The sequence below is a fragment of the Schistocerca piceifrons genome, chromosome 4, assembly GCF_021461385.2.
Source record: "Schistocerca piceifrons isolate TAMUIC-IGC-003096 chromosome 4, iqSchPice1.1, whole genome shotgun sequence".
NCBI classification, from domain to species: Eukaryota; Metazoa; Arthropoda; class Insecta; order Orthoptera; family Acrididae; genus Schistocerca; species Schistocerca piceifrons.
This window is the reverse complement of record NC_060141.1, coordinates 64,606,594-64,678,682: the sequence shown is the minus strand read 5'-3', so window position 1 is coordinate 64,678,682 and position 72,089 is coordinate 64,606,594. Positions and strand designations below refer to the sequence as shown.

The 72,089-nt window shown below is 44.3% G+C and overlaps 1 pseudogene; it reads right to left on the bottom strand.

Moving 5' to 3' along the window:
- Positions 1-72,003: 72,003 nt before the first annotated feature.
- The window catches only part of LOC124796662, a 118-nt pseudogene continuing 32 nt past the window's right edge, over positions 72,004-72,089 (bottom strand).

Genomic DNA, 72,089 nt, shown 5'->3' with positions numbered 1-72,089 from the left:
CTTCGAGATGACTGGGTGTTTGTGTTGTCCTCATCATTTCATAATCATTCATGTAACTGGCGATACTGGGTTGAGCAAAGGTTGGGAATTTGTAAGGGGGCTGATAACCACGCAGTTGAGCGCCCCACAAATCAAACATCATCATCTAGTGTGGAAAACTGCAGTGAGGACATCACATCGACGTAGCACCACGCTACTAAACATTCAGAGCATTCTAGACTATTTGGTTCTATCCAGAACATTGCTACCAGCACCACAGAAGACCCTACTGTATCCAAAGTTACGTACTGCTTATCCCCTTACGCAAGAATTGAAAGGAAAACGATGCACGTTCAGGCTTAGCGATAACCACTTTGCTAACAATGGTAACAGCATGTAAGTAGCACAAAAGAAGGTGTCCAATGGTCCGTCGTTCGTTTTCGTCACATACCGGATTTGTCAGGAACACTTCACGACAGTTGTAGTGTGAAAATTGTGCGGTGAAGTTAAACGTTTGCAGTTTCTGTTGGCAGCACCGAGTGCCGACTACGTCAGCACTTCCCCTCCTACACGTCTCCAAAAATGGTTCAAATGGCTCTGAGCACTATGGGACTTAACATCTATGGTCATCAGTCCCCTAGAACTTAGAACTACTTAGTTAAACCTAAGGACATCACACACATCCATGCCCGAGGCAGGATTCGAACCTGCGACTGTAGCGGTCACGCGATTCCAGACTGAAGGGCGTAGAACCGCTCGGCCACACCGGCCGTCACACACGTCTCCGCCTACCACAAACACCAATCTTGTTGTCCAGATTTTCGTTTATTTTCAGCAACTGTTTTTGAAGAATGCAGATGTGGAAAAATAGCACACTAGTTACATTGAAATTTGTTTTTTAGCGCAACTGATGTGCTATTTTTCGCATCGGAAATCTTGTTACTCCATTCACAGCGCCAGACACCAGGGCAAGCGGACTTCTCCTTTGTGCCATCTATACTTACTTCACACAGCAAAGAAAAACACTGGAAGTGATGAAAGCTCAAAAAGTAGTAAGTCACCTCCACACAGCGAAAGTAAAATTGTGTTCTACTATAACTTCAAAAGAACAATTTCAAATATTCGGGAAATTGCGAAAAAACTATAAAATAAAAATATCGGCACTCGATATTGACGTACCGATATCGATATACAGGTGCAATAATAACGTCAACAAATATCGATATTTCTTGGGGAAAGGTATGTACGAGGTTTTTGGACAACTTGGTTGTGGAGAGAAGCAGCGATTAGTATGATTAATCAATAATTCAAGAACAGTCTTACTCGCATTAATTATTGCTATAATACCGCCAACCGGTTTCAACCCGACGTACGGGTCATCTTCTGGGCGTTGACACCATTGGTCGACTGCTAGTGGTGTCACTCCTGTCTACATAACGGCAGGAAATTATGAAATATTCGTTATGTAGACAGGTGTGACACCACCAGCAGTCGACCAATGGTGTTAACGCCCAGAAGATGACCCCTACATCGGGTTGAAACCAGTTGGCGGTAGTATAACAATAATAAATGCGATTAAGACTCTTCTTGAATTATTGGTATATACGAGGGTTGTCCAGAAATTAAGTTCCGATCGGTCGCGAAATGGAAACCACTGGGAAAATCCGGTAAAGCTTTTCACAGATGTGTTGGGCAGTGTCTCCAGAATGCCCGTCGATCGTGTCCCGTCGCTCTTTTCAGTTCTGAGTGAACAGTGAGCACGTAAAGACACTTAGGGAATAGCGTCTCCCGCCAAGTATGAGGGCCTGGTTAGAGATTTCGCCTGTGTCATGCAGCCCACATAACATAACTGTCGAGCATTTCCTTCTTCATACCAAGTCTCGGCCGGACACTGCAGGGGCAACGAAGACGCTCCTGCAGCGTTTCCGATGAGAAGTGTTTGATCACCCACAATACAGTCACAAGAACCGCTGGCTATGAAGACAAATTTTTTCCACAGACACCGAGCTGCAGACCAGTGCAGATAACTGACCGAAAGCACAAGCGGCTGCTTTCTATCACGAGGATATTGGGAAGTTGGTAAAACACTACGACAAAACTCGAAGTTGGAGCTGCGACTATGTAGAGAAGTAGGTGGAAGGTGTATCTCGATGTTGCAAACAGAACGTTTCTGGTTTTCACTGTGGTTTCCATTTCGCGACCGATCGGAACTTATTTTCTGGACGCCCCTCGCATATCGATAATTTACCAATAGCCGTAGCTTCTGTGGCTGATCCGGTCGATCTTCGATCGCAGAACTCGATCTTTGCCCACTTCTCGTGAACGGAGTCCTACTGTGGCGTGCTCAGAGCGGCGTTGGGATGAATCAACGGCGAGCTCTTGTGTGTGGAGTTGCTCGGTAAGTGATTGCTCGCTTGGGGGGTGTGGTAGCCTCTGTTGTTGTTGTCTCCCTGGAACATAGCCATGCTTAAGAACCGCTAATGCCGTGCCTCCCTAATGGCAGAAAATTCATCTTCAAAAATGTTCAAATGCCCAAATGTTTGTGAATTCCTATAGGATCAAAGTGTCGAGGTCATCGGACCCTAGACTTACACACTACTTAAACTAACTTATGCTACGAACAACACACACATACCCATGCCTGAGGGAGGACTCGAATCTCCGACGGGAGGGGCCTCGCAATCGGTGAAATTCATCTTCGTTGCCTTTGCGGCGCGGATGAGGCTTCGAGGTGAAGTTTTCCTTTCGTACCTTTTAATGGCCGTGGGAGCTTGCTGTCTGCCAAATTGCGATGACCTTCACCTGAATGGTCTGTAGCCATAAGAGATAACAGATTAACTGTTAGCGGTATTTACTGCTGCTAGCAATCCAGCGGAGGGCGAGTGCTCAACCTGTTAAATGACTCGTCTGCACAAGTTGCACACAGTTGCTTTGTGCCCTTACATAAGCGATTAACCATTATAAATGTGGTCTTTAAGGCCAGTCAGTGAAATACTGAATAAAAGTAAACTGAACAATGAAATTGGGAACCGAGGCTATCAGTGCACACAGTGGTCCAATCGAAATCTAAAATTCTTTTAGCTCTGTAGTTGCAGGCAATAAACAGTCCACTACATCACAGTCATCGTAACTCAACTATGTTCACAGCTCACAAACTTACGAACCGAAAATTAGCTTCTGAAAAAATCATGTAGGAATGATCCAACCTCGAAATCTAGCTCTCCTTACCCACATGGTTTCTAACACAAAAACCCATGACCTCTGCCTTGTGCCTCTGTCCTGCGTTTTGTCACGTGACACACTCCTCTAGTCAAATTAAAATCCATATAACTCACCAATCATTCATTTACATACACTTTTCACAATATACAAATGCTTAAACCAAATACATTATACAGATCTGTGCACACTTATTCTATCACATACTATTATAGTTTCTCATTACAATTATTTTTATTTTAATATATTGCATGAACCGGAACAGCAGTCGCTCGTCAAAACAACTATTTATTTTCTTTTGCCCGTTTTGCATTATATTATTTAAATCCTTCTACAATTATTAATACATAAACTTACTACTAAATAAACATAGAAAATTAAATCTGGGTACAAATTACCCACGCCTCCCCTTAGGGTCCACAACTCGTTTGTGGATACGTGCGTGGCGAGCATGGGACCCCGAGCTAATGCAGCTCTCTATCCTTTCCGGACTAGATACCTTCCCTTCCACATCCCTCCCTGTCCCAGCTCCTCCCCTCCCCCCTTTCCCTTCCCAATCTCCCTCTCTTTGGGAGTATGTTTTTACGCCTACGTCCGGAGACGGACACTTGTGAATGTACAACGAGGTTTCTCTTCTTTTATCTCTATAATGGAAAGTCTATGTCCTTTCTTTGGCCTTCTCTTTTCCTTGATTCTTCTCTTTACCTCCTTCCCCGCTGCGGCGTTTGAGAATTCTTCTCTTCTTTCCTTTCCTTTTCTTTGTTGCTTCTTTTTTCTTTCTTTCCTCCCTGCGCGTACCTGAATGCCGACCCACGCATTCCCACGCGCAGCCGGTGACACGGTTAAAAATGGTTCAAATGGCTCTGAGCACTATGGGACTTAACATCTGAGGTCATCAGTCCCCTAGAACTTAGAAGTACTTAAACCTAACTAACCTAAGGACATCACACACATCCATGCCCGAGGCAGGATTCGAACCTGCGACCGTAGCCATCGCGCGGTTCCAGACTTAAGCGCCTAGAACCGCTCGTCCACAACGGCCGGTGACAGGGTAACGCGAAATTCCCCGCCCCGGGTAGACAAGTAGGACACGTTCGTACCCCCTTGTGAGGGTCAGGTCCAGGGAGGGGTGATTACCCGAGCTGGTACCTTCCAAACATGCCGATTGATCCCTCCGTCCGGTTCTGGGGAGATGTGACCTGAGGTGTGGACAATCACCTAAGTCGGTAGTGCCCTCAGAGAGGGCCCCCACTAGAAAGAAGCGCGCCATCAGAGACGCCAGTAATCATGGAGAATACTTTCGTAATGGTTTCTTCTACTTCTACAACTTCTGCCCACAAAAGAAAGCTAGATGAGTCACAGCCACAGAAAACTGTTCCATCAGTGCTGAAGTTCCTCGTACTTACTCGGTCTAATGAAGGTCAACAATTCTCAATAGTAAACCCTTTCATTATTCAGAAAGGTGTCGACGCAACTGCAGGTCTTGTAAAGTTTTATTCCCGTTACTAAATGGCACCTTGTTGTTAGAAACAGACAGTGCCCTCCAGGCACAAAAATTCCTTCGAACTACACTGCTACACACCTACCCTGTCCAGGTGGAAACACACCGTACTTTAAACTCATCGTGCGGGGTGGTTTATACCCGATCACTCGACAGATTATCAAATGAGGGCATTCGAAATTACCCTTCTCATCAGGGAGTAACGGCCGTACATCGAGTAATGAAAAGGGTTGAAAAGGAATCTGTACCAACCTGCACTCTCTTCTTGACGTTTGACAGAGTTTAACTTCCACCGAACATTAAATTGGGATATGAGATAATTTCAGTTCGCCCTTACATCCCCAACCCTACGAGTTGCTATCTGTGTCAGAGGTTCAATCATACCAGCCAGTCGTGTTCAAATACGGCCAAATGCGTTGCCTGTGACAGGGATGCCCATGAGGGTAATTGTCCACCCCTATCCCTTCGCTGCATCAACTGTATGGGTGACCACGCTGCTTCCTCTAGAGATTGTCCTATTTTTAAAGATGAACGAATTATTCAGAAATCCGAGTGAAGGAACAGCTCTTAAGTTATTCGTCAGTAGAAAGCCCACTGTGCTCCCAGCGGGTAAATATAGCACTGTCCTCGCCTCTCCTCGACCTACCAAGGAGGTAACCACGCAGACTTGCGATCTCACCTTTAGCGCCACATTCGTCAGATCGGCCAGCCCAGAGATCGCCCCTTCCAACTCCTCACTATCACCTGCTCACTCTAAGGCTCCACCTTCATCGGCTCCTGCTACACCACCTGTCCCAAAATCGGACTTCCGGACTTCCAAAAAAGAGCCTACTCGTGAAAATTTCTTACATACCCAGACCTCACAACCCTCCACTACTCCTTAATCCCAACGTCCTGCCTCCAAGAAGGGTCATAAGAAACACAGTTCCTCTCCTTCTCCGTCACGGCGTGTCTCTTCTACAGGCCACCCAGCAGCAGCCGCCCTCGGCCGTCTTCCGTGTCGCTGAGACGCACCGCTGGCGTTGACCAACCAGCCCATCACTGGCGGCAGGAGCTGCCCCCGAACAACCTATGGATCAGGATCTTCTGCCTCTGGCTGAATGCCATTCCACTCCGTCGGCCACTGGCTCTCAGCGGTCACTGAGTTGACGGCAACCATGGTGAGATTTTTCCTTTTTTCGTCCACCCTGTGTCAATTATCCATTGAAATATCCGCGGAATTCGCTCCAATCGGTATGAACTGTCGCTCCTCTTACGATCCTACTCCCCAGTCATCTTCTGTCTTCAAGAAACAGAGCTACATCCCCAAGATTGCTTTGTCTTTCCTGATTTCCAATCAGTCCAGTTTGATCTCCTGTCTGTTGCTGGCGTTCTATCACACGGGGGACTTATGATTCTCCTCCATGATACTATCCATTATCGCCCAATCCGCTTACACACATCCTTCCAAGCTGTCGCTGTACATCTTTCCCTTTCTGTATTGGCCTTCACTCTTTGTACCATATGCATTTCATCGTCCACACCAATGGCAAAAGCCGATCTCCTTCATCTCCTTGGTCAGCTCCCACCCCCCTATTTGCTGGTTGGGGACTTAAACGCTCACCACCCTCTTTGGGGATCTCCGCGACCTTGTCCGAGAGGCTCCCTATTGATTGACCTCTTCCACCAAGTGGATCTTATTTACCTCAACTCTGGGGAACTTACATTTTTGTCTGCCTCCACGTCAACCTACTCTCGTTTGTACCTTTCGGTTGGTACTAGTCGGTTAGCTCGGCGCTTTGAATGGTTCGCTCTTGCTGACCCACACTCGAGTGACTATCTCCCATGTGTCCTTTGATTACAGCCACGACTGCCATCTATGTGCCCACGACGCTGGAAGTTTCCCCAAGCCGATTCGACACTTTTATCCTCTCTAACAACATTTGATGACCGTCATTTTCCTAGCATCAACGATCAGGTCACTCATGTTATGGAAGTTATTCTTACAGTGGCGGAACGTTCAATACCACGTACCTGCCCTTCGTCCCGGCGACCCCAAGTTCCTTGGTGGAACGAGGCGTGCCGTGACGCAATACGCGAGCGGAGAAGTGCTCTTTGTGTTTTCCGCCATCATCCTACGTTGGCCAACTGTATGCGCTCTAGGCAGTTACGTGCGCGATGCGGTCGCATCATACGTGATAGCAAGAACGCAAGCTGCCACTTCTTTACCAGATCCTTTCATACCTTCACTCCCTCACCAGTTGTTTGAAGTCGAATCCGACGGCTATCCGGCACGTCCAGTTATTCCCCGATCTCTGAGCTAAATGTAGCGCAGGATACCTTAGTGTATTCAGTCGCAACCGCCAACTCATTGGGTCGACACTTTGCTGAGATTTCGAGCTCTTCTAATTGTCCACCAGCCTTTCTTCCAAAGAAACGGGTAGCAGAACAGCGACCTCTTGCTTTTTCCTCTCAAAATCGCGAAAGCTATAATGCCGTTTTTTCTATGCGGGAACTCAGACATGCACTCTCCTCCTCTCGCTCTTCTGCTCAGGGACCAGATGGTATCCACGTCCAAACGTTGCTGCATCTATCATACCCTAGTCTGTGCTGCCTCCTTCGCCTTTATAACCGACTTTGGGTCGACATTACCTTTCCTAGAAGATGGCGGGAAGCTATCGTCATTCTTGTTCCGAAACCTGGAAAGGCCAAACATCTCCCCTCCACCTATTACTCAATCTTTCTCACGAGTATTGTTTGTAAGGTATTGGACCGTACGGTAAACTGCCGTTTAGGCTGATGGCTGGAGCCCCGAAACCTTTTAACAACTGCCGAATGTGGTTTTCGAAAGCATCGTTACGCACTTGACCATCTCGTTCTTCTCTCCACTTATATCATGAACAACTTTCTCAGGAAACGCCAAACGGTAGCAATATTTTGTGATCTGAAGGGGGCATACGATACCTGTTGAGGACAGGCATCCTCCACACACTGTTCTCTTGGGGCTTTCGAGGTCGGCTACACCTTTTCATCCCTGAATTTTTGACAGGCGCACATTTAAGGTGCAGGTGAACACTACTCTATCCCGCACCTTCTTCCAAGAAAATGGGGTGTCCCAGGGCTCTGTGCTAAGTGTTGTACTGTTTGCCATCGCCATAAATCCAATTATGGATTCTCTCCTTCCCGATGTCTCGGGCTCCCTCTTTGTCGACGATTTTGCGATCTACTACAGTTCGCAACGGACCAGCCTTCTTGAACGACGTCTTCAAGGATGTGTCGATCAACTCCAGTCATGGAGCATCGAAACCGGCTTCCGCTTTTCTCCCAGTAAGACCATCTGGGTAAGTTTTTGGCGTCTTCCGGAGTTTTATCCGCCTTCCCTACGTTTAAGCCCTCTTGCCATTCCGTTCGCGGACGCCAGCAAATTCTTGGGACTTGGGTTTGACAGAAAACAGTGCTGGTCTTCCCACGTTTCATATCTTTCGGCTCGCTGTCTGCGATCCCTCAACAAGCTCCCTGTTCTGGGTGGTACCTCCTGGGGAGCGGACAGAGTATTCCTCCTCCGACTATACCGCGCCTTAGTACGCTCGAAATTGGGCTATGGAAGCATAGTTTACTCCTCTGCACGACCGTCTATTCTTCGCCGTCTAGACACTGTCCACCACCGTGGATTGCGTTTAGCGTCTGACGCTTTTTACACCAGCCCTGTGGAGAGCCTTTACGTTGAGACTGCTGTGGCCGTGCGGTTAAAGGCGCTGCAGTCTGGAACCGCAAGACCGCTACGGTCGCAGGTTCGAATCCTGCCTCGGGCATGGATGTTTGTGATGTCCTTAGGTTAGTTATGTTTAACTAGGGGACGAATGACCTCAGCAGTTGAGTCCCATAGTGCTCAGAGCCATTTGAACCATTTTTTTGAGACTGCTGAATCTCCGCTGTCCAGTCGACGAGCTGCTCTTCTGAGTCGATACGATAGTCATCTGTCTTCCATGCCTGCTCATCAGACCCATGCCCTTTTTTCCTCCGCCTCCTTGTATTTAGGGTATGCAGGCCGCCCTTCCTCTCTACGACCACTGGGAGTCCGTTTCCGTCAACTGTTGCATTCCCTTTCCTTCCAATTTCGTAAAACTTCCTTGGGAAATGGGGTACGACGCCCCCGGACCTACCTTCTCCGTGATTTCTGTCAGCTTCATAAGGACAGTACCCCTCCCCCCCCCCCCCCCTTATAATTCATCGTCTGGAATTTCAAATGGCTCTGAGCACTATGGGACTTAACATCTGAGGTCATCAGTCCCCTAGAACTTAGAACTATTTAAACCTAACTAAACTAAGGACATCACACACATCCATGCCCGAGGCAGGATTCGAACCTGCGACCGTAGCGGTCACGCGGTTCCAGACTGAAGCGCCTATAACCGCACGGCCACACCGGCCGGCGTCTGGAATTTGCTGCTCTGTGCGCACAAGTGGAGGATGACACATTCATTTACACTGAAGACTCCAAGACCACCTATGGTGTGAGGAGTGCCTATATTGTTGGCGACACCCCTACTAGATTTCGGCTTCCCGACCAGTGTTCGGTTTTTACTGCGGAGCTTTACGCTGTTCTCCAGGCTGTCCAATACATCTCTCGCCATCAGCGGATACAGTATATTATATGCTCAGATTCGCTCAGCTCTCTTCTCAACCTCCAGGCTCTTTATCCCGACCACCCTCTGGTCAACTGCATCCAGGACTGCCTCCACATGCTCCACGGGGGTCCATTCTGTGGCATTCCTCTGGATCCCAGGGCATGTTTGTATGTGCGGAAATGAGGTAGCAGATATAGCAGGAAAGGCTGCTCTCTCTCTTCTTTGGGTTCGCAGCTCGTGGTCTAGTGGCTAGCGTTGCTGCGTCTGGATCACGGGGTCCTGGGTTCGATTCCTGGCCGGGTTGGGGATTTTTTTCTGCCCGGGGACTGGGCGTTCGTGTTGTCCTCATCATTTCATCCTCAGCATCATCCTCTGTGACAGTGGTTGAGCGCCCCACAAACCAATCATCATCTCTTTTTCGGCACATAAAACATGAATATGATGGAGTTACTAGGAGCAACACCTGTGCAATAACTTATCCTAAAATTTTGACGAAGTAAAACACAAATGAAGGCGGTAAATTTAAAATGAGAAAACAGGGTGTATAATACAATACACAGGTGCAGTACATAAACAGATTTTACGTATCATATAACACTAGAACGAGAACATTAAACATATGATACGTAAAGTCTGTTTATGTACTGCACCTGTGTGTTGTATTATACGCCCTGTTTTCTTATTTTAAATTTACCGCCTTTATTTGTATCTTACTTCGTCAAAATTTTAGGATAAGTTATTGCACAGGTGTTGCTCCTAGTAATTCCATCTTATTCAAGTTTTATGTGCATTACATTTATAAAGTTTTAGTGGCAATGTATATCCAGTTTACGATCTCTCATTCTTACCAGCAACTGCGTGGCAACGCCCCCTATTGAGGTGATTCTGTATTAGGCTTCAGTACTAGCACACGACGCTGTGGTGCATTATGCTTACTACCTGAGCCCCTTCTTATTCTGTTACTCGCTCCTGTGAACGGGAACGCGTTATGCAGGTCTTGGAGTCTCTCGCGTCCATTTAGAAAGGGTAAGGCCTTATCATAAGGCTTCGGCAATATGGTTACATTTCTGAGTGTCCCATCACTGGTGAAGTTTCTTATCTGCTTTTACTATTTTATATTTCTAGTTTTTACTGAGTTTAACGAAGGCGATGTTGGTGTGATGTATTCGACGATGCCCTTTGGCTAACTGCCTAAAGGATCGTTTCGAAGAAATACCAAAGTAAGGTATTTGCTCTTTCAGTATTTGATCTGTTTATACATGCTTTTAGGTTATCCAAGTCTGCACAACGCGAAAAAATGGTTCAGATGGCTCTGAGCACTATGGAACTTAACGTCTGAGGTCATCAGTCCCCTAGAACTTAGAACTACTTAAACCTAACTAACCTAAGGACATTGTGGTGTCACCGACAGACACCACACTTGCTAGGTGGTAGCCTTTAAATCGGCCGCGGTCCGTTAGTACACGTCGGACCCGCGCGTCGCCACTATCAGTGAATTGCAGATCGAGCGCCGCCACACGGCAGGTCTACTCTAGAGAGACTCCCTAGCACTCGCCCAATTGTACAGCCGACTTTGCTAGTGATTGTTCATTGCCTACATACGCTCTCATTTGCAGAGACGACAGTTTAGCGTAGCCTTCGGCTACGTCCTTTGCTACGACCTAGCAAGGCGCCATATTCAGTAATTTGAATGAATTCTGAACAGACAATATTGTGAATCATGTACCGTCAAGAGCGACGTTCATCATTAATGGATTAAAGTTAAGTATCAAACTAATTCCGTCCGCTTTCTGAATTCTAATTCCTTGTCATGTTCCAGACCTCACGTCAGTATAGTCCTTCCCTCCTCACGCCAGCCTGCGTGAGCTAAAACGCGTGCATTTCGGCCTCCATTCGTAACACGGTGTTGGCTCTTCTGCCAACACAACAGACGTCACACACATCCATGCCCGAGGCAGGATTCGAACCTGCGACCGTAGCGGTCCCGCGGTTCCAGACTGAAGCGCCTAGAACCGCTCGGCCACAACGGCCGGCTGTGCACAACGCGATCGCGATTCTTAAATAGATGTGTTTGTTCTGTGTTTTCCATGTAGATCAACCTGAAGAGGCCTAAATAAGGCGAAACGCGTAGTTGGAAAATAAAAAAACTAAAATTGCAACCAAGACCGTTTTTAACCAATAATGTCTTATTGCGTTTATTGTGTAATTTTTTCTCCTATCTTTTCTTTTCTACGTAATTCTGTAGCTCTCAATTCGTTCGAGCAATCAATCATTCTTGATAGGAAACACAGTCATAGCTCAGTCACTCAAAATGACTCTGAAATCAGGCGATGATTCTTCTTCTCTGCAGGCTCGTGCTTTGCGGCAGTCTGCTAATCTGTACAAATAAAATGCCTCGTAATTTTGGGAGCGTTGTATAATCAGTCGGGAAACCTCATATCAAGCGGATATTTGGCTTTGATGAAGTTAAACCTTCCGAAGAAGTAATGGAGCTCTTGGATTATTAAATGCAGGTTCGTATCCAGTCTTTCGGAAGTTCCCTTCTGATTAACAACTATGCAATATATCGATAAATATCCTTAATTCTCAAATTTCCAATACACACCTTTTATTAGAAGAAGCAATCTATATATATTTCCTTTTTAATCGTACAGTTTCGTCTCAGTTATCTTCTGTTATAAATCTCAATAATCAGATTACAGTTCTTCCAAGCCAAGCTCAGGCTAATCGGCACGAAGACAACCTCGGAAGCTCCCTTTCTCTTTTTTTTTTTTTTTTTCTAACAACCACCAGAGAGAGTACTACAAAGAATAATTATGCGCTCATGGCATAGCTATTGTATGAGCTACTTTTCGCATGGATTCTGCGAGTATGAAGATAGAAAATTAGTAAACGTCATTCAAAGGTAGAATTGTATCTGAATAATTCATCGAATATAAAGAGATATTACAATTGGTCACCTCCACTACCGACACAGCAGAGAAAGCTGAAACGCTCGGGAGAACAGAAGGTCAAAGGCATCCGGGAAAATCAAGAGGGTGGCTAGAACACAACGGTGAAAGCACCAGAAAGACCCCGGAAGGAATGAGGAGGAGTGCGTGGAGGGAGGCCATTCATCACGTCACCACGAATCACGGAGCATGACAACAACAAAAATTGTTTTGTGTTGGTTTGTTTAAACGTTCTGTCAGTCACTTTGACGCATTTCTTACGAGGCGCAGCTTTTGGTACGCAAAGGTGTGCACGGGGCGTGTTTGCAGAAAGCTGTCGGCGTCCGTTTCCGCCGCCGTCCTCGGAGGAGCGCGGCCCTCGGCGTCTTTCGCTGCTCCCCACTCTGCCCCCACCACACCTCGCCGGCTGTGGACTGTGCGGCCCCGCGCCAGCCAGCCAGCGGCCAGACCCGGTCTGACCGCAGCGTCGCGCGCTCCGCAGCCGCCGCCTGCAACCCCAGCACGGGCACCGGCCACGTGGACCGCGCCACCGCCATACGACGCAGACGCCGCCAGCGCCGCTCTCACAGGTGAGTCCCCCGCGTGTGATTAGTGCGTCGACTCGCCGGGTGGCACTGTGTGAACGCCGCTCCGCTACCTCCGGCGTTTACCGTTTCTTCGGCCGACGGTGCACGCAAACGAGAGGCTGCCCTCGGGCAAAAAGCTACCGGGGAAGACACCGCGCTGTGACTGTTGTACCCGTAGTGCTGTGACTTCTGAAATCGTCGAAAGGCGAAAATGAAATCGTGTAGCTCCTGTTGTTCGGGGCGTAGTGTGCCCGAGATACTGGTACAGTACCGTTTGGAGTACAGGTGCAGTGGCTGCTGTTACAGTCTGATGCGCATCTAGACAGCTAGCGGAAGGAACTTAACAGTAGTTGGCGGCGTTTCTCGTGAACTGAAGTAGCGGGAGCGACAGATCTGTGTAATTTTCCTGGAGCTACGTAAACACAAACACAGCGCCCTATCGTGGAATGTGCAAACGTCGTAAGAAACGCGTACCCCTATTTCCGACTATCCGCCCCTATACCCTAACAGCGAAACACTGATTCCTTGTCTCTGTGTCTATTTTAACTTCTCTTCCCCGTTCTCTCTCTCTCTCTCTCTCTCTCTGTGTGTGTGTGTCTGTGTGTGTGTGTGTGTGTGTGTGTGTGTGTGTGTGTGTGCGTGCGCGTGCGAGTGTTTTCACTTTACAATAACAGTTCAAATGGCTCTGAGCACTATGGGACTTAACATCTGAGTTCATCAGTCCCCTACAACTTAGAACTACTTAAACCTAACTGACCTAAGCACATCATACACATCCATGCCCGAGGCAGGATTCGAACCTGCGACCGTAGCAGTCGCGCGGACAACAGTTTCTTCATAAAATTCTGCGTAGTTCTTAAGCACAGTGCCTTTCTTTTCTCCACGTTCACGGACATTGAGAATTTTCAACGCAGAGACAATTGGAAAGATCTTTAGGCCATTGAAACCACCGATGTCGTCAGTGCAACATTGTACGCCCTGTGTGATATTTCATACACCTGACGTAGTTGGACAGAGGCAACGAAGGCTAAGGTTTAACATTACGTGAGACGGAGCACAAGCTTGTTTTGGTGAAGGCAGTCGCCTCTGCCCTTTCGAAGGAACGTTCCTCACATTCGCCTTAAGCGATTTAGAGAAAGCACGGAAAATCGAAATTTGAGTCACCCGGACAGGAATTTAAGCCGCCGTTCACCAGAACTCGATCGGAGATTTCAATGCACGGTTCCGAAACGAACTCAGTCCGAATAGGCTGCTGTATAGCTCGTGTTATTTACTGTTATCTCACCGAAATCCAGTTAATTAGATTTAAGTGAATAATGTGAAGCCGGCCGGTGTGACCGAGCGGTTCTAGGCGCTTTAGTCTGGAACAGCGCGACCGCTACTGTCGCAGGTTCGAATCCTGCCTCGGCCATGGATGTGTGTGATGTCCTTAGGTTAGTTAGGTTTAAATAGTTCTAAGTTCTAGGGGACTGAAGACCTCAGATCTTAAATCTCATAGTACTCAGAACCATTTGAATAATATGAATAAACAGTATGGGGGAAATATACTACCCCGTTCTGTAAATGCCGCTATAGTAAACGAAATTTCAAAGTGAAGAACGCGCGCTACACAATCGAATCACACGTAGGTATTTGTTCTGGCGCCGATGAGTTGCCTTTTTCTCTCTTCCTTTCGCCGACCGTGAGAAACAGTGTCAGAGAAAGCTATAGGTCTGCGAGGGGGGGACACTCGCAACTGACTTAAAGCTGTTCGCAACTTTACGAGGCGTCGGCGGCGAAGGAGAAACAAAAAGGAAAAAGGAAGAAAAAAAGACTGCAGGGAGAGGGAGAGAGAGACGCCGTTCACGCAGCGTCCTTGGACATTCCTGCGTTCGGCCTTCACTGATGAGGAGTGCGCTCGGCGGTGACCGGCGCGATCCACTAATCACGGCCGGCCGCTCCACTTTCCAGAGGGACGGAGAAACTTGCCTCTGGACACACAAGTGCGCCGCGCCGCCGCTGAAGGTGCGGCCGGCAGTAATACCCGCTGGCTCGCCTCCCAAGCCTCCGAGCCCGCGACGCGGCTCGGTTATGCTTCACCATACTACGCGAAACACCTAAAATTTGCGCCCCTTTTATTTCGTGAACCGTTGAAAGGTATCGGAACGAGGTTCTCCATATATGATAGTAGACAGAGAGACACGCAGTTCTGTTGCATGTACAGTGAGGTGACAAAAGTTGTGGCATACCTCCTAGTATCGTGTCGGGCCTCCTTTTGCACGGCGTAGTTAGCAACTCGACCTGACATGGACTCAACAAATCGTTGGAAGTCCCCAGCAGAAGTACTCAGCCATGCTGCCTCTATAGTCGTTCATAAGTGCGGAAGTGCTGTTGCAGGATTTTGTGCGCTAACTGGCCTCTCGATTATGTCCCGCAATGTTCGGTGGAATTCACGTCAGGCGATCTGGGAGGCTAAAGTATTCGCTCGAGTTGTCCAAAATGTTCTTCAAACCGGTTGCGAACAATTGTGGCCCGGTGGCATCGCGCATTGTCATCTATTTAAATTGCATTGTTGTTTACTGGGAACAAGAAGCCGAGCATAACCATTTCCAGTCAATGATCGGTTCAGCTGGACGAGACAGCCCAGTCTATTCCATGTGGTGTGGCAGGTGGCAGTTGACGCTAAATAACGAAAAGTGTGAGGTGATCCACATGAGTTCCAAAAGAAATCCGTTGGAATTCGATTACTCGATAAGTAGTACAATTCTCAAGGCTGTCAATTCAACTAACAAGGGGAGGCCGCCAATTGTGAAATTCAGATTCGATTCATACTGCGCATAATAAAAGCTCATGGCCAGAGGTGTAATGTGGCAAAGCACCAAGATGCACTTCTCAGCCGTTGTCAAGAAAATCGACAGTTAAAAGAAACCGTTGCGGTGAAATACTCTCTACGATTAATAACTCTCTACAGCGTCGTGGCGCAGCGGTAAGCGCTCGGGTTCGTAATCCGAAGGTCGCCGGATCGAATCTCGCGCCATGCATTTTTTTTATTATTAGTTTTTTGTAATTCAAATACATATATATATAAAGTATTAATGAATTGCTTATGCATGTTGGTGAAGGCGGATCGCTCTCCAATTGTACCGCCTCCATTTTTCCGCTTTTTTTTAACAGGGTGTACCAAAGCTCTCCCGTCCGCACTGTTTTTCGACACTGTTATAAGTTGCGCTAGGGACCGCATCTACCTTCTTTCGAAGTTAGCAGGCAACTTCGCTGTTATGCGGCGGCTCGTTTCGGCCCATTCAACATCTGTCATTCAAGTGTAACGAGCGAGTAACGGAGTTTATATTTCATACCTGCCACAGCAAATTTGTGTTCGTGGGGTCTCTATTCTAATTCGAACGTTTGACTTACGCTATACGTATTCGTTTCTGAATATCGTTTCTATGTCTTCCGTTAACTATACGTGGTTAACATTATGAAGACAATTAATAACATTTGTGAAATACAGCTTTGTTTGCGGAAAACATAATGATGTTCGAAGTCGCCAGTTTTTCCACGACAAACGACTTTCAACAACTTATTATATGCATAATTGTTGCAACAGATTGCCGGAAATTATATATATATATATATATATATTTGAATTATAAAAAACAAATACTAAAAAAAAATATTGCATAGCGCGAGATTCGATCCGGCGACCTTCGGATTACGAACCCGAGCGCTTACCGCTGCGCCACGACGCTGTAGAAAACTATTAACCGTAGAGAGTATTTCACCGCAACGGTTTCTTTTAACTGTCGATTTTCTCGACAACGGCTGAGAAGTGCATCTTGGTGCTTTGCCACATTACACCTCTGGCCATGAGCTTTTATTATGCGCAGTATGAATCGAATCTGAATTTCACAATTGGCGGCCTCCCCTTGTAAGTACCTGGGTGTTAAAATTACGAACAACTTCAGTTGGAAAGACCACATAGATAATATTGTGGGGAAGACGAGCCAAAGGTTGCGTTTCATTGGCAGGACACTTAGAAGATGCAACAAGTCCACTAAAGAGACGGCTTACACTACACTCGTTCGTCCTCTGTTAGAGTATTGCTGCGCGGTGTGGGATCCTTAGCCGCCGCGGTGGTCAATCGGTTCTAGGCGCTCAGTCCGGAACCGCGCGACTGCTACGGTCGCAGGTTCGAATCCTGCCTCGGGCGTGGATGTGTGTGATGTCCTTAGGTTAGTTAGGTTTCAGTAGTTCCAAGTTCTAGGGGACTGATGACCACGGATGTTAAGTCCCATAGTGCTCAGAGCCATTTGAACCATTTTGTGGGATCCTTACCAGGTGGGATTGACGGACATCGAAAGGGTGCAAAAAAGGGCAGCTCGTTTTATATTATCACGTAATAGGGGAGGAGGAGGAGGAGATTTAGTGTTTAACGTCCCGTCGACAACGAGGTCATTAGAGACGGAGCGCAAGCTTGGGTTTGGGAAGGATGGAGAAGGAAATTGGCCGTGCCCTTTCAAAGGAACCATCCCGGCATTTGCCTGAAGCGATTTAGGGAAATCACGGAAACGTAAATCAGGATGGCCGGAGACGGGATTGAACCGTCGTCCTCCCGAATGCGAGTCCAGTGTGCTAACCACTGCGCCACCTCGCTCGGTACGTAATAGGGGAGAGAGTGTGGCAGATATGATACGCGAGTTGGGATGGAAGTCATTAAAGCAAAGACGTTTTTCGTCGCGGCGAGATCTATTTACGAAATTTCAGTCACCAACTTTCTCTTCCGAATGCGAAAATACTTTGTTGAGCCCAACCTACATAGGTAGGAATGATCATCAAAATAAAATAAGAGAAATCGGAGCTCGAACAGAAAGGTTTAGGTGTTCGTTTTTCCCGCGCGCTGTTCGGGAGTGGAATGGTAGAGAGATTGTATGATTGTGGTTCGATGAACCCTCTGCCAAGCACTTAAATGTGAATTGGAGAGTAATCATGTAGATGTAGATGTAGATGTAAACACGGCCCACACCATTATGGAGCCACCACCACCTTCCACAGTGCCTTGTTGACAACTTGGGTCCACGGCTTCGTGGTGTCTGCGCCACACTCAAATAGTACCATCAGCTCTTACCATCTGAAATCGGGCTCGTCTCCCTTGGCCACGGTTTTCCAGTCGTCCAGGAGAGGCGCAGCAGGCGATGTCGTGCTGTTACCAAAGGCCCGCGTCCGTCATTTGCTGCCATAGCCCATTAACGCGGTATTTCGCACCACTGTCCTAATGGATACATTCGTCGTACGTGCCACATTGATTTCTGCGGTTGCTGCACGTAGTGTTGCTTGTCTGTTAGCACTGACAACTCTACTCACATCCTGCTGCTCTCGGTCGTTAAACGAAGGCCTTAAGCCACTGCGTTGTCCGTGGTGAGAGGCAGTGCTTGAAATTGGTAGTCTAGGCACACTCTTCCCTCTGTGAATCTCTAAATATCGAATTCCCAGCGATTTCCGAAATGAAATGTCCCATGCGCTCAGTTCCGTGTTCAAAGTCGTTAATTCGCGTAGAACGAGCATAATCACGTCGGAAATCTTTTCACATGTTTCACCTGAGTGCAAATGACAACTCTGTCAATGCACTGCCCTTTTATACATTGTGTACGCGATACTACCGCCATCTGTATATGTGCATACCGTATCCCACGACTTGTCACCTCATCGTATAATCGACTTAACTTCTACATCGACCAAGGTACTGAAGCGAGGCTGTCGTGCCAGGCTCCGTCGTTGTGTTAAGGCTTTCGACTGTTTCCTTATTTGACCAAAAGCTGTTCGCTTCAACCTGAGTACGTACACACATTTGAAATAATTTGCAAACCGTTTCTGATATGCTATAAGTTAGCATATAGTTCCATTCATACTACTCATAGCTGACTTTGAATCACTGTCGTGTAAATTAGGGCCAAGAATAATAACCTTTAATCTTACATTAGTAGCATAGACCCATCTTCTTGCTGCATATAACGACAGAGACTGGAACGGAAATCGCACTTGGCAGTGCTTACACGGCAATAGCCAACCCGGGCCGCCTTCCCATTCAATTTCAAGCCACCTCCACTATACCTTTGCGAAAACTTTTTAACGTCAGTACTGACAAGCGTCATAACGCCGCGTGCTGATCGTCTTTTCAGGAGCTTTAGAATACTGATAAAATATGTGTAGTGCCATTAGTGTCAATAAAAAAAATCATGCTTGCTCCAGTATCTCGGTTGATACAAGACTTTAAATGGACTGAACATGCAACAAAATTACTCTGTATTATCATATCCCGAAATCCTCGTTTCCGATACCTTGAACGGCTCACGAAATAAAAGGGGTACAAGTTTTAGGTCATTCAAGCTGTATGACGAAATCGTACGACTCGTTGCATTCAGCTAATGGCCGTTTCCTGTCCAAAGCGCCAGGGGGAACTGTTCTGTGGGAGAAGATCTGCTCACCTCTGCAGCAGTTTCCAACGATAGCGAGGAGAAAATTTCTCTACTTGCCACAAATACGGCGTTGATAGCAATACAGTGTCAGCTCTTTTTACAGTGGCACATGTTGCGTAATAACATATTTATGTTACGCGTTAACTTGATCTGAGAAATAATCTCGTTTATGTAGCTTTTTCGAATAATCGTATTGTGAATATTTCCTACTGATAAAATAAGATTCATGTCTGTGTAAAACTCACTCTCTCTTATACGACTTCTCGCCACCAAAGTTGGTAAAGGTTTATAATAAGACTGGTTCTTCTTATTCGGTAAATGGACAGCTGAAATCAAACGTTATCGCAGCTGTCTTCCGTATCGTACACGTGAAGGAAGTTCCCTAAAAGACGGCTTTAGATAAAAACTGCGAGAAGATGCACAAAATTATATTTAACAAAGCGATCAAAGGTCGGTGGTTTACCTGATGCTATGAGCATATCAAGAGACGGATAAAAATACATTTCAAATGCAGAGCTATCTCTGACGGAGCTTTTTACTAATAAGGTCACTTTCACCTGATGTAAACTCAGCGGTAAATTTCGCAGCAATGTGTGGACGGTTTTGAGAAGAATCCCAGTGATACAGTGCGCGGACTTGTTACTGTGGATTAGATTTGCGTACACCGCTTCAGAAACAGGATAACTTTCAAACCAAACGACGCCAGCGGCTTCTCACTAAAAAAATAATATCGTCTGCGGGAAAGGTTACAGCTAGTGTTTTCTGAAAAGCAGATGGGAGTCTTCTTCTTGATTTCCTCGCAAAGACTAAATTCTGCAAATAGCATACAAGGCGTACAGGGCAAATGGATAAAATGAAATCGTGAGTATAAGTCTCGATTAAAAGAGTAAAATAAATGATTTTTCATCAGGACAGTACACGTGGCCATAGAGACTTCTAGACGATAAAGAAACCCTCGGTTTTCAAACAGCAATTAATGGAATATGCGCTCTATTTAACAGAGTTGATATCTCTTACTTCCTGTGAAAATGTTAGACAAAAGGCGTGAGGTGAAAGATTTCTATGGCGAAATATGAGTGAATTTTTTTATCTGAATAACACAGGTGTTCACGGCCAGGCTGAGAACTACTTCTGCTGCTCATGTAACGGGAAACAGTTCTGGTCTTTGCTAAGAGAACTATTTACCGTCACATGGGTTTTCTATTCATTATGTATTTCTGTCGGATTGCACCTATGAAACCGTGACCATAAATAGTGTATTCTTGAGAATAGAAGAAGGAGTACATCTTCTCTGTTTGAATATTAATATTTATAACTATGAAGCATGTAATAAAAAATACTGGGTGCAGAGGAACAGTACTCTAGATTCTTGAAACTTTCTTGTCTGTTATTTGACCGTCAGTGAGAGCTGTAATATTTCTGTAGACTGGTTTATATTAACTATTTCGAACACTTGCTAATCACATTGTACAACGATTGTTGCGAAATTAAAGTTTTTCCCTTTCCATCTTAATTACACTACAAAACAAATTTTACGTATGACATGTCTTCTTTCCTGAAAATAATTTCGATGATCGAAGTTAACACTTCTTATTAACTTATTTAACAGTAATGATTGCGTATAGTTACTTTATAATCAGTTTGCTCTGAATAAGACTATTATGAAGCAGTTGGGTAAACGCGTTTGCATATGCTTTTGTGGTGTGTTGCTTAGGGAACAATATCACCAGAGTTTCTTAAATCAGATTTAAAAATATAAAGCGGAACAGGAAACATTAAAGAATTTTTAGTTTCCACACCTTCATTAAGGTATGCAACCTTCCAGATGCTAAGATACAGTATTTAGATCGCGAGTAGTAATGTGAACCAACAGATACAATAAACACTAAGCTAAAATATTTAAATAGCGAGTAGTAATGTGAAGCGACACACACAATGTAAAACCTAAATTGCCTTTTTCTTTGTCGCATTCGAAAAGCAACTTCCGGCTCTTATGTCAGAAGATAATGAGTAATTAGCCTGGTCGCTCTATGATGTACTTGTTTGAACCTACGGAAGGAATCGCCTTCTCGTGAATAGCAGTCAGTTTTCTGTTGACTTTGAGATTAATTTTGTTTTGATAACAGCCTAAGGGTGTAAGAAAATATAGTGGTGGCTTTTCATTACGGACCCATCGCTTCAGCGTTGGTTGTAAGTATTAAAGTTCATCAGCAGTTTCGAGAATACTGTTCTGAAAAACATGTGGTGCATTGAGCAGCAAGACTTTCTTCTTAGATTAGGTGCATGCGCCCTTGCATAACTCTTTGTAGCATTAATCTGGTGTTAGGATTCGACGTGTTGGCTCCTGTATGGCTTTCTGTTCTGTACCTCCATATGGTGCGCGCGCGCTAATACAATTACGAATACGTTTTTGTTATGTTCATATGACACAATATGAACAGAAGACCTCCCAGCCAAAAAACTTCGAGACTTTTCCAGAAAGAAGAATCCTTCTATCACACAGGAGTTGTTCTGACTCGAAACTCGTCCTGTGTCGAGCAGACATTCTCTCACTCAATTATCCATACATTGGGTTGTTTCTTTTGGAGCAAGGTATGTACCAGGATGACAACCATGGTTATAAGTCAGCAAGAAGAAACTATTTTTGTGAATAGAAAGGCTACGAGTCATGGAGTCGCAGAGAGGCGTACTGTTAAGAGTCTACAAGTGGTCAAGTGGTTGGGCGCGAGTGCGGAAACCCAGAAATCGCCGGATCGAATCCCGGTCGAAGCACTGAAATTTCCCACTCTTCCTTTAAGCTAGCTGTCAACCCTCAATGATGTGAAGATTCTCCGGAAACGACACGTTGCTCGGATTTCGCGTTAAACTGTGGGTCGCCATTCTCTGGTAGAGTTGGTGGGGTAGGCTAAGGACACGCAAGTCACCGAAGTGGCGTAAATTAAAAAGATTTCCATCAGACTGTTGTGCCACACGGAATTATTGTAGTGTACAATTCAGGAAAATATTATTTACTGGTGGATTGTTATTACATTTCCAGCTCAATAGCGTGCTCCAAACTTTCCAAACTCGACGTTGTCTCAAATGCAATTGATACCCGAGTTACTTTTGGAGAATATAGGCTTTACAGTAGCCTTTTTACGCAGTTGAAAAAAAGCAACGTGTTAGATACGACATTAGTACCATAATTTACCATGACTTATAAGCATTTATGCAATATCCGTGAAAAAGCTTCACACCTGGGCGTTCTCGTATACTCGCTAAGTAAATGCAACACAGGAAAACAATAAGTCATCAGCATACAAATCGCAGTACGCCATTGTGGCAGTAATTGCCAACCTACTCACCACCCCATATGCGTCGATCTTTGTCACTGTCCGTAGGTAGTCAATGACTAATTCATTTGCAAACGATGTCTCCCAGGGTTTATTACAAAACGGTTTACGGTTCTTGTTTAATATTGTGATTCATTGGTTCTCTCTTTACCTCAGTTCCAAAAATCCGTGTACTCCCTGCTGTTCTAATAGTTAATTTTAAAACGGACTGCAGTGTAGAAATGCGTGTATCTCACATCGAATAATCGGAATTGTTGCTAAAGCGTAGGAATTCTTCTTTTTACATTCCCATAACGTACGCTTGAAACAGACTTGTCAGCTATGAGCATGCATGTTACCTGTATTGATTCTTTACCGGTTCCTGTTTCAAAAAAAACGAAAGAGAGATTGAAAGTCATGTAAATTCTTTTTTTTTGTGCATACTTAAAATTGAATAAGTCAATTTCCGCTAAAAATAAAGGCGGAGATAAATAGTAATTTCCTTTGAAGTCCATTTTATTATCACAAAACTCAGGTCAGTTCTTTTCTTACTGTCATGTAGCGCTAGCAACTGTATAATTTTGGAATATTGTTTAAGAGAAGATTTACTGAGTGAACCAAATTATACCATAAGAAAACAATTCGTTACACTTGAGACATTTCAAAGAAAGGCGAGTAAATTTACTTCATATCAATAATTCAGCCTAAAACCGCTGTCGTTCGCTGCCCTTTGGCCGAGCTCCATTTCTCAGCTGTAGGCTATTTTTTTTATTATGATACGAATGTTTCCTCTCACAGAAACTCATTAAGTTAACGTCAGTTTTTCTGGTTTTGGGCACCGACTGTCTTTTCATATCATCGTATTATTCTTATATTATTTCGTTATGAAATGCATTATACCTTACGTAAGAATTTTTCTTGTACATATGTTATGAACATCGTGTATATAATTCAAGTACGGGCTCACTCGTTAACTAATCTATAACTGGCAGTTGCGGTTTACGTTGGAGAACTGTAAACTTTTGATACATTACTAAATTGAATTGGATACTGTTTGTGACGAAAAAACACATTGTTTCGACCTTACATACTCAATATGTACTCGAACAATTTTTTTTCTTTTTTACCACGAGTGAACCAGCTCTTCTTCATTTTCACTATTTCAGAGACAGGCTTTCCTTTTGCCTAGTGGCACAGTTACGGTAACTGATCAATGAGTGTTCTTTAAATGTCTTCTGTATTAAATATTGTGGTGTTCTTCAATTATTACAGTAGCAGAGTTTAACATATGTACTATCTTTCCCACTGCTTGCAAAAGCTGTGGATGGGAACGGAACGGTCGCCATACCTGTTGTTTACGTTCCACCACACACACACACACACACACACACACACACACACACTCACACACACACACATCGTAACTGGCGACCGGGTGCCATTCCCAGGAGAAAATGCGATACCGTCTTCGTGACCAAAGTGTGACACACACACACACACACACACACACACACACACAGTCTTCGCAGCCGAAGTTTGTTCTTGTTGGCACGTTTTCGTTAAGTGGCTAAGGAGGTGTGAACAGACCGTGGGGCAGCAGAGCACGTACCGCTCGATAGCTTGTACGCATCGCGTTTCTGTGATGCGGGTCAACTGAAAAGGAGCACTGCAGGCGACAAGCACGAGAACATAATGTGTAATATTAGCAGGTAACGACACTTTTTCTTTTCGCAGTGCTTGAGCTCGTAATTTATTGATATCGAAATCAGGGGAGTGCTTCCGAATAGTTGAATTGCAGTTTTTTTATGTGAAGAAGAATAACTTGTTTTAAAGAACGTGACAAAGCGAAAAACAGACGAAAAATTTATTTTACAGAGGAAAGAAATGAAAATTCCGTGAAATCCATGCAGACTAGACGTTAAGGCTTCTTAAAATTGTGCTCGGCTATCATTTCGGTTGCAGTCCGTTCTACAAATATTCGTTCACCGAGTCACTCATTCGTGCCACACAACAATCAGGAGCCAAGCAAGGTAGTGTTACGTTTATGATCGTAAGGTGAAAATTTAGCAACCTAGCTGTGAAAAACTGTATCTTAGGTAAGAAATGAAATTATCTTCGACATAGTGACCACTTTGAACGCTGAACTCCGTATGTTTCTCCAGCGACTAGATACCATCGCTAGGCGGGAATCTGGAATATAGCCATGTATGCCAGCCTTGGCCAGCTGAGGACTATGTTCAAAACTAATAAGCTATCATTATGCTTTGTCCCCTTTTTCTTTCCTCCGTGCTCTTGTCCATTTTCTTCCCTTTCTTATTGGCACTGTCTTGTACTTGGAAACGTTTGCATGTCTTAATTTTGTTTCTACATTGTATTTTGTCTTCAATTTCTTGCTTATTTTTTCCATTTATTCTACATCCTCATATGTTTTCCTAAGCCAGATGGTTTTTCGACTCAACTTTTGAAGATAATATTCAGTTTATATTAGCGGTGTGCTACAACTAATTTCTAATTTCAATTACTTTTTTCTTCATATTCTCATACTGCTTTTTACATTACTTAAACATCTCCGTGGGTACGTGCAGCCAATTTACAGAGTGTCATCGCAGTTGTGATATGATGTCAAATATTCCGCATTATTTCTTCTCGTAAGCCTGTGAGGTGAGGTACATCACGCACTGTTACTGGTACATCACGCACCATTTCTCTCGGATGGTCAGATACCATACTGTTCACATAATCGAGGTTTTCAGCTGAGGCTGAATCTTTGGGATTCCCGGCAGATAAATTGTCTTCAAGATAAGTACGGTCGTGTTTGAATCCAGCAGAGTCTGACAAACCGTCACCCACTCCAGATGAGTTTTCGTTGGCGTTTAGCCGTACAAACCGAGGAATTTTATAACTGATCCTCATAACAGTTTATCAATTTGGGCAAAAAGGAAAGGGGGATCAGAGACGGAGCCAAAGCTCGGACTGAGGGAAATGGTGGAGAAAGAAATCGGCTGCACCGTTTCGGGGAACCATCCCGGCTTTCACATGAAGCGATTGTGGAACTCATGGAGACGTAAATCTAGACGGGTAGACGAGGATTTCAGCCACAAACGAGTGCAGTCAGTACCTTGTGGCACTGGGTCAGCTCGCTCGGTTCTATCTGAAGGAATGAAGAAAACACACGTAACGCCATTTCTTTATAAAAAGAACGTAAAACATTATCACGCACATCAATTTGAAACTTCACTTACGTTATTGTACAGCGCATACGAATAGAACAGAAACAACTTTCATTCATCAGCGCCGTAAGTGTACCAGGCGAGAAATTTTCTCTTTGCCCTCGTAAGACAATAGGTCTGTATCCGGTAGTAGCGTAGCTGAGATCCTTTTCCGGCCACCCCGATGCAGCATTTCCGTGGTTTCCCTGGACCACTTCAGCCGGGGATGAGACGCCAAAGGAGGCCACGAGCGATATTCCTCCGCCTCTCCCCCTTCTCCCATTGTCTAGTGCAGCAACCCCAGACACTTTGATGTCGAAATTCTATTATTTGTCGTTATTGAAAAGGAAAAATATTCAGACCTCTGATCCTTTACTACTACCTTCATTAGGGTCTCTATAATACTGCCCCGGCCGATGTGGCTGCGTCTGGCGTTTCACACGGAATGCGTCGCGGACTGAAGTTCGGTGCTGGCGCTGCCGGTGTGCGGCGCGCGAGGCAAACTACGCCGAGTACTGCTCCGCGGATCGAACCGGATAAGTTTGTCTGAGGGCCCGGATCAATTATCTGCATTGCCAAAAGCGCAAAGTACTTTAAATCGGAATCGCCAGCCTCGCTTTGATACGCGATACAGGGCTGAGCTCGTCATAACTCCAAAGTGAACAACTGAAAGCCTTGTAGCGATCTAACTACTTTAGGTACACGTTCCGAGACGCGACCTATGAGCCGCAATATGTTCACCACTAAAACTTCTATTGCCGACATCCATCTAGTTATTATGAACTCCCACCGCTGATCACAACAAAGAGACGGGAATACAGTTCGAAGTCAACAGAGAAAGAGTCAAACATACCCCAACACCGGACTCGAATTTGCACGGAAACAATGGGATTTGTTGGTATCTCTCTCTCTCTCTCTCTCTCTCTCTCTCTCTCTCTCTCACTCTCTCCTCTCTCTCTCTCTCTCCTCATCGGACAGTCCTCTCTCCCTGTTCATCAAGACTCGCCAAAAAAAAAAAAAAAAAGAAAAAAAAGAAGAAGAAGACAGTGCACCTAAGCAGAATTTTACGCGCGTGAACACAATTCGCTTCCTCTCTGACTTCCGTAATGCAAGAAGTAACTTACTTGTTATTCTTTTTTCTAAAAAGTTAGCTTACTTTTTCTGTACGTGACATCTATCCTTTGTCAAGCACAGATTTGAATACAGTTAGCTTATTTGAAGTTACTATCAGTTAAACGTCTAGAAAAATTTACATCTATACTACTGGCCATTAAAATTGCTACACCACGAAGATGACGTGCTACACACGCGAAATTTAACCGACAGGAAGAAGATGCTGTCATATGCAGATGATTAGCTTTTCAGAGCATTCACACAAGGTTGGCGCCGGTGGTGACACCTACAACGTGCTGATATGAGGAAAGTTTCCAACCGATTTCTCATACACAAACAGCAGTTGACTGACGTTGCCTGGTGAAACGTTGTTGTGATGCCTCGTGTAAGGAGGAGAAATGCGTACCATCACGTTTCCGACTTTGATAAAGGTCAGATTGTAGCCTATCGTGATTGCGGTTTGTCGTATCGCGACATTGTTGCTCGCGTTGGTCGAGATCCAATGAGTGTTAGCAGAATATGGAATCGGGGGTTCTGGAGGGTAATACGGAACGCCGTGCTGGATCCCAACGGCCTCGAATCACCAGCAGTCGAGATGACAGGCATCTTATCCGCATGGCTGTAACGGATTGTGCAGCAACGTCTCGATCCCTGAGTCAACAGATGGGGACGTTTGCAAGACAACAACGATCTGCACGAACAGTTCGACGACGTTTGCAGCAGCATGGACTATCAGCTCGGAGAACATGGCTGCGGTTACCCTTGAGGCTTCATCACAGACAGGAGCGCCTGCGATGGTGTACTCAACGACAAACCTGGGTGCAGGAATGGCAAAACGTCATTTTTTGGGATGAATCCAGGTTCTGTTTACAGCATCACGATGGTAGCATCCGTGTTTGCCGACATCGCGGTGAACGGACATTGGAAACGTGTATTCGTCATCGTCATACTGGCGTATCACCCGGCGTGAAGGTATGGGGTGCCATCGGTTACACGTCTCGGTCACCTCTTGTTCACACTGACGGCACTTTGAACAGTGGACGTTACATTTGAGATGTGTTATGACCCGTGGCTCTACCCCTCATTCGATCCCTGCTAAACCCTACATTTCAGCAGGATAATGCACGACCGGATGTTGCAGATCCTGTACGGGCCTTTCTGGATACAGAAAATGTTCGACTGCTGCGCTGGCCAGCACATTCTCCAGATCTCTCACCAACTGAAAACGTCTGGTCAATGGTGGCCAGGCAACTGGCTCGTCACAATACGCCAGTGACTACTTTTGATGGACTGTGGTGTCGTGTTGAAGCTGCATGGGCAGCTGTACCTGTACACGCCATCCAAGCTCTGTTTGACTCAAATGCCCAGGCGTATCTAGGTCGTTATTACGGCCAGAGGTGGTCGTTCTGGGTACTGATTTCTCAGGATCTATGCACCCAAACTGGTTGAAAATGTAATCGCATGTCAGTTCTAGTATAATATATTTGTCCAATGAATACCCATTTATCATCTGCATTTCTTCTTGGTGTCGCAATTTTAATGGCCAGTGGTGTATAATGCTGCCACCTGTTGGAGCTTCATGAAACTATAGAGGGTCAAGTGGGAATATTCAGCGACATCCTACATCAAATGCCGCTTTTTCTTTTTTTCTTTTCAAACTGAAATTGGCCTAGAAAAATATAAGTTGCATTACTTATCGAACCCCCCTCGTATTTCCTCTACATTCCGTTTGAGTCTGTCAGAGAGTGTGGCTTTGCCGAGTGAGGGCGGGGCGTGGCTGGCTCGTGGTCAGCTCACGCGCCCGAGTCGGTCTTACAGCACAAGGTTACGCGTGCCCGGCTGCCGCTCCTCGTGGGGCCCGCGCGGGGTTCATGCGATCCGCCGCCGCCTCGCCGGCTGCCCCACTCGTGGCGCTAATTCATGTCACGATTCCAGGAGTACCATAGTATAATAGGACAGCGGTCTCCAAACTTTTTAGTCCGCGGGCCACATTGACTCCTCCACGAAGTCATAAGGGTCAAGCTCTTCCTAGTGGGATTAAAGCACCCTAGCACTCCATGATCACCGTAATGTAAGGCTAAAGGAAAGGTGAAATCGCAAAAATCTAAGGTTGTGGGAATAGCTAACACTGAAACGAACTACGATTTTTGTTTAATTACATAATTTTGATTGGTGGACGTACCTGACCGAAATTCTGGCGTATTTTATTCTGGCGAATTTCACCGACGAAAAAGTATGTCACTGCACACTCTTCACGAAAGCGGCCTGCAAAGTTAACGAAATCTCAAAATCATTGTTAGCAACACTATTACTGCAAGACGTAACAGAGGTGGAGTATGTCAACGCATTGTTATTTCAAGCGGCGCAACAATAAGTTTAGTTATGTAGTCTTGTAGCGAGTAGCAGAGCCAATGTCGCGGTGTATTGGTCGCGATAGGCCTCGAAACTCAATTGTTGCCAGTATAGGCACCACCTCAAATATTTGGCGGGCCGGACACCGGGGATGTCCGGCCAGCTAACGCGGGCCGCGGGCCGTAGTTTGGAGACCCCTGTAATAGGACATAAGCATCGACGAGTATCACGATAGTTGCAGCACGGCTGACGTTTAATCATTGGAAGTTAAGCAAACACCTCTATCGGCTAAACCTAAGCGCTAGTCCTCTATATGTCTGCGGACAGAAGACGATGCAAACCATGTATTCCTACAACATCCTTGCAAATAATCTTCCGGTGTCTGGTCATCAGGCCTCCAAACCTTGTCAGCATCAAACGGTACAGGAATGTGTAAAATTCTGTACGTATTCGTCAACAGCGCCAACATCAAGATTTAGCTCCCTGCGCTGCTAATGTTGCTAATTACACTGAAGAGCCAAAGAAACTGGATATTTGCCTAACATAGTGTAGGGCCCCAGTGAGCACACAGACGTGGCGTAGAGTCGACTAATGTCTGAAGTACTGCTGGAGGGAACTGAAACCATGAATCCTGCAGGGCTGTCCATCAATCCGTAAGAGTACGAGGGGATGGAGATCTCTTCTGAACAGCGCGTTACAAAGCATGGCAGATATGCTCAATAACATTGGAGTCTGGTGGCCAGCGGAAGTGTTTAAACTTGTAAGGGTGTTTCTGGAGCCGCTCTGTAGAAATTCTGGACTCTTGGAGTGTCGCATTGTCCCGCTGGAATTGCCCAAGTCCGTCGGAATGCACAATGGACATGAATGGATGCAGGTGATCAGACAGGATGGTTACGTATGTGTCACCTGTCAGAGTCGTAGCTAGACGTACTAGGGGTCCCATATCACTCCAACTGCACACGCTCCACACAATTACAGAGCCTGCATCAGCTTGAACAGTCCCGTTCTTGCAGGATTTTTTCCCGGCCGCAGCGATGTCGGAGGTTCGATGTTTTACCCAATTCCTGATATTCGCGGTACACTCGTGAAAGGGTCGTAAGGGAAATTCCCAAATTCATCGCTGCATCAGAGATTCTGTGTCCCATCACTTGCGCGCCAATTATTAACACCACGTTTAAATTCACTTAAATCTTGATAACCTGTCATTGTAGTAGCAGTAACTGATCTAACAACTGCGCCAGACACTTGTTGTCTTATACAGGCGTTAACTGACTATATTCCATCACGCTGCTCAGTATGATATGGAATGCTCACCCTATACATGCAAATCACTACGTACCTCGTATATGCACGTGTCTGAATACTGGAGTATCTATGCGTATGGTTGTAATATCCAAAGCTGGTTATTGTGTACTGTGCTCTGTCTAGATCAGTGGTCGTCAAACATATTTGCTTAAGAGCCAATAATGACATTGTAGGGCAACGCCTCAGGTGACGTATTATAAGGTATGAATGTAAATATTTCTAACTGAAAAAGAAATTAATATATTGCAACTACACGTCCTTTTCTGAAGGCTTATACAGTGATCAGTTTTCCGTACCTAATCGGGTGCTGTGGTCTATGCTAACGCAACAGAATCCCGTGTTTGTTTTTTTGATACTTTCTAGGTGTCTTCACCCCCTAGTATCTGAAAGAATACCAAGCCGTTGCAGCAGACTCTTTTCAATCGGACTTTTTCATTAGGCCGCATACAGCAGGAAAGAGACGAATTTAAGTAATATAACTTAGTTAATTCAAAATTGTCGCAAAGGGGTAGAATGGCGAATGATAGTTTTGTATATGAAAGAGTTTAGAAGTCAATTTTATCTGTTGTATTGTGTGTTTATTGCAAGCAACTAACTCTTATTGGAGTGAACACGTCGGCCACTTCTGCCGACCACTTCTCCCTACCGGACGCCATGTCACCATTAGTGAGCCACAGAAGAAACTATCAGACTGAAATAAATAACAAGGGATTACATTTGTAGACCATGAGACGTTTTTTAACGCTGATATTGTAAAAAATTATTAGTCTCCATACAAGTGGGGTAAAAAGAATAATATAAGCGACATATCTTGCAACAGGTGACTCCAAAATAAAAACGTTTTTACTAAAAAATGACGGAACAAACTTCCTCTGTCAATCTCACTGAGGACAATGGTGATGTATATTAGAACTAGTCTGACCACTTCTCAGCAGACAGCGACTCTGTTCGGGTCAAAAAACATGTAAGGGCCACTTTTCCCGTCCTGGCCACTTTACCACGCCTTCACCTACCGATCTTACCAGTAATTCGTACCCTACATAAATTAATAAGATATATTAATTAATAACAATAATGACAGTATGAGATACGATGACAAATGTTTATTAATATTCTGAATGTCATTTTTCTTTTACTCATTGCATTGTATTACAACAGCCTTAATTTGATTTCATGTAACGTAGCATAAACATGGAGCACATCTCTGTAACGCGCATTCACGAATCCATGATTCTTCCGTTTGACGTTTATACAATGGCAGTTGATCGGCGCTAGTTGTACGCGTTCGTGAATTGTGCGCATGGGAAAAAAACAATAGAACATCGCCCCTCTCACGTATACTAACCCCAGAGTGGCCGCGCTACATACCATTCTGTCCCTAACGTAAGCGGCAAACTTTACTTAGCACACAGCCAAATTCACCAAAGCCAATTAAAACTAAGCGCACCTTAAAATACGAGGGTTGTCCAGAAAGTAAGTTTCGATCGGTCGCGAAATGGAAACCACTGGGAAAACCCGGTAAAGGTTTGCACAGATGTGTTGGGCAGTGTCTCTAGTATGCCTGTCGATCGTGTCGCGTCGCTCTTTTCAGTTTTGAGTGAACAGTGAGCGCGTAAAGATGCGTGGGGAATAGTGTCTCCTGCCAAGTACGAGGGCCTGGTATTTCCGATGAGACGTGTTTTATCACCCACAATACAGTCCGTAATCGGCTCCCCTTGAGCCTCCATCACTTCTCACAAGAACCGCTGGCTATGAAGACAAAATTTTTCCACAGACAACGGGTTGCAGACCATTGCAGTTAACTGACCGAAAGCACAGGCGGCTGTTTTCTATGACGAGGATATTGGAAAGTTGATACAACACTACGACAACACTCGAAGTAGGAGCGGCGACTATGTAGAGAAGTAGGTGGAAGGTGTACCTAACTGTTGCAAATAAAACATTTCTGGTTTTCACTGTGGTTTCCATTTCGCGACCGATCGGAACTTACTTTCTGGACGACCCAGGTATTACTGTCTCTGTAAGTATTTTTGTTTCTCACTGAGCAAGTAAAATACACTGTTAAGACGTTAGCTGACGTTTCTGGATTCTGCTGTTAGTTACTAGAAGGATATTATTCCGCTGTATATCCCGGGCCGCAGTAGCACTAGACTATGGACGCATGCGGCCCGCGGGCCGAAGTTTGGCGACCACTGGTCTAGGTGGCGGTTATAAACCCGCACAAATATTCAGTTCTCTATCCGCAGCTTTCGAAACAGATTTTACAGACACAAAAAAAAAATTATTGTTTCTTTAGACACATAGTCGTTTTATGGTTTGAACTGGGAGTATCCCAGATGTGTTCCAACAGCGATTTATGGCTCTGAGCACTATGCGACTTAACTTCTGAGGTCATCACTCGCCTAGAACTTAGAACTAATTAAACCTAAGTAACCTAAGGACAGCACACACATCGATTCCCGAGGCAGGATTCGAACCTGCTAACGTAGCGGTCGCGCTGTTCCAGACTGTAGCGCCCAGAACCGCACGGCCACTCCGGCCGGCAACAGCGATTTATCATTTTATATTGTGTCACCAATAGGATTTTTATAGTCTACTATCTCTGTGCATCTCGTGTTCTATTTTCGTCTTGTTTACTCGTTTCAGAATACTGTGGATATAAAACTTGTTTACGTCTGCCTCTTGTTAAGCCTGTGTACCTTCGTACCAAGGTAGGGCTTAATTAATGTCTACTCTGAAATGTGAAAACAAACTGTAGTATAACATTTCCGGTGTTGAGGTGGCTGTAAGGGTAAGTTCCGAAAGCCAATAAATAAAAAAGAAGATGGAAACGTACTTGCTGAACAGTATCACAGAAGGGCTTCAGAAGAAAGACATTTGACATACACCAGCGTCAGAAACACAGGAAAGTTCTCATCTGAAGGCAAATTAATAACAGATTAATGGAATTAGAATGTCTCTCCCACGACACGAAGACTATCAATATCCTTAAATGCTAAAAATGCTTGGAAGCGTCGTGGTGTGCTTGCTATGAGGTCGTTCAACGCCTGTGTTTGCAGTCCAACACATTCCTGGTTAGGACCAGAAGAATCCTGGATGGAAGCTGCGGCAGCTGAACGGGGAGCAGTCGGTCTCGCAATACGTCCCACATGTACTCTGTAGCGTCCGTTCGCAGACCTCGCTTACTAGTCCTACGATGAACAATGACGTGGCAGACCGTTCCTCTGTGAGCAGCTGGTTATCGCAGGAAGAGATCTTGCTGCTCGGAGGCCAGCTTATCACAAACGAGGTGATAGTGGAGAAAGTGAAGATCAGTTACTGACCATTTTTCCACATCTTGGTGGGCGTTTTGAAGATGGCAGAAGTCGCCGACCGCTGCGTTCCACGACTGCTCGCAGCCATTCAAAAATCCCCGCGAACCGAGTCGGCACGGGAATGTTGAAGCCGTGTCAGGCCCATACAGGTGTCTCATTTCATCATCATCAGCCAATTCAATCATTAAATGATGTGGCCTCTTCGAGTCGTGGATTTAGGTAGGCTTTCAGAAGTCTTCTCCAAGTGGGACGGTCTTGGGCGGTTCTCTGCCAGGTGTTACCAGCGATCTTCTTGATGTCTTTGTCCCATCTGTCTGGTGGTCTTCCTCTAGGCCTCCGGTGCTCTCTCGGACTCCACTCCAGTACTAGCTTCGTCCACCTGTTGTCTTTTCATCTTGTGACGTGGCCAGCCCGCTGCCATTTCAAGGAACCTACTGTCTCTAAGAAGTCGTTAACCTTCGTCACAGACCAGATGTCATCTGCCCTTTCTTGTATATCCCAGCATTTATCTCTCCATGGCTCTCTGTGCTGTCCTAAGTTTCCCTTTTGTAAATGAGTCCAGTGTCCATGTCTCGCAGCCATACGTCATCACAGGGAGGATGCATTGATCAAATACTGCTTTCTTCAAATTTACTGGCATTTTTGATCTGAATACTGTTGAATTCTTCCCAAATGCTTGCCAGCCAAGCTTGATGCGTCGATAGATTTCTGGCCTTATGTCTCCCTTCATATTTATAATCTGGCCAAGGTAGACATATTCACTGACATCTTCTAATATACTGTCCTTGACTTTCACATCTCCAGCTGGGGCCCATTTGTTGGACATTACTTTTGTTTTGGAAAGGTTCATGTTCAAGCCAACCAGCTGACATTCCGATGCAAGATCTGTAACTAAGTTTTGGAGCTGTGCGAAGTCTTTGGCCAGTAAGGCAATATCATCACCAAATCTCAAGTTGGTAAGCCTTCTTCAATTAATTCTAATTCCCTTACCTTCCCAGCTCAGCTTTGACATATCCATTTTCAATACAGCAGAGAACAGTTTTGGGGAGATGGGATCGCCTTGCTTGACACCCCTCATGATGCGGAATTTTTGAGTTGATTCGCCGACGTTAACATAAGCTGAAGAATTCTCGTGGATTTTCCTGAGCACTTCAATGTATGCTGCTCCCACTCCTTGCTCACTCAAAGCTTGGAGGACAGCTACATGGCTAACGGAGTCAGATGCCTTTTCAAAGTCAACAAAGGCAATGCAGAGAGGCAGTTGGTATTCATTCGCTCTGCTTATCACTTCACTAACGGTCAGAATGTGGTCAATAGTGGTAAAATTGCTTCGGAATCCTGCTTGTTCTATAGGTTGGGCTGAGTCTAGGGTGGAACTAATTCGGTTTAACAAGATCTTTGTGAAAATTTTGTACAAAATTGAGAGCAAGCTGATAGGACGGTAGTTTTTAATATTGTGAATACTTCCTTTCTTGTGTATCAAAATAATCTTAGCCTTGTTCCACGATAGTGGATAGTGTCTCATTTAGACGTCTGTAAATCATGGACGAATGCCGAGTGTATCAGTATGTCCCCGACACAATGCAGAGAGAACGTGCAGATTCACAGCCTCTGAAAATGGTGAGGGTCAGCCATCATAGGGCAAGGTGCTAACAAACTATGCTCATAAGATGGAAACCGTCTCAGGAGCAAACAACCGAAGTCCTCACGGGTTGTGAAGTCTAAGCGTTGTAGGAAGTTGTCCAAGGTACTCGTACGTACGTCATGCCCCGCCTCATTCTGCACTGGGCACAGTTATACACGCTGCTTTTTTTGCCTGTCATATTATGCCTCACCCTTGTGTTCTGGAGACATGATCCGCAGTGACGTCTTCCTCATTCCTCGGATGAAGAAACCATTGTGTGACATGCACTTTCAGAATGACAACGAGGTCGAATGCATAGTGAATAGCAAAAATGTAGACTTCTACAACCGAGGCATGCGCCAAGTAATACATCATTCGTAGAAGTGTGTCGCACTTAAGGCTGGACACGTAGAGATAGACCAACACTGCCGCCAAGTTCCGCAGCTTGGTGTTTTCACTGTGACAGTCAACCTTCATCACGACCTTTCGTGCTGAACGTCGTGCAGCCAGCTGTAAAGATGCCGGAAGAAGCTCTTCCCTTCTGACTTGCTACGAAATAGAGCGAGTGAGTGACAAAGAACTAAAAGCTAGAATAGCCTTAATGTTGATTGGCCGAATTCTAACTATACCAATGAAACCCCCAGCCCCAAATTTTTTGATGAATCGAACTTCCATGTGCAAAAGTTCTTCAACCATCTGATTACTTTGCGAATGAGTTAATATCTTAAATATCTGGCGTTAAGCATCCAAGTGAGAAAAAAGTTTAGAATAGTTATGAATCTTTTTATAAAAAATTAGAGGAACTGGCAATTTGAACGCCGTGAGAAGCGCTCTTCAAAACATATGCACAGTTATTAACCGCGCTACTTGTCTTTCTGTGTCACATATTATACCTCTTAATGAGTAGATCTTGAGAGTATCTTAATTTTTTAAATGCGGTCAATAATTATGCGAAGTATTGAAAATCGAATTCTTGTTGCCCCTGGGAGCCGTTAGTGCCGGCCGGGGTGGCTGAGCGGTTCTAGGCGCTTCAGTCTGGAACCGTGCGACCGCCACGGTCGCAGGTTCGAATCCTGCCTCGGGCATGGATGTGTGTGATGTCCTTAGGTTAGTTAGGTTTAAGTAGTTCTAAGTTCTAGGGGACTGATGACCTTAGAAGTTAAGTCCCATAGTACTTAGAGCCAGTTGAACCAGTTGAGCCGTTAGTAACATACGTAGGTCGTCCCAAGGTTCCGTATGCTTGCAGGCTTTCTTTTATTTAAGCCTCTGTTCGCTACAGGTACGAGACACCCTTAATCGAAGTTGCGACATTTACGGATGTCCGTCACCAGGATTTCCTTCCGGCGAGCTGTGTAGGAACTATGTGAGCGATATGCTTCTATTTATTTCTGTCCTAGTATAGCTTTTCTCTCTCCACTACATCCCACGTTACTCCATTCCTCTTGAGATCTTCTTTAACCTAGTCTGCCCATCTCTCCCTAGGTCTTTCTCCTGGTTCTTGCATCTCCAAATACTGACACGGAGTTCGAGTCGGGTTCATTCGCTTCACATGACCTAACCACTTCAATCTCGCAGCGGTCATCCTTTCTTGCATGGTCAAGGTCACCCGCAGGTCTCTCCTTACGTATTCGTTCCTGATTCTGTGCGTACTGGTTTTCTACGGAGCTGACCCAAGAAACTTCATTTCACATGCTTGTATCTGATTCTCTTCTCTCTTACTTATGAAGCAGGTCTCCACACTATACGTCATGATTGGGAGGAAACAGGTTTCATACACGGTCTTTTTAACTCCCTTGTCTCAAATTAGGTTTCGTACTTAGTGGAAGAAGCTGGATCAATTTGCTGCTCCGTTTAAACCTTCCTTCATCTGATATCGCACTACCCAGATAATTGAAACTTTTCGTAGATTCAGCCTTCTTTCATTGGAGTATGATGTTATAATTTGTGGGTGTCCTCCTCATCTTCATTGCCACTGTCTTGCTCTTACTCACAATCAACTTAAATTTTTTGTTCCAGTAATCCAGTCTCCTCTGACCCTCCATTTCCGTCTCTCCCCAAATGGTGATATCATCAGCAAAAGCGAAGGCACTGAGGTCTTCAGTTTCTACTTCCTTGATTTTTTTCATGATTGTGTCCATAATGTGTAATCAAGAGTAAAGCTGAAAGTTAACTGCCCTGCTGAACACCTCTCTTTGTTTGAACCCATTTTGATCTTTCACCTCCTACTTGTAGAATGCTTTCATAATCTTTGTACTTAATTAATGACTCAGGAACATTATGTATTCCCATGTTTCACACCTTGGTACACTGTCATACGCTTTTTTTCAAAACCAGGAACGCTGCTATCAGGTTCCTTTTCTTTTTCCCAATATTTCTCCATTAAGTGACGGAGGGAAAAATGAGGTCTATCGTTCCCCTGTTACTTCTGAATCCATGCTGTTTTCCCTCAAATTGATGTTATAAGATTTTCCTGAGTCACTTTTTTATGATCTTTTCCACTATCTTAAGGCATTATGTTAGCATTGTGATTCCTCAGTAGTTGTTGCGCATCCTTTTACTTCGTTTTTCAAACAATGGTATTACAGTTCCCTTTTTCTAATCATCCGACATTTAGCTCTCTTTCCATATTACCTACACCATCTGATGTAGCCACTGTACTCCGTAGATTCCAACTGCCTTGATCATATCCGCTTTCAGCTCATCTGCGCCTGCCGCCTTCCCACCTTCCATATGTTTCAGGGAATTTTCAGTTTCTGCCCAAGAAACACGACGCTATTCTTGCTCTGCTTCAATAGCTTCGGTGTCACTTTCTTCTTCATTTTAACCATTCAGTAAGACTCCAAAACAGTTATTGACCACTTCGCTAGTGCCATCCCTGATAATATCCCCATCTTCTGTTTCAATCGCTTTTTATATCTTCTCTGTCAGGTGTTTGGCGTTTCAGTAAACCATATAACAGTCTTTGGTTCCCCTTGCCCTCTTCCTTTAGTTTCTGGGTGAATATTTCCCAACTCTTCCCGTTTTCTTCTTTCACTGCTCTCTTTTCTTGGAGTTCCTTCTGTCGCTATTCCTCTTCAGGTGTTATCGTCTTGTGCTCATCTTTTGGCTCCAGCCCTTGATTCTAACATCTTTTTTCAATCGCCATGTTTTTCTTTCCTATACTGCATTCTTTAGTTGTATATTTCATGCTGTCGTTCCGCCAACTGGTTTCTTCATCTTTTACCTTACCTTTTGTTTTGCCGCACATTTGCACAGCACTACTGACTACTGATGTTCCAAACTAGTTCGAGTCTTCGCCCACACTACCACTCTCAGTTCTTGGCAATTGTTGAGCTACTAACGTTTGGTAACTGTTCTTATTTTCTTCCTCTTTGAACTTTCGTTCACCAATGTTTGGCATTCTTCGTAAAGCAATCACTGTTTTAATCTTATACTTTATATCAGGTACTAGTAACATGTTATCGCTATCCAGACACTCACTTGGTATAACTTTGATGCCCCTCACTTTTGCTCCAGTTACTTTGCCTGTTACCACATAGTCAATAACTGTGTTAAATTTGCCCATCCCAGCCATGTCTAGCAGTCTTTTGGCTATATCGTTTTATGAAGAACGTGTTGTTATTATTGTTGTTGTTGTTGTTGTTGTTGTGGTCTGCAGTCCAGAGACTGGTTTGATGCTACTCTATTCTGTGCAAGCTTCTTCATTTCCCAGTACCTACTGCAACCTACACCCTTCTGAATCTGTTTAGTGTTTTCATCTCTTGGTCACCCTCTACGATCCCTTGATGCCTCAGAATATGTCCTACCAAGTTGTGCCACAAATTTCTCTTCTCCCCAATTCTATTCAGTACCTCCTCATTAGTTATGTGATCTACCCATCTAATCTTCAGCATTCTTCTGTAGCAGCGCATTTCGAAAGCTTCTACTCTCTTCTTGTCCAAACTATTTATCGTCCATGTTTCACTTCCATACATGGCTACACTCCATACAAATACTTTCAGAAACGACTTCCTGACACTTAAATCTATACTCGATGTTAACAAATTTCTCTTCTTCAGAAACGCTTTCCTTGCCATTGCCAGTCTAGATTTTATATCCTCTCCACTTCGACCATCATCAGTTGTTTTGCTCCCCAAAATAGCAAAACTCGTTTAATACTTTACGCGTCTCACTTCCTAATCTCATTCCCGCAGCATCACCCGATTTATTTCGACTACATTCCATTATCCTTGTTTTGCTTTTATTGATGTTCATCTTATATGCTCGTTTCAAGACACAAGACTAAAAGACTATTTATTGCACAGATATTTAGAATTTCCTTACTGTCAGCATTTATTCTTCCATATCCAAAAGGTCCCATCAATTGCTCGTATCCATTTCAGCCTATGCCGATCTGAGAATTCAAATCCCCAATTACCATTCTGTTATCTTCTCTTACTTGGTCTTCCATTTCTCGGAGAAATTTCAGTTTTTATCCTCACTACGCCCTTACTAAAGGACGTACGAATATTCAAATGTGCGTGAAATCTTATGGGACTTAACTGCTAAGGTCGTCAGTCCCTAAGCTTACACACTACTCAACCTAAACTATCCTATGGACAAACACACACACCCATGCCCGAGGGAGGAATCGAACCTCCGCCGGGGCCGGCCACACAGTCCATGACTGCAGCGTCTGAGACCGCTCGGCCAATCCCGCGCGGCGAAGGACATACACTGGGGGTACAGCGGAACCATTCTTTCCCATGTTCACTCTGGCTTTCATTATTCTTTCGCTTATAAAGATAAGACCTGTAATGTGGTCAATGTCACTGTGAAACACAAGGCCCACTCCAAACCAACCCAGCATAATATGTACCCACATCTCAGCTGATTTGAATTCGTTCCTTTCGATTTGCTCTCAGTCATGTCGAGGATATGAACCTGCCTCCTCTCCACCTTGTCTACAACCTTTTTACTCTTTTCATCCAGGTCATTACATTTAGAGTTCCCACTCTCAACTTGTTTTTATGTTTCTATTGAGTTCTGGTGTTTCGCCCTTCATCAATGGGCCTTGTCGCATTCCTCGGATTTTCTTCAGGCTGTAAAGATCCGTCATTCACTCCACGGGCACAAGGAGTGCTGTCATTGGATATCACGAATGCCCTCTCGACAGTTCGCTGTCGCTCGTTACCGTGCCGGCGGTGGCGGTGGCGGCGGCGAAGGCCCGGCGTCGCGGGAACACCGTTAGCGGAGGCAAATCGCGGCGCGCTGGCCAAGGTGAGCCGCAGCCGCAGCCGCAGCGGCGGCGGCCGCCCTCTACGTGCTCCCCATCGGCAATCACAGCTTACAGCACAGCCCCGCACTGACTGCAGCGCCCCGGGCGTTTCCACTCCCCGATCACGTCTCGCTGTGGGACAAGGCCTCACGATCTCTGAAAGCCACGCTGCTGCAACATACCTTCCTCTGCCGTGATCCGTGGTGCATGCCTTTCCACCTGTACTGTCTCTCGAAGTGGTTCTCCGTTTGGTGTTACAGAGACGGACCGTAACTGATCCAACTACTTTCCGTAATCGTAGTAATATCGTAACGCTTTATCTTAAATTATAGCTGCTAATTAGCTACACTAGAGCGGAAGTGCTCAGGCAAAGGCAGCCTGTTGTAAGAAAAAGGTGCTCCTTGCATCAAGGAACAATATGGAGACCAGACAGAAATCTATTGAGAACAATTGGAAACGAAAGAGTGAAATGTTACAGACACCCTGAGGCTGCACTTTATCGATGCTCACTAGTTCTACAACATATATGGTCCCTTTCCGAATACACATCCCATCATAGGATGTGTCTAAGAAACCAAACACACCTACATCGATTAAGTGGATTAATTCCATGCATAAATGGCCGATAACCACTGGAATACTCCCCTACTACTTTACCACGTAAATTTCAGCTATATATATATATATATATATATATATATATATATAAGGGTAATCCCAAAAGTGAGGTCCCCTATTTTTTATAAGTACGTATACCTGTTTATTTCTACAATGGTTTACATCAGTTTACAGCTTGAACATTTAGCTATTTTTCAACATAATCACCATTTCTGTCGATGCATTTTTGTAGACGCTGTGGCAGTTTTTGTACGCCCATTTCATAGCAGCTCGCTGCCATCCTGTTCAGAAAGTTATGAAGCTCTTCTTTCACCTCGTCGTCGGAGTTGAATCACTGGGGCCACAATTAACGCTGACGGGTACTGTGAGACTCTGAAAAAACTCAAATGGGCAATTCAGAACCGGAGAAGAGGGATGGCAATGTTGAGCAAGGGCGTACACATCCTCCATGACAACGCTCGCCCACATATCGCTCGGCAAACCGTTGCTCTCTTGCAACAGTTTCAGTGGAACATAATCACCCACCCACCCTATAGTCCAGAGTTGGCGCCCAGTGACTATCACCTGTTCCCCAGGTTAAAAGAACATCTGGCCGGAAAGCGATTCAGCTCCGACGACGGGGTGAAAGAAGAGGTTTATAACTTTCTGAACAGCATGGCGGCAAGCTGGTATGACATGGGCATACAAAACTGCCACAGCGTCTACAAAAATGCATCGACAGAAATGGTGATTATGTTGAAAAATAGCTAAGTGTTCAAGCTGTGAACTGATGTAAACCATTGCAGAAATAAACAGGTCTATGTACTTATAAAAAAAACTGAAACCTTCCTTTTGGGATTACCCACAGACGTGGGTGATAACCGATCCGCCTTACAGTCCAGGTACTGCACCGTGCGACTTCCGTCTTTTCGGCAAGATGAAAGAACACCTAGGGGAGAAAAAGATTTTCCAGCGCGAGGACATTGACACAGCGGTGACACGGCTCCGTGACCAGAGAGTGGATTTCTATTGTCCAAGACTTGAACGATTAGCAGTACGCTCTGACCGCTGTTTACACAGACGCGGTGACCACGTTGAAAAATACTGTCATGTAACTCTGGCACTTTAGCTTTTAGTGCAGTATTCAGTAAAAGTTAGTTGGCACTGCATAATAACGTGCATCTTACTTTTCGAAGTCCCCTCGTAGCTGTAGGTAGCTTTTCCTCAGCGTCAGCTTCGTCAAAATCCATTACACACGTCAGTCACACAAACAGAAGGTATAGCAAACTACTGGTTCTATTACACACGTAACATTGCTCCTGTTTTCGAGTTTTCTTTCATGAGAATCAAGCAAGTACAACACTGCTTTCCACACAACGCCTCGCCGGCCGAAGTGGCCGAGCGGTTCTAGGCGCTACAGTCTGGAACCGCACGACCGCGACGGTCGCAGGTTCGAATCCTGCCTCGGGCATGGATGTGTGTGATGTCCTTAGGTTAGTTAGGTTTAAGTAGTTCTAAGTTCTAGGGGACTTATGACCACAGCAGTTGAGTCCCATAGTGCTCAGAGCCATTTGAACCACACAACGCCTCCCTGTTTTCTTTTGTCCACAATCGACCGAAATCTTTTAAGTTTTTGTAGGGTACAATTCAAAATGTTTTAGCTGCTATTCTGTGCACTTGCCAAATACACTACTATTGGGTGGGTACTATTTTGGGTGAGTCTCAAACGTAAAGACGCCTTTTCATCAAGTATCCCACCAACAGTACCATGAAGTTTAAATTGTCTCGTTCCTCAACGCCCCCCCCCCCCCCCTCCTCCATTCCAACCCCAAACGTAACCGATAAAAAAATCTCGTAACCTCGTTAGAAAAATTTTCACCTGTTTCTTTATTCTTCTGAGATGCATTTTGTTTCTGTACATTTAATATGCCCAAATTGTTTAGCGTTTACGGCAGAGACAATCTGAAAATGCGACTACATGCGACTCGATAGTTACTTGTAGTTAGGTACTTAGTCCACTAGGCACTTATTGCAGTGAGATGAAAAACGTTCACAAACTGTTGCTATATTTCACTTGTACATACAGCGCACAAAGAGCAGTGATAAGTAGTTCAGTCAAGCTGCAGCAAATGTTTAGGTGTTCCTTTAGCTACGCCTTAGATGGTTCTAAATAAAAATTAACGTACTGAACAAAAGATGTTATAAATAACACACATTTACAGTTTGTTTTTAAAAGTAACTTTCTTATCTTTATGCTATTCTATATCACTGAGAAAAAGATCTAGAGTAAATATACAATATTTACGAACGATATTACATGCATATTTTGAAGCCATGATTGAAAAATCAAATTATTCAGGAGGAACCAAACATTTTTCTAATAACCCGCTTCTGTGCGGTGCAATCATTCCGCAGTAACAGAGCTTATAAGCACACAGTGTCACATATATAGTAAGACATTTAAAATTGTGACTCGGAGTAAATATACAGTGAGCATGAGGATCAACTTGCATGCCTGTATGTCGAAAGGTACTTGATCGAGACAAGAAATTCTCCGCCACTATCCAGTTGGTGTCCAGAGCATTGTTTGTTGTATTAGTCATCAGTCCGAAGACTGGTTTGATGCAGTTCTCCACCCTTCTCTATTCTGTGCAAGCCTCTTCATCTCCGTATTACTGCAACCTACATCATTCTGAATCTGTTTACTGAATTCATCTCTTGGTCACCTATGATTTTTACCTCCACACGTTCCTCCGGTACTAAATTGGTAATCCCTTGATCTGTCAATAATGTGTCCCATCAACTGATCCCTTCTTCTAGTCAGGTTGCGCTACAAATTTCTTTTCTCACCAATTCCGTTCAGTACCTCATCAGTAGCTGTGTAATTTTCAGCATTCTCTTGTAGCACCACATTACCAAAGCTTCTATTCTCTTCTTGTCTGAACTCTCTAACGTCCACGTTTCAATTCCATACAAGGCTACACTCCAAATGCTTTCAGAACAGTCTTCCCAGCATTTAAATCTATATTCGATGTTAACAAATTTCTCTTCTTTACAAACGCTTTCCTTGCCATTGCCAGTCTACATTTTATATTCTCTCTACTTCGACCATCATTAGTTATTTTACTGGCCTAATTGCTATCTCTTCTACTACTTTTAATGTCTCGTTTTATAATGTAATTTCATCATCATAGCCTGCTTTTGTTGAAGTTCATCTCATATCTTCCCTTCAAGACACTGTCCATTATGTTCAACTGCTCTTCCAAGTCCTTCGCTGTGTCTGACAATGTCGACGACAAATCTCAGAGTTTTTATTTCTTCTCCCTGGACTTTTATTCCTACTCCAAAATTTTCCTTTGTTTCCTTTACTTCTTGCTCAGTGTACTGATTGAATAACACCGGGGAGAGCCTACAACCCTGTTTCACTCCCTTTCAATCACTGCTTCCCTTTCACACCACTCGACTCTTATAACTGCCATCTGGTTGCTGTACAAGTTGTAGATAGTCTTTCGCTCCTCGTATCTTAAGCCTGATACCTTCAGAATTTCAAACAGATTATTCCAGTCAACACTGTCAAAGGCTTTCTCTATCCAAAGTGATTTTCCCCGAGGTCGGCTTCTATTAGTCACTCCATCATTATGTAAGAATTCGTGTTAGTATTTTTAACTGAGACTTATTAAGCTGATTATTCGATAATAGTCACACCCGTCAGCAACTGCTTTCTTTGGAACAGAAATTATTATATGCTTCTTCAAATCTGAGGGTATTTCGCCTATCTCATTCTTATTGCTCAGCAGATGGAAGAGTTTTGGCATGGCTGGCTCACCCAAGGCTGTCAGCAGTTGTAACGGAATGTCGTCTACACCCGGGGCCTTGCTTCGACTAAGCTCTTTCGCTGCTCTGTCAAATTCTTCTCGCAGTATCATATCTCCCATCTCATCGTCATCTACGTTATCTTCCATTCCCATCATATTTATTCTCAAGTACATCTCCGTTGTACGAACTCTCTATATTCTCCTTGGACCTTTCAGTTTCCCGTCTTTGCTTAAGACTGCTTTTGAATGTGAGCTCTTGATATTCATACAGCGGCTAGGCAGTATCTGTCTTTCCCCTAGTGAAATATGTTTCTAAATGCTTACAATTGTCCTCTAGCCAGACGTTCGTGTTCTCCTTAGTCTGCTTCATTTACTGCATTTTTATATTTTCTCCTTTCATCAGTTACAATCAATATCTCTTGTGTTAAGCAAGGATTTCTACTAGGTCTCGTCCTATTACCTGTTTTATCCTCTGCTGCCTTCACTATTTCAACTCTCAATGTTACCCATTCATCTTCTAATGTATTCCTTGTCCCTGTTCTTGTCAACCGTTCCGTCTGAAATTCTCTATAATCTCTGGTTCTTTCAAGTTGTCCGTGTCCCAGATTTCTGCTATTTCTTCAGTTTTAATTTATAATTCATAATCAGTTGTGGTCAGAGTCCTCAACTGCCTCCGGAAATGACATACAGTTTAAAATCTGCTTCCGAAATCTCTGTCTTACCGTTATATAATCAGTCTGGAACCTTCCGGTGTCTCTAGGCCTCTTCCACGTGTATAACCATCTTTCATGATTCTTTACTAAGTTTTAGCGGTGGTTAAATTATGCTCTGTGCAAAATTCTACCAGGCGGATTCCTTTTTCATTCCTTTCCCCTACTCCATATTCACCGAGTATTTTTCCTTCTCTTCCTTTCCCTACTATCGAATTCCAGTCCCCCATTCTTCACTACTTGGTTAATGTACAGATTGTACAACATGGGGTATACGCTACAAACAAGTCTCACCCTTTTCTCAACCACTGGTGCTCTTTCGCATCCTTGAACTCAGCCTAGTTTCTGTGCAGTTTGTAGATAATCTTCCGTTTCACCTATTTTATCTCTGATATTTTCAGAATTTCCATGACAGTATTCCAATGAATATTTTCGAAAGCTTTTAATAAATTTTAGTAATATTATAAAAGTAGATTTTCCTTCAGTCTGCTTTCTAAGATACGCCGTTGGATCATTATCGCCTTGTGTGTTCCTACATTTCCCCGGAACCCAGTTTCTGCCCCTCCCCCCCCTCCTCCCCCCGAGGTTGGCTTCTATCAGTCGTTCCATTCTTTTACAGGTAATTCGTGCCGGAATTAAACTGATGGGTTGGTAATGCACACACCTGACAGCATTTGCCTTGTCTGGTATTGGGATTATTACATTCGAGTTGAAGGTCCAGACCTGTCTCATACATCCTGCGTTCCAGGCGAAACATTTATGATTTAAGTGATGCTTGGTCTTCCCAATGATCTTACTAATTGCAATAGAGCGTCGTCTGCACCACATGACTTGCTTCGCCGTAGGTATTCCAGTACTATGTAAAATTCTTCTCGCTGTGTCACACTACCTATGTCATCTTAATACAACTCCTCATCTTCTTCTGTAGTTTCATCATCATGTTACTTGCGCCCTTCTATAAATGGCTACCACATTTGTGGTAGACCGTTAGTACCATCATAATGACCATAACAGCAAGCAGCAGCTGACGTGAAATTGATCCCCGTAGAGTTCGAGCAGCGTCCGTGGAGAGGCAAGCTGTGGCTGTCCCAGACACGGAGCGCTGGCAGCTCTGCTCGCCGCAAGCAGGTCCTGCGGCCAGCCTGGTATTTTCTCGCTGTCTGGCCTTCAGCTTTCGTTAGCTGGCTCTGCAAATTTCACAGCCCCAGTGATGGTACCTCCGTCCGTGGATATCACATAAACGGTGACCACCACAACTTATTTTTTAGTTTAGGTGTAAGTGTTTGAAAGTTTCTAAGCACGCGACAGGTGAACTATTTCACACCAGAGTGATTACGTTAGCTCAGTAGTGGTGGAAGCGTATGGAACAGAAAGACTAGTTGGAAGTCTTCTAAGGAGATACGTACAGCATATCTGTTATGGAAACTATATGGAAGACGGTAGTACGACATGTTATGGAGTTTTCTCCCGTGCTTGCGGTCTTTACGGGGTAGCTCTAATGTTACGTACGTTGTCCTCGGTGGTGAGTGCTCATCGGAGGTGAGGGTATCATCTGGAGTGCCCCAGGGAAGTGTGGTAGGTCCGCTGTTGTTTTCTATCTACATAAATGATCTTTTGGATAGGGTAGATAGCAATGTGCGGCTGTTTGCTGGTGATGTTGTGCTGTACGGGAAGGTGTCGTCGTTGAGTGACTGTAGGAGGATACGAGATGACTTGGACAGGATTTGTGATTGGTGTAAAGAATGGCAGCTAACTCTAAATATAGATAAACGTAAATTAATGCAGATGAATAGGAAAAAGAATCCTGTAATGTTTGAATACTCCATTAGTACTGTAGCTCTTGACACAGACGCGTCGATTAAATATTTGGGCGTAACATTGCAGAGCGATATGAAGTGGGACAAGCATGTAATGGCAGTTGTGGGGAAGCGGACAGTCGTCTTCGGTTCATTGGTAGAATTTTGGGAAGATGTAGTTCATCTTTAAAGGAGACCGCTTATAAAACACTAATACGACCTATTCTTGAGTACTGCTCGAGCGTTTGGGATCCCTATCAGGTCGGATTGAGGGAGGACATAGAAGCAATTCAGAGGCGGGCTGCTAGATTTGTTACTGGTAGGTTTCATCATCACGCGAGTGTTACGAAAATGCTTCAGGAACTCGGGTGGGAGTCTCTAGAGGAAAGGAGGCGTTCTTTTCGTGAATCGCTACAGAGGAAATTTAGAGAACCAGCATTTGAGGCCGACAGGGTGGCCGTGCGGTTCTAGCCGCTACAGTCTGGAACCGCGTGACCACTACGGTCGCAGGTTCGAATCCTGCCTCGGGCATGGATGTGTGTGATGTCCTTAGGTTATTTCGGTTTAAGTAGTTCTAAGTTCTAGGGGACTGATGACCTCAGCAGTTAAGTCCCATAGTGCTCAGAGCCATTTGAACCATTTGAAGCATTTGAGGCTGACTGCAGTACAATTTTACTGCCGCCTAATTACATTTCGCGGAAAGACCACAAAGATAAGAGAAATTAGGGCTCGTACTGAGGCATATAGGCAGTCATTTTTCACTCGTTCTGTTTGGGAGTGGAACAGGGAGAGAAGATGCTAGTTGTGGAACGAGGTACCCTCCGCCACGCACCGTATGGTGGATTGTGGAGTGTGTATGTAGATGTAGATGTAGATGTAGATGTTTCAGAGGCACGCCACTGGGGTAGCAACAGGTCGTTAGAGGCTGTACGAAACTAGTAGGTATGCTCAGGGAACTCGAGTGAAATTTGTCGGTGAAAAGGGAAATAGGTAAGAAGGAAAATTATGGTCGACTGTTTGGTTGTGCAAGGGAATCCGCCGTGACCTTTTCAGAGGAGCCAACTCGGCACTTGAGTTAAGCGATTAGGGAAGACACGGAATGTCTAAATGTGGATGGCTGGATGGGGTACTGAACCGCCATCCACCCATCAAAAAATCCTTAAAATCAAAGCATTCTAGTAGTTATGATAACATAGCAACGGAGCTAATGAAAGATTGCTCATGCGAGTTGAGTTCCAACTTAAGATTTTTGTGCAATCAATCTCTTATCAGCGGAAGATTTCCATGCTGGCTAAATTATGCTGAAGTTAAGCCTCTTTGCAAGAAAGGGGATAAAGAGATACCGTCAAAGTATCGACCAGTTTCACTTTTGCCGGCTTTCTCAAAAATATTTTATTAGGTTGTGTTCAAGCGTATCCTTAAGCATCTGACTGCAAATAATATATTGTCCAAGACACAGCTTGGGTTCAATAAGGCTTCCGATATAGAGAAAGTTATTTGCACGTATAGTGAAAATGTTCTTAATTTATTAGACAACAAATTAGAGGCTACTGACATTTTCTGTGACCTGTTAAATGGCTTTGACGGTGTGAATCACAGCATCCTCTTAAGCAAATCTGAATATTACAGCTGTGCGAAATGTTTCGAGTCCTAATTAAGTGACAGGAAACAAAGGGTGTCTTTGCGAAATGCCTGTGGAATAAGCGGTCACTCTTCATCTGATTGTGAACTCATTGTTCTGTAAAGTTCCATCCTGGGTCCGTTTCTTTTTCTTGTCTATATTAATAACCACTCGTCTGTTAAATCGCCAGATGCAAAGTTTGTTTTATCTGAAGATGGTATAAACATTGCAATAAGTAGCAAGTCAAGTACTGATTTAGAAATGGCTGGTAACCAAATTTTCACTGACATTGATGAATGGTTTAAATCTAGTTCACTGTCATTAAACTTTGAAAACACCCACTATATGCAACTCAGAACTTGTAAGAGGTTTTCTTCCAGCATGTGTATCACGTATGAAGACATACAGTTCGAAGAGGTTGACAGTGTTAAATTTCTGGGATTACAACACGATAATAAATTCAGTTGGGAAGGGCATACCACAGAATTGCTGAAGCGCCTAAACAAGTCTGTATTTGCGGTGACAATGATGTCAGATGTAGGAGATATATAAAAAAAAACTTTCATTCTTTGCTTACTTTCATTCTATTATGTCATTTGGGATCATATTCTCGGGTAACACGTCAAATAGAGCAAACGTTTACAGTGTGCAAAAGCTTGTAATAAGACTGAAAGTAAAGCTGTGAGTACCGGGCGTGAGTCGTGCTTCGGTAGCTCAGACGGTAGAGCACTTGCCCGCGAAAGGCAAAGGTCCCGAGTTCGAGTCTCGGTCGGGCACACAGATTTAATCTGCCAGGAAGCTTCATATCAGCGCACACTCCGCTGCAGAGTGAAAATCTCATTATGTAATAAGACTCATTTGCGGTGTAAATTCAAGAACATCATTTAGAAATCTGTTAAAGGAATTTTGTATTCTAACCACTGCTTCTCAGTATATCTATTCCTTAATGAAATTTGTTGCAAGTAATATGTCTCTGTTTCCAACCAGTAGCTCAATACGTAGTACCAATACTAGGAACAAGAACAGTCTACATAAAAACTAAACTAAACTCCGCCCGAACAGGCCATGTAGGCCTAAAGGCACCGACCGGCCGCCGTGTCATCCTCAGCCCACAGGCGTCAATGGATGCGGAAGAACAATCTACAAGAAGATCTAAAATCACTTACTTGGTCCAAAAAGGGATTCAGTTTTCAAGAACACACATATTCAATAAATTGCGACATACCATTACAAATTTTGTTTCAGATAAAGCACAGTTTAAACAGAGTTTCAAAGACTTTTTGATAGGCAACTCCTACTCTATAAATGAATATCTTAACAGTGACTGTTACACCAGCTTAAATAAAAATGTCTGTTAGATTTCAGTTTTGACAGTACTTGGTCAAAACAGTCAAGATTAGGTATTTTGTATATGATAAATTTATTAAAAGAGTGTAACTATATTTCATTCTGGCAGTGTATTAACTCTGTAAATATTAGCAGTTCCACTTCACTGTAATATATTAATATATTTGGACAATCTCCTGATCAGTGATCAGGGCAGTGAGTGTTATATTCAGATTTGTTACATTATTTGTTTTAGATTTTCTGACTTGTACGACACACACGAGAATCATCTCATTTTTGGGTCTATGGAATGAAAACTTAATCTAATCTAATCTAATCTAATCTAATCCTCGCGAATATGCGAGTCCAGTGTTCTTTGTCAACGATGCTGTCATTGAAGACCTGTTGGGTAAATCTAGAGTTCTGATCTTCTAGATAGAAATTCCCAACGGATTCGGTACATCCATCTTCTGTGTCACATAGAGGTCTGTAGATTAGAGCCTCTAGTGTACGCGGAAGGATACAGACACTTTTCTTTCTTCCATATGCGAATGAAATGGGACAGGGAAAGGCTGATATTTGTATGAGGTGCCTCCCTGGAATCACTATAGATTGTCTCGTGGAATACACAGGTTGTACGACGTTATCGAAAACTGACAGCGGTGAAAGTGTACGGTAACAGCAGCAAAAACTCTCCAGTAAAGACAGGTCCGCCAACGAGCCGTTTGCGAGATATTTCTATTTCATTTCACCTGCTGTGCGATCAAGAACGGTGTCTGTTCTTTTGGGCAGAATCAGCTTGAGGCTACGAGCAGCGAGTATGGTGAACCGGGGTTGCCGAGTAAGTCGGAAATCTGGGCTGGACAGGGGTGCCTGGACAGCCGAAGCGGCTAAGGCGAACTCTCGCCTAAGGCGGGAAATTCCCCGTTTGGCACATTTTTTCAGTTGTCGCTACTGAATTCATTTCAAAGACCGGTTACACCGGATGTCACAATTTCTACATCATTTTATCGTGTATAAGCAGGGCTGTGGGATCAAGAATGGTATCTGTTATTTCGGACATGCCCAGAAGAACAGATACCACACATACGTAAACATATATTTATCTCCAACTTTTGTAGTCCTGTCTTCCTCAGTTGCGTGTAATATTACGGTATACTGATAATTTTTACTTATGGACCATCTGACAGCAACTGAATAAAACACTGTGTTTTATTCTGTTGCTGTCAGACGGTCCATAAGTAAAAATTATCAGTATACCGTAATATATTTATCTATTCTCAGTTCTGAAAGGTAAACTCCCTAGCAGCTTCAATATTTGAATAATAAAGTTTATTCACTTTGGACAAAAACATAAAATGTTCTTCATGCGAAGACGTTCACTCAACTCGTGCCGTGAAGTTGGCGAGAGACATCACCAGGTGACAGCAGTAATCTAGCACTGCTGGTAGCGTTGTGGCAACATTGTTTCCCAAGGAAAGTGTTCTGCGTAATCTTTCACCTGTCTGCCATTCACGTTGCTGAGGTAGAGAACAAATCACTGTATTTGTAGACAGCTTGTACCAACGTAATGTCTTGACTGCAAAACCGAGAGGAAATGTATGAAGTAGTAACTGTTAATGAAGAAGTAACTGTTAAGGTTCTGGACTGAGCAGTCAGACTTGCGCAGGAACGCGTCTGACTCAAAACAGAAAGAAAATACAGGGGTGAAAAATATGTGTAACAACATCCTACGAGGTAATAGCCGGCGCTCCATATGGAGTTACGCGATACGGAATTTAGCAGCAATAGAACAGGTTCCAAATAACCGTACGTGTAGATGATTACCTCAAAACTGTCTGCGACTCCCGATCGTGCAACCGTTAAGTTCCCCTGCAGTACGCCTCCTCGAAGACTAAACTACCGTTTACTCCTGAGGAGAAGTTTGCAGAGTAAGCATCTGGACTCCCAGTCTGCAGTAACCGGTTTTACTCGATTCTGTCCGTCCTTGTTTGTACTCTGAATTTAAACGAATGTAATGATTTTCCCAAGTAGTCTTTTCCAGATCGCTTAATCGCAGAAAATTATATCACGAAAAAATTCGTAGTGATCGGTGACTCATTTAGGAAATTTACTTCTTTAATTAATAACAAAATAGAGATGTTTCGTTCGATAGTGGCAATTATCTATTTCTCCGTTTCCATCTCGGCCATTGTGCTGTGGCTAATGGAAAGAAATACAGTATTTCAGGGTTTAACTTTCCGTTGACGACGACCTCATAAGAGACAGAGCACATGCAGGGATAGGAGAAAGTTTCGGAAGTACACTGCGCTGCATCATTTGTCATCCCAGCCTCAATCGATATAGGAAAACCACGGGTAGCCTAAATCTGCTTGCCTGGACGGGGATTTCAACCACACTCTACAGGAATGCGAATCCAGTTCCGTAACCACTCTTCCTAACGTCTCTGCTGTTGACAACACCCAATGTGCCTTCTGTTCCGTGAGGTAGTGCGGACAACATAAAAAACAGTCCACGAACAGTTGAATTAAGTAAACACTGTAAACAATACTGGTGGATGGTCACTGCGTAAATTATAAACATTGTAATAGAAAAAAAGTTACCTGCTGTACGGTGTTAGTAACACTGGCTCCATAATGAACTGTATTTACTAATGAGCGTAAGTAACATTTCCAAGAATCTCGCAGTGGCATTCTGGACAATGTTCTAATGGAGACCGTTCACAGTTACACTTTACTGGAAAAGTGCATGTTTGTGTCTACAGCCCAAATTTACTTAGTTTCCCTATGACTGCCGGTTTTGGTCCACAGTACCATTCTCAGGCCATCCTAAGATCGAGAAATACGATTCCATAGTTCGAACAGTAGGGCAAGGGCAATTTACAAAAATATTTTATCCTTTATGACAGCAAACGTATGGCACATAGCGAACCTTAACATGTGCAGGCAGTCTCTCACCCCTGCCACGGAGTCGTCACGCTTGCTTCACAAGTAGGTGTGCCGAATGCTAAAGGAAAAGGCTGACGTTGAGATTTAAACAGATATAAACAGCGGGCAGCAGTGACAGGAGAGCCCCCTAAGTGCAGAGTATATTTCATTTATTACTAGTATTTTTTTTACCTCTTGAAGAAGTCATAGTGTAAAATATATGTAAAAACAGCCTAAAATTTCAGACTAAGAATTTACATAATAAAATACGCCACATTGTGATACAATATCAAAAGCAAAATCGCAGATGCGTTTAGCTAAGTTTACATTTTAGCATTACATTCAGATTCGTGATCAGAACAATATTTTATAGCGGTATAAACTGTATACAGTATAACGGTAAAATGTAAACTTCGCTAAATATATTTGCGATTTTGTTTTTAATCTGTTATTGCAATGGGGACTATTTTATTACGTAATTTCTTATTTTCAATTTTTAGGACATTTCTTAAGATCTTTTACACTGTGACCTTTTTTAGAGGTGAAATAATAATAACAGTAGTAGTAAATATGGCCGCAATTTAAAGCTGAAAATTGTCCTCCTCTTCTAGTAATTGACGCACCTACTTGGGAAGCAAGCGTGATGACTCAGTGTCAGGGGTGAGAGACTACCTGTACATTTTAAGGTTCACTATAAGCTATACATTTGCTGTCATTGCAAAGTTCTCTTGCAACGCTGATCATAGGATGGCTTGAGGATCATACTGAGTACCGAAACTGGTAGCCAGTAGGCAAAATAATTAAACTGCGGCTGTACACACAAACATAATTCTTCAGGACTGTATTGCTCGCTGTTGCACCGCCAATATGTCGGGAATATGTACCATAATATTGTTGTTATTTTTATCGGTCATCTACCCCAAGGTTGGTTTGTTGCGGTTCTCCATTTCTGCCGATCGCCACCCGTCCTCTACGTTTCAGCATAACCGCTGAATCCTACATTATCAACGGTTAGCCATATAGCTAGACCTGCCTTTGCTATTATCTTCTGCCATTGCCCATCCGGCTACAGTTCTGAGTTGTAACAGTCTGGTGAAAAAAGTGGAACTCTCACTTGAACGTTTCAGCTGACTTTTTTTACGATTTATGTAAAGGCCTAACTCAACAGTAGTATCTATACTTTGTCCATCGTAAGAATAAACCTGATGCAAGCAAACACAAACGCGGTGATTGCTAAGCAGCCGTAGCATATGTACACTTCTGTTGTTACATTCTTGGAAGTAGGTCCTTCTTATGTATTAGATATCTGATTACTGTGTTAGGTAAATGAAACTTTAACATATTCTAATGTATTAACAGCCATCAAAGTTCTTCTTAATCGTGCCTTAGCTATGTACGAGAGTTTCTGTTTCAAAACTCGTGTACAGTGGCAGTCACTGTATTATTGTGCTCTGACTGTTAATACGTAGTGTCAAAATGGCTGACACTGCTTCCTGCTCCGTACTGAAACTAGCGCGTGGAAAATCGTTAAAAAGTCGAGCGAAACAGGTTGTTCTTAATGTTTTCCAAAAGTTTACAGAAAAAAAGCGGCTTTGAAGTTTTCCGAGGAACTATATTTACTAAAGTTAAGGCGTTTTTGAAAAAAGAATGCAGAGCTGAATCGATGGCGTTGTGGCATGGCAATATGGTACAGTCAGTGGTTCATCTCTCTCTTTGGTCTTCCGTTTTCTGCGTTCAATCTGGAATACCTAAATTTTAATTCATGAAATGTGTGCTAATTAGCGATTATCTAATCATCATATGAAAAATGCAAGTATTCTTTGTTTTAATTACATATGCACGCAAAATTGTAGTTTCCTTTGCAAAAATAAATTCTTAGTTTCTGATATTTTATAAAAACGTTGTTAAAATCAAGAAAACACAACGAATTAATTTTTCAGGACAAAAATGAAGAATCAGGCACACTTCGAGCTATGATTACTGTTTTGTACCACAGATGTGGTCGCACATGAGCGAAAGTGATATGCGTCTTAGAAACATGGAAAACTATCATTTTCACAACTTCAAGCACGCCATACAGATACTGTATTTTTACAGTTGCCACCTGTACCGTTGCGGCATGAACTCAACAGAACTGATCTGGAGGCAAGTTCAGGCATTTGTCGCAAAAAATAACAAGACATTTAAGCTGCCAAACGTACCGGAACTAACGCACGAAGCTTTGTCACACGCCACTGCCGAAAACTGGCCGTATACAGAACGGCACATCGTAAAAGAAGGCGATAAAATGTGGCTCTAGGATGGCTTCGGTGATTCTGTTGTTGATCGATTTGTTGTCAACGTAGCAGGTGACATTTGCAGTACTCAAGTGTATTGTCCGGATTCGGATGTGGAAGTAGTTCATAGATTACTGCCTGTAAGTAATACCTTCAGTGTTTTCGATGTTTAACTACGCCGCGAAATCCCTGCAATACACCTTTGCGTCACACATAGCTCGTGCAGAAAAATTACCCTGTGATTAAGTTAGGAATTTTCATCACTCTTGTTTTTAATTACAATACAATGTTAGCTAAGGACGAGAGCCTGTTACTCTTTCCGTGTTCTATAAAGAGTGTGCGATATTGCTGGAGTTATGCCTAATATTATTTCATTATCTTTAAAAATTAAATAACATTCGTAGGTATATTGTTTCTATGCTCGTCTCTTTTTTACATCTTAACTGCAACAGTTTACATCACGGCAAGTTAATTGCACTATCTGGATGGCCACTGCTGTCGAAGTTAAATGCGCCGGTAAAGATTTTGTCCCGTACTATTACTCAGTCGATGTGAGCGTAACGAGCACCATAAAACGTATCCCTATTATGAGACTACTCGAGACAGCTTGGCTTCCGCACCACGTGAAACGAAATCCAACGAGATTCCAGCAAACGCGCAAGAATACATCGTGTGATGTTTACCTCAGGTTCATTATGATGAACACGGTATAGAAACGCATCGTTCAACTTTTGTCGATCAGTTACATTTTAAAAGAAATAAAAAATAATAAAAACCTTTACAACTGGATTGCAGAATTAGGTCTTGGCACTGTTCCAGTCAGCGATGAATTTCATGAAGGTCAACCACATCGAAGCCGTGCTCGACATTATTAGAGAGTACCGCCCTTTGATTTACCGCGGGGCAGAGGTGTCCGTGAGCACACCGGAGACTGTAGTACAGTCGATGTTGCGTCGGTACTTAGCTTTGAAAACGATCTGTTCCCGATGGATGCTGTGCAGTTTGATCGAATCCCACAAAGAGGCTCGTGTCAAATTGTGTAATGAAATGCTAAAACAATGTGACCGCAGAAATGTAAAATCTGCGTACGACATCGCAACTTGGATATATTCGTACAATCCGAAACTAAACGGCAGTCAACTGTTTCAGCGATCCAGGATGGACAGAAACCACCAAAAGTGCTTCCAAGAAACTGATGGCTCGTTGGTTTAGTTACACTAGAAGTCTCGCAACCAGCTATCATCGTCAAACTGCAGCCTGGATCAAGTATTCGTGCGGCCCGCCGTTCTTAGCAGTATTTTGTAACAATATGAATCTAGAAACTAATAACCGAAACAAAAAATGTCGACTAACATTAAGAGCTTCTTCAGAGAGTAGTTTTTGTGTTCACTAACAAACAAAAATACTTACAGAAGGAGTAATATTTTAAGAAGTTCTTAATTTTAATGGCTGTTGGTAAATTCGGCTAGGTAAAGCTGATGACTTACCTCGGGGGCAGAGAGGGAAATTGTTGTTGTTGTTGTTGTTGTTGTTGTTGTGATCTTCAGTCAAGAGACTGGTTTGATGCAGCTCTCCATGCTACTCAATCCTGTGCAAACTACTTCATCTCCCAGTACCTATTGCACCCTACATCCTTCTGAATCTGCTTGGCGTATTCATCTCTTGGTCTCCCTCTACGACTTTTACTCTCCACGTTGCTCTACAATACTAAATTGGTGATCCCTTGGTGCCTCAGAATATGTCCTACCAAGCGATCCCTTCTCCTAGTCAAGTTGTGCGACAAATTTCTCTTCTCCCTAATTCTATTCAATACCTCCTCAATACTTATTTGATCTACCCATCTACTCTTCATCATTCTTCTGTAGCACCACATTTCGAAAGCTTCTATTCTATTCTTGTCTAAACTATTTATCGTCCACGTTTCACTTCCATACATGGCTACACTCCAGACTGTTGTTATACAACGCAGTGCGCGGAAGAAAAATGAGATTCAAATACATTTAATAAACATTTGTGATCGTGTCTGATACTCTATAATGCATTTAAATCTCTTTCTCTCTTTGGTCTAACAATGTTGAAGGGTTTAGTGGTATCACTTGGTTACACGCCTTGACGATCTATATCTGCGAAGTTCTCTCTCGGGCATGGTGACTTGCCTGCACATCCCGGTCGGGTTCTTAATCTGGTCTACACACCACAATGTTGCGCGTCCTCTAGGTCTTCAGACGTCGACTTATCCCTCTAAGATCCCCTTCCCATTATCTCTTGCATTCTGACGATGTGACCAAAATATTTCAGATGATTTTGGGTGAGAAGATTCGACAGTCTTCTTCTGATGCCGTTGGCTCATGGTCGATTCATTAGTTCGATGTGCTGTCCCTAGTATTCGAAGTGATCCACTACAGCACCAGATTTCCAGAGCATCAATCCTGTGACGATCCACCGTCTCTGTCGTCCAAGTTTCTGCTGACTGGGAAGATGTGCTGTCCCTAGTATTCGAAGTGATCCACTACAGCACCAGATTTCCAGAGCATCAATGCTGTGACGATCCACCGTCTCTGTCGTCCAAGTTTCTGCTGACTGGGAAGATTGGAGTCCGGACGGGGCTGAGCTTTATCCTGCCAGTGACGCAGTTGTCCTTCCAGATGCGAGAAAGTTTTGCTGTATAAATTGTCGCAATCTAAATGCGCCTACGGACGTCAGGCTCGCAATGTCCAGTGTCTCTGACAACAAATCGTAAATACTTGCAATGTGACCAGCACCCCTGCACTGACTACCTTCGTCCAGCGTCCTCCTTAACATGACCTTCAATTTCAGGAGACTAGAAATCGACTTTGTAGGAATCAGCGTGGGTTTCGAAAAAGACGATCGTGTGAAACCCAGCTCGCGCTATTCGTCCACGAGACTCAGAGGGCCACAGACACGGGTTCACAGGTAGATGCCGTGTTTCTTGACGACCTTGTAGACAGCAGTTCCCGTGTGGTCAGGTCTGTTGTCAGTAGGGCGATCTACAAACATCACTTTGATATTTGTGTTATTGATTTCAAGGCCATATTCTCTGTTTGGTTCGGTCAACCTTCGCATGATTGGAAGTTGATGTTTGTCTGTTGCTTTGATCAGAGTCTCTTCTGCATACCTGAGACTGTTGGTTTCTGTGCCACCTACAACGAGGCCGCCATACAACGTGCCTCATATGGCGCTCACTAAATGTATGTGCAACTAGTGTTACTAATCAGTTAACCATCCTTTCACATAGACAACACATCAGTATTGCAGGGTCACAGCTCTGGGCTCCTTGAGGGTGACAGGAGTCTGAAACAAGGAACAGTCGACGTGGAGTGTTGCGGATGGTGCCGAAAACGTTGAATACTTGGGGGCTGGAAGCCAATTTATTGCATCCTTACTATTGGGGATTCATAAAGTACTAGTCCAACAGTGTTAGTTTTGGCTGCTGAGGAAAAGAATTTCACGAGCACTGCTTTAGAGGATCGAAGAAGAGTTAACGCTGAAAGATATATTTTTTTTTCTTTCTTTCTTTTTGGCACAAGTAATCGCTGAAGTGAGGAGAAATAACGGAAAACGTCGTATTTTCTTCGTGATGACAGTGCTAGGTGTCACTTATCACACCTAACAATAAGTGATTATACGATGGAGGAAAACGTGGGATTAGTGTCTCACTACGGGTACTAAACCTGATTTGTCGCGTGACGACTTCTTATCGGTCCCTTTTCCTTCGAAAGACATTTGCATCATCTCAAGCTGTTCAACTCGCCACAGCCGTGTTTTTGAAGCACCAAACGTGGAGTGGGAAAAATGTTTTCAGAATTGGTTCGAACGTTTGACAGAATGTATAAATTGTATAGGCAAATATTTATGCAAAGGAATCCTTCCTGTAAAAATTATTTTTGTTAAAACTTAAAATGGGGCACTTCTAGAAAAATGTTAATACAGTTGCAGTACTGTTTATGACTGAGTCTACGCCAATAAAAGCCTTTTAAAATCAAACTCTGGCGAAGGATAGAAGCTGAAACAATGAATTAAAATACGTGGTACACCAAGGGCTTGAACGAAGGTCTCCTGCTTACTTGTCAGATATACTAACCTTTACACCACCACGGCAATGTGGCCAGCACCCCTGCACTGACTTCCTTCGTCCAGCGTCCTCCTTAACACGACCTTCAATTTCAGGAGACTAGAAATCGACTTTGTAGGAATCAGCGTGGGTTTCGAAAAAGACGATCGTGTGAAACCCAGCTCGCGCTATTCGTCCACGAGACTCAGAGGGCCATAGACACGGGTTCCCAGGTAGATGCCGTGTTTCTTGACTTCCGCAAGGCGTTCGATACAGTTCCCCACAGTCGTTTAATGAACATAGTAAGATCATATGGACTATCAGACCAATTGTGTGATTGGATTGAAGTGTTCCTAGATAACAGAACGCAGCATGTCATTCTCAATGGAGAGAAGTCTTCCGAAGTAAGAGTTATTTCAGGTGTGCCGCAGGGGAGTGTCGTAGGACCGTTGCTATTCACAATATATATAAATGACCTTGTGGATAACATCGGGAGTTCACTAAGTCTTTTTGTGGATGATGCTGTAGTATATCGAGAGGTTGTAACAATGGAAAATTGTACTGAAATAGAGGAGGACCTGCTACGAATTGACGCATGGTGCAGGGAATGGCAATTGAATCTCACTGTAGACAAGTGTAATGTGCTGCGAATACATAGAAAGAAAGATCCCTTATCATTTAGCTACAATTTAGCAGGTCAGCAAATGGAAGCAGTTAATTGTGTGAATTATCTGGGAGTAGGTATTAGTAGTGATTTAAAATGGAATGATCATATAAAGTTGATCGTCGGTAAAGCGGATGTCAGACTGAGATTCATTGCAAGAATCCCAAGGAAATGCAATCCGAAAACAAAGGAAGTAGGATACAGTACACCTGTTCACCCATTGCTTGAATACTGCTCACCGGTGTGGGATCCGTACAACACAGGGTTGATAGAAGAGATAGAGAAGATCCAACGGAGAGCAGCGCGCTTCGTTACAGGATCATTTAGTAATCGCGAAAGCGTTACTGAGATGATAGATAAACTCCAGTGGAAGACTCTGCAGGAGAGACGCTCAGTAGCTCGGTACGGGCTTTTGTTGAAGTTTCGACAACATACCTTCACCGAGGACTCAAGCAGTATATTGCTCCCTCCTACGTATATCTCGCGAAGAGACCATGAGGATAAAATCAGAGAGATTAGAGCCCACACAGAGGCAAACCGACAATCTTTCTTTCCACGAACAATACGAGACTGGAATAGAAGGGAGAACCGATAGAGGTACTCAAAGTACCCTCCGCCACACACCGTCAGGTGGCTTGCGGAGTATGGATGTAGATGTAGTTGAATGGGCAACGTTTCTGCCTAGTAAGCAAGAGACCTGACCTCATGTCCCGGCCTTATCACAAATTTTAATCCATTGCTCCAGCTTCTATCCTTAAGGAAGATAAATTGAGAAGCATGTGTCTCCAGGAAAACATAATTCCAAACAGTGACTAATTTGGAGTTTTTGGAGACTGGTTTCGGCAGCTGTGCTTGCGCCCGGCCCCAGTTAGCGGGACCAGACCGGCGCCACTCCGCCGCTATTTTCAGCAAGCTGTGGCAGCGGCGCCCATCTTCCCGCGGACAGCTCCCAGCTCCCAGCAACGGTACCGCCTCACCTCGCCTCACCTCGCCTCACCCGGCCACATCTCGCCTCGGTGGCGAGTCTTTCCCACCCGCAACCGGGTCGGCCGCGCTGCCGCAACTGCAGGCTCCACGTATCCGCCGCTTACCCCACACTGGTGTAGCGCAAGCAGGCAGCGGGCGTGCTGCGGCTCGTATAATACACTCTGCCACCGCAGTTGGCTTCCCGCTGCTATTCTATAATTGATGCAAAATTTGATGAGGGGTTCTTTGAACGACGTAGGCAACGCAGTATCGGAAAAAATTAGTACACCCTTTTTGGGGTTTCCAATTCACTCACGATTTATTGTTGCAGCAGTGCATATGTAGTACATAAAATGATGACATTTACACATTAGTAGCATAACCACTTGACCCTGCCTTTCTGACACCCATAGAAAGCCAGGTATGGGCGCCGGAAAAATCCCGTTTTTATGCGAGTTGTTTTTTTTAACATAATAGGTAGTGCATACGGAATATGTAGTATTTACATAGATCCCCTGTGACGAGTCGGGCGGGGTGGCCGAGCGGTTCTAGGCACTACAGTCTGGAACCGCACGACCGCTACGGTCGCAGGCTCGAATCCTGCCTCGGGCATGGATGTGTGTGATGTCCTTAGGTTAGTTAGGTTTAAGTAGTTCTAAGTTCTAGGAGACTGATGACCTCAGAAGTTAAGTCCCATAGTGCTCAGAGGCATTTGAACCATTTTGAACTCTGAGACGGTTTCCATGATACGATGGAACAACAGAGGGGACAAACATGGTCGCTGGCGCGCCGCTCGTGAAGTGTTCAAGGACGCTCACCACGCCTGCGAGAGCTGACCTCCTGCTGACAAGGGAAGCTCCCCATCGCACCCCCCTCAGATTTAGTTATAAGTTGGCAGAGCGGATGGGCCTTGAAAAACTGAACACAGATCAATCGAGAAAACAGGAAGAAGTTGTGTGAAACTATGAAAAAAATAAGCAAAATATACTAACTGAGTAGTCCATGCGCAAGATAGGCAACATCAAGGATAACGTGAGCTCAGGAGCGCGGTAGTCCCGTGGTTTGCGTGAGCAGCTGCGGAACGAGAGGTCCTTGGTTCAAGTCTTCCCTCGAGTAAAAAGTTTACTTTCTTTATTTTCGCAAAGTTATGATCTGTACGTTCGTTCAATGACGTCTCTGTTCACTGTAATAAGTTTAGTGTCTGTGTTTTGCTGGATTCATATTGCCCACGGAATACATCTCACGTATTTAATGCACTCTCGTCCAAAGTAGCGAACAGTCAACTGCCAGCCAGGGAGCCTCGTTAGCAGGAATACTCTCTCTTCCGTGCGCTGTAGTCGACTGACGTCGTGTGTTTCGATGTTTTTTTTAGGTGTAGCGTCCCCATACCTCGGCGCAGTTACCTCGCATCGGACGCACGGACGGACAGATAATAACTGTTTCAAAATAAAAAAGTTGAACTGTTCTCTCGAGGGAAGACTTGAACCCACGACCTCTCGTTCCGCAGCTGCTCACGCTAACCACGGGACCACGACGCTCCTGATTTAACACTATCCTTGATGTTGCCTATCTTGCGCATGGGCTACTCAGTTAGTATATTTTGCTTATTTTTTTCATAGTTCCACACAATTTCTTCCTGTTTTCTCGATTGATCTGTGTCCAATTTTTCAAGGCCTATCCACTGTGCCAACTTATAACTAAATCTGAGGGGGGGTGCGATGGGGAGGTTCCCTTGTGAGAAGAGGAGGCCGCGACGTTCGGATGACGGATTTACTTCAGACTTTGTGCACTTTTGATAGTCCATTAGGACAATATAATGTGCAAAAAGTAAGGCGTACTGCAGAGGCCGTTTTGAGAACATCGTAAGAGAAGTTCTACGCTTCAGTGATGTACCGGTGCTTTGCGACCCTGAGCACGTATTAGGCGGCCGTCATTAGCGTAATGTTCCATCTCCGTAATCGGTCGCTCGCTGGATTGAGTTCTGTTCATCTTTTTTTTTATTTATATATTTTCAACGCTAGTCGTATTATTTCGTACATATTATATTGAGGGAAAGGTAGCACGATGAAAATGGTTCAAATGGCTTTGAGCACCATGGGACTTAACTTCTGAGGTCATCAGTCGCCTACAACTTAGAACTACTTAAACCTAACTAACCTAAGGAGATCACACACATCCATGCCCGAGGCAGGAATCGAACCTGCGACCGTAGCGGTCGCGCGGTTGCAGACTGAAGCGCCTAGAACCGCTCAGCCACAAGGGCCGGCTAGCATGATGAAATGACACGTGTATTTGCATGAACTTCTCTTGAATTTCCGATGTATTTGACTGTTTACTAATTTTTGTCATTACAACAAATATCATGCGACTTTTGTTTGTGTAGGCAAGTTCAAGCTTTATCAAGCGCCTTCAAACTTATTGACACTTGATTGAAAACGAACGAAAAATTCCTTCTCATGAAGATGCTATTAAAATGCATTCAATCGCACACCGTCAATTTTGGGCATCGATATGTATGCAAATGTTGCGTTACGTCTGGTTTGGTTGCAAACTGTCGGAAGAAAGAAAAATTTTTGGAAATGTCGAACAGCTTTGTTTTTCTTTATAAAAACTTAAATTTGTTGTGCACGGGGGAAAACTGAATTCATTCCACATATTCATTCATGTTTTCGGCGTCTGTATGGAAAAGTATCATCCTGGAACGTGTAATGTTAAAAGCACATCCGACGATTATTCCTACATTACCGTCATATTCTGTTTTATTGTAACTCATTGTACTACTGAATAAAGTTATTTACACCTTTATTTATCGATGTTTGACTTTAGCTTTCCAAGCCTGTCTCTAGTCCCCGAAACCTGCGCCTGCACATCGAAGCGGCCAGGTTCAAAGCAGTTCCAGTACATTACACCAGCCCGGTTGGCCGTGCGGTCTAACGCACGGCTTTCCGGACTGGGAAGGAGCGCCTGGTCCCCGGCACGAATCCGCCCGGCGGATTTGTGTGGAGGTACGGTGATCCGGCCAGTCTGTGGATGGTTTTTACGCGGTTTTCCATCTGCCTCGGCAAATGCGGCCTGGTTCTTCTTATTCCGCCTCGGCGATTGCTGCGCAAACAAGTTCTCCATGTACGCGTACACCGCCATTACTCTACCACGCAAACATAGGGTTTCAAGTGGTTCAAATGGCTCTAAGCACTATGGGACTCAACTTCTGAGGTCATTAGTTCCCTAGAACTTAGAACTAGTTAAACCTAACTAACCTAAGGACATCACACACACATCCATGCCCGAGGCAGGATACGAAGCCGCGACCGTAGCGGTCTCGCGGTTCCAGACTGCAGCGCCTAGAACCGCACGGCCACTTCGGCCGGCCTGCAAACATAGGGGTTACACTCGTCTGGTGTGAGACGATCCCTGGAGAGGTCCACCGGGAGCCGAACCGCACGATAACCCTGGGTTCGGTGTGGGGCGGCGGAGGGGTGAAGTGGACTGCGGTAGTCGTCGTGGGGTTGCGGACCACCGCGGCTGCGGCGGGGACGGAGCCTCTCCGTCGTTTCTAGGTCCCCGGTTAACGTAACATAATATAACCTTACACCATTGCGGATATAAGGGTTTTTGGAAAATGACGACAGGCACACATTTTGAGGGAAACTTTATGGGTTTGGTCGTTTGCTCGTCGATAGTGGTATCGTAAATATTAACATTTGTTGTGATAATAAAATTTAGCAAACAGTCGAATAACACTAGAAATACAATGAAAGTTCATGCATATACAGGTGTCTTTTCATCATATTAACTTTGAACTCTAATATGTGTGACTAGTGTTGAAAATAATATAAATAAAAAATAAATAAAATAAACACGAGCGGGAAACATTAACTGATACAGTCTCCAAGGTTAAATTTATGGGGGATATCTCGGAACCATTTGAAATCCAAACTGGAGTGCGAAGGGGGTGACGGACTTTCACCATTACTCTTTAATATCATTCTTGAAAAAATTATCAGGACATGGGAAAAAGAAGTCAAAGGAATCCAAATTGGCATTAGAAAAGATAATAGATTCAATGTGAAGTGTTTAGCTTTTGCGGATGACCTTGCAATCCTCACAAATAATAGAAAAGAAGCCACTAACGCCATAGAGAAGTTACACGAAATTGCACAAAGAACTGGCCTGCAAATCTCATATGAGAAAACCCAGTACACAGAAAGAGTGCCACAAGACAAATTGCCTCTTGTAACAACCCATGGGAAAATTGTACAAGTACCACATTTTAAGTACCTGGGAGAAATCATCCAGCCATCAGGGATCAACCTAAAGGCCAATGAGGAAAGAATAAAAAAACTACAGAAAGCATATAAACTCACGTGGAACTATTATAACAAAAAGTCCATATCCATTAACGCAAAATTGAGGCACTACAACACTGTCGTATTTCCGGAGGCACTGTATGCATCTGAAACAACACAAATAGGTGGGCAAACTAAAATCAAAGAAATAGAGAAACAAGAAAGGAAAATTGTCAGGAAAATTTTTGGCCCGATACAAGAGCAAGGAATCTGGAAGAAGAGACCAACATCAGAATTATATAAATACAGAGACAAGATTACGGATACAATAAGGAAAAGAAGAATGCAGTTCTACGGACATATCCACAGGCTGAATGAAAACAGAATTTCAAAGCGAATTCTTAAAGTCATCAACTCAGGCAGGGGAAAAACAAAATGGATAAAAGAAGTTGAAGAGGACCTCAGACAAGCACACATAACAGTAAACGATGCAGAAAATAGAACTGAATTCAGGAACATCATCAAAAAACATAAATTTGACACCACAACACAGAAGAGACCAGGATGCAAATGGACAGCGGAGCGAAAGAAACAACACAGTGAACACATGAAGAAAATTTGGGCTCAGAAAAAACATAAACAATCATCATAAAGGAATCCAAGTTCAAACGCTCTCTTAAATGGGAATAAGCGAAAATAATAATAATAATAATAAACACGAGCGGGTGTCGATCGAGGGAGCGACCGATTATGGAGCCTGAACGCTAACCGCATACCCGCCGCCAGCTCGCGCTCAGGGCCGTAACGCAGCAGTACATTACTGACGCGTAAAACTTCCCTTGCGATTTTCACGAAATCACCGAACTAGCACGCCTTACTACGTGCGCATTATCTTGCCCTCGTGGACTACTGAAGTGTAGGGAGTTTGAAGTGAATCCGTTCTCCGAACGCCGTGGCGTCCCCTTGTCAGACCGGGACACACGCACAGGGTTATGGCGAGGCAGCTGCTCGTGATACGCAAGTGAAGGAACGGCGCGACCCGCGGCGACCCGGCGTGACCCCACGCTGGCGCTGGCGCCCGGCCGGCTAGCGGTAACTCTGAGCGCGGGCACCCACAGGCTCCGCGGCCTCTGCTATGCGCGCCGCGGACCCGCCACACCTGCGCTGCCCGCTGGCCGACTCGCCGCGCCTCTGCAGCAGGCCGCACCTGCCGGCGCCACTGCAAGGCCAGGAAGCAGGGGACCGACAGCCGCGCGAGGCGCTGGGGAAGGAGCGTCGGTCCAGACAGCGACGCGCCGCGCGTTGCTCTGTCCGTCCTCGAGATCCAGGGCGCCGCAGGCAAAGGACGCGTTCCTCGACTTCCGGAAGGTGTTCGATAGAGTTCAGCACTGTCGTTTCGCGAACAAAACACGAGCTAGCAGGGTATCATAACAGAGTTGTTACTGGATCCCGGACTTACCAGCACACAGAAATCGACACTGCAACGGCACATACTTCTCTAGCATTACTATTCATCAACAGCAGTTGTCGATACCAGCACTGTTTTTAAAATTCTGGACAGGTCAATATTGAAACTTCCTGACAGATTAATACTGTGTGCCGGACCAAGACTCGAACTCGTGACCTGTTCGCAGGAGAGCTTCTGTGAAGTTTGGAAGGTAAGAGACGAGGTACTGGCAGAATTGAAGCTGTGAGGACGGGTCGCGAGTCGTGCTTAGGTAGCTCAGTTGGTAGAGCACTTGCCCGCGAAAGGCAAAGGTCCCGAGTTCGAGTCTCGGTCCGGCACACAGTTTTAATCTGTCAGGAAGTTTCATATCAGCGCACAGTCCGCTATGGAATGAAAATCTCATTCACGTCAATATTATCTCAGCTGCTTTTCTGAAAACTTTCATATAATTTCACACACAATATGTTACATTTCGAGCTAAAATTTATGAAAAGGAATTACTTTATTCTCGATGTTACAACTGATAATAACCATCTCGGAATGTGCAGTTAAAATTATTTTTTTAGAAGCATTTGAAATTACGAATTATTAACATACTTAACATTTCTATTATTAATTACGGAATCCTGTATTGCTTACTATGTTTATTTCTCGATTTATTTATGAAATAGTAATCGAAATAAACAGAAATTCATTTGTGAAGAAAAACTGTAAACCCTTTGGAATATGGTTATTACTGCAGACTGATTAGGCATGCCTCTAATGTGATCGGACGTATTTCTGTATTTTGGGCGAACAATGTAATTGCGGGCCGGCCGGTGTGGCCGAGCGGTTCTAGGCGCTACAGTTTGCAACCGCGCCACTGCTACGGTCACAGGTTCGAATCCTGGATGTGTGTGATGTTCTTAGGTTAATTAGCTTTAAGTACATCTAAGTTCTAGGGGACTGATGACCTCAGATGTTAAGTCCCATAGTGCTCAGAGCCATACACTATGTGATCAAAAGCATCCGGGCACCCCCCACAACATACATTTTTCATATTACGCGAATTCTGATGACACCTACTCCCAGGTACTCCATATCAGCGACCTCAGTAGTCATTAGACATCATGAGAGAGCAGAATGGTGCGCTCGGCGGAACTCACGTACTCTGAACGTGGTCAGGTGATTGGGTGTCACTTGTGTCATACGTCTGTACGCGAGATTTGCACACTCCTAAACATCCCTAGGTCCACTGTTTCCGATGTGATACTAAAGTGGAAATATGAAGCGACACGTACAGCACAAAAGCGTACTGGGCGTCCTCGTCTGTTGACTGACAGTTGAAGAGGGTCGTAATGTGTAATAGTCAGACTATCGAGACCGTCACACAGGAATTCCGAACTGCATCAGGATCCACTGCAAGTACTATGACAGTTAGGCGGGAGGTGAGAAAATTTGGATTTCATGGTCGAACGGCTGCTCATATGCCACACATCACGCCGGTAAATGCCAAACGACGCCTCGCTTGGTGTAAGGAGCGTAAACATTGGACGGTTGAACAGTGGAAAAACGTTGTGTGGAGTGACGTATCACGGTACACAATGTGGCGATCCGATGGCAGGGTGTGGGTATGTTGAATGCCCGGTGAACATCATCTGCCAGCGGTGGTGTTATGGTGTGGTTGTGTTTTTCATAGAGGGGGCGCACACCCCTAATTGTTTTGCATGGCACTATCACAGCACAGGCCTACATTGATGTTTTAAGCACCCTCTTGCTTCCCATTGTTGAAGAGCAATTCGGCGATGGCGATTGCATCTTTGAACACGATCGAGCACCTGTTCATAATGCACGGCCTGTGGCGGAGTGGTTACACGACAATAACATCCCTGTAAGGGACTGGCCTGCGCAGAGTCCTGACCCGAATCCTACAGAACACCTTTGGGATGTTTTTGAAGACCTACATCTTACCAAGCCTCACTGACCGACATCGATAGCTCTCTTCAGGCAGCACTCCGTGAAAAATGGCCTGCCATTCCCAAGAAGCCCTCCAGCACCTGATTGAACGTACGCCTGCGAGAGTGGAAGCTGTCATCAAGTCAAATAAGGGTGGGCCAACATCATACTGAATTCCAGCATTACCGATAGAGGGCGCCACGAACTTGTAAGTCATTTTCAGCCAGGTGTCCGGATACTTTTGATCACATAGTGTACGTCTATAGAGATCCCTCTAGACCACACTGAATCTGTGTGTACAACAATGCGAGGATTCAGCTTTAACTGCAGGTCACTGATCAACGTTCTAAAACAAGATGCGTACGCAACGTGTCCCAAGACACTGTAGAGGACCGTAAATTGAGAACTTTGAGTTTTGGAACCAGCTGACCCAAATTACTCTCTTAGGCAGTGCGAAGTCTTGTATGAACAATGCAAATGGGGCACGTGTTAGTAAACCGTTAATGTTTCTCTGATGACACAACCTAAAAAAATATAAAACTTCCTGGCAGATTAAAACTGTGTGCCGGACCGAGACTCGAACTAGGGACCTCTGCCTTTCGCGGGCAAATGCTCTACCGACTGAGCTACCCAAGCACGACTCACGCCCCGTCCTCACAGCTTTACTTCTGCCAGTACCTCATCTCCTACCTTCCAAACTTCGGTCCGGCACACAGTTTTAATCTGCCAGGAAGTTTCATATCAGCGCACACTCCGCTGTAGAGTGAAAATTTCATTCTAAAAAAATATACATTGTCTTATATAATATGTCCGCAGTGGAGTACCTCACTCTTTGTAGTTCCGTGAGGGGTTCTCGAAGGTGGAGCATTATTCATTAGAGGAAATTGCAGGTATTAATTTAATGTATGGTCCAGAAGGATACAGTGCCCGAAAAGCAGGACCCATCTACAGAAGGAAGTTCCGCAGCAGGCTTAATCATAATTGGAAGAAAGTTACTGGCGTAGGTAGAAACAAGATCTTTCAGGTCTCAGAGAGACGGCCAAGTTTGTTGACAAACAGTTGTTCCAGCAGTGCAATTTGAGGAGATGCCGGGAATGAATGAAGATTCGTCATAAGCACCGGTCAGTTTGCTCATAAAACGCACACTTCAAAGGATGCAATATGCACACTTGAGAGCAACAACTATACCGCTACGACGGACGCCGTGTACAAGCACTGTGAACAGGCGACTTTTTATCCACACCTAAGCTCAATGGATTATTGTTGCAATACAAGCACTGTGACTGATGGTCATCACTTGGAAACAGTTGTTATTAGCTTAAGTTACTGCAATGCGTTAAATTTGTCAGGTAAATATTAAACTTTATATTCATTTCGAATACTACATTCTTAACTAAAGTGTTCGGTTTAGGATCCTTTACCACCTGTATAACCTTGAGCCCAAAGGTTTGGCGCAACTTATATAGTTATGAACCGTGGTAAAACAAAACTAGTTATTTTATAGAGATTCTCAAACGGATTCCTAGCATTAATTTAGAGGAAAAGAAAGGACATAGGTGGAGTGGAAACTTACATTTTAAAGAGAAGCGGGAAGGAATCGTTTGTGACCATATCTAAACCATTCGCGACGTTGACTTCCCTTCCCCTTCAAGTCAGCGAAGCGCAGTATAACATAACTGTTCGCAGAGTTAGACCGTTCAAGGTGAGGAGAAACATTGTTCTTCTGCAGTTTTTTAGAGTTTACTCTGGTCCAATGGAATATCATAGCGATTGTAGGCAATTAAAACTTTCAGTGACTAAAAATGACTAAGAAATAACGTCCTCGAATACGCGTTCTTAGCTTCTCAATTTATTTGTTGCAGTATTTCTTCGAGCAGTTCTCGGCAAATTTAACAATGTACACTACTAAAAAAAAATACACTACTTTTTATTCACCGACATCTGGTTTCGGTCTGCGAATCAGATCACCTTTAGGTACGGCCCCGACTACACGACTGTACGATTTTTTTTTTTTTCCCACCACACCCTTGGCTTTTATATTAATTTCACACAACGTCGACAAATGGCACTTTCCGGCGCCAGGTTTAAAGATGATCTGCAGCGAAGACTGAAACCGGTTGTCGGTAAATAAAAAGTTGTGATCTGGATGGTGTTTATTTATTATAACAAAAGGGTCACCTTTTCCAAGACATGGAATTAATTATGAAATCTCCAGTACATTCTTGTCATTTTATTTCTCCTGTAGAGAGTCTAAGAGCTTCCGCCTGTACTTTCGTCGCAACGTGTTCTGGAGCTGTGAAAGGATGCGCTCTTAACAAAGCAAGCAAGCTTAATCGATGTGTTGAGTCTCTGTTGGAAAAAACGAAAACATGAAAACATTTGCTTCTCAGTATTCTGACATCAGTCTTCATTTGTGGTCGCATAATATTCACAGGTCTTATCCAGAAAATGAGTACTAAGTGGAAGCGCGGCACTCAAGGCAATGGAACGCACAACTTAACGAGTGAAAATACCATAAAGTGAACTTACTGCCATGTTAAGTAGATACAGAGTTTTATACCGTAGCATATGACATAGAGAAGTATACATACGTTTATAGCGTTAGCACTCCGTCTTCAGGCCACAAGTGGCCCATCAGGACCATCCGACCGCCGTATCATCCTTAGTGAGGATGCGGATAGGAGGGGCGTGTGGTCAGCACACCCCTCTCCCGGTCGTTATGATGGTTTTCTTTGACCGGAGCCGCTACTATTGGGTCGAGTAGCTCCTCAGTTGGCATCACGAGGCTGAGTGCACCCCAAAAAATGGCAACAGCGCATGGCAGCCCGTGTGGTCACCCATCCAAGTGCCGGCCACGCCCGACAGCGCTTAACTTCAGTGATCTGACGGGA